General features: G+C 34.2%; 3 protein-coding genes across 11 annotated transcripts; 1 reads left to right on the top strand and 2 right to left on the bottom strand.

Annotated features, from left to right (window-relative positions):
• Window positions 1-29,608: 29,608 nt before the first annotated feature.
• LOC120087216 lies at window positions 29,609-40,976 on the bottom strand. Of its 8 annotated transcripts, XM_039044127.1 has the most exons (4): window positions 40,716-40,961; window positions 40,484-40,551; window positions 39,840-39,887; window positions 34,652-34,987 (listed from the first exon to the last, which is right to left on the bottom strand). In XM_039044127.1, the coding sequence occupies exons 1-4, from the start codon at window positions 40,751-40,753 to the stop codon at window positions 34,836-34,838; spliced, it is 306 nt and encodes a 101-aa protein (XP_038900055.1). In that variant the 5' UTR covers window positions 40,754-40,961; the 3' UTR covers window positions 34,652-34,835. The 8 variants fall into 8 exon arrangements, 2 of the variants coding, with proteins under 2 accessions (XP_038900056.1, XP_038900055.1); XM_039044128.1 differs by lacking the exons at window positions 34,652-34,987; window positions 39,840-39,887 and adding an exon at window positions 29,609-29,772 and having other exon boundaries at window positions 40,716-40,971; XR_005484459.1 differs by lacking the exon at window positions 39,840-39,887 and having other exon boundaries at window positions 40,716-40,960.
• A 7,483-nt stretch (window positions 40,977-48,459) lies between these two features.
• LOC120087333 (proteasome subunit alpha type-4-like) lies at window positions 48,460-51,668 on the top strand. Its single transcript, XM_039044318.1, has 2 exons — window positions 48,460-48,584; window positions 50,607-51,668. The coding sequence occupies exon 2, from the start codon at window positions 50,618-50,620 to the stop codon at window positions 51,368-51,370; it is 753 nt and encodes a 250-aa protein (XP_038900246.1). The 5' UTR covers window positions 48,460-48,584; window positions 50,607-50,617; the 3' UTR covers window positions 51,371-51,668.
• A 9,828-nt stretch (window positions 51,669-61,496) lies between these two features.
• On the bottom strand, window positions 61,497-67,007 carry LOC120087169 (RCC1 domain-containing protein RUG3, mitochondrial). Of its 2 annotated transcripts, XR_005484453.1 has the most exons (8): window positions 66,314-67,007; window positions 65,658-65,797; window positions 64,576-64,770; window positions 63,527-63,655; window positions 63,270-63,425; window positions 62,801-62,981; window positions 61,964-62,719; window positions 61,497-61,889 (listed from the first exon to the last, which is right to left on the bottom strand). XR_005484453.1 is itself a non-coding variant. In XM_039044074.1 (7 exons), exons 1-7 carry the CDS (start codon window positions 66,886-66,888, stop codon window positions 62,704-62,706), a joined length of 1,392 nt encoding a protein of 463 aa, XP_038900002.1. In that variant the 5' UTR covers window positions 66,889-67,007; the 3' UTR covers window positions 61,497-62,703. The 2 variants fall into 2 exon arrangements, 1 of the variants encoding a protein (XP_038900002.1); XM_039044074.1 differs by having other exon boundaries at window positions 61,497-62,719.
• Between the last annotated feature and the right edge of the window lie 5,082 nt (window positions 67,008-72,089).

Below are 72,089 nucleotides of genomic sequence, written 5' to 3'. Positions count from 1 at the left end.
TTTGGTTCAGCCTCTGCTGGTCCGGTTCAGATGGTTCGGGTTCGGTTTCAAGCGGTTTTGGAGCGGTTCGAGCGGTGTTGAAGCTATTTTTGTAATAGTTTAGGCTTTTGTTTGCTTGTTTTTGCCAAAACTAAAACCATATCAGTATGTGTTTTAATTATTTATGCATTGGATGTAATGTTATAATTAAATAAATCTTGTATGTGCATATAGTATGTCATTTAGATTTAAAACCCACCGTAGAAAGCATGCAACATGCATTGAAAGTATGTTAATATTTGTTATAATAAATAGTATGCATGTTAGAGTTTTCTTGTATTTAATATAAGTGTTATATTAGATATCGAATGTCTGAATGTTGTGGATATTTAGCATGTCTAAAGTTTTATATTAAATTAATTAGAATTATTTAAATTGTTTAAATAATTATTTATTAATTATAAAATTAATTTGTAAAATTAATAAATTTTGATTTTAGAAATAAAATATAATTTTAAAATCAAAATAGATTTTGGAAATTGAAAAATCACACAAACTTGAAAAATGGGTTTTTCAAGTCATCTTCAAAGTTACTCACTAGGAACCACCAACTCTTCCTTGATTTACTCTAAGCATGAGCTGCATCCCATACAACACATCTCTTTGCATGATAGTCTGCAATATATTGAAGAGATTGGAGTGAAGTGAAGGTGATGAACTAATTGATTTTTTGCCTAAAAAATTCGAATGAAGTAGGTGTTCTTCAATGCGTTGGTTCAGTGAGGTTTCTCCATATTCCCTTTGATTCCAGCTTATTTTGAATTCTATAGCTCAATCTAGAGCACCAAGAGGATAGTAGGGAAGATCTTGTGGTGGTCTACACAAGGATTTGGAGGATTTTCCAGCTGGAAATAGAGATTTCGAAGGTTCGGCCAAGGTATGTTCTTGAAACCCATTATACTCTATTTTAGCATTTTTTTTTTCAGCCAAAATTAATGAATTAGAATGCTTATGGTACTGAACTCTTCCGCCTCGTGATGGTGTCAGTCAAAAAATTGGTATCAAAGCATCTTATAAGCATTCAATTCGGATTAATTCTGGTTTGGTGGGTGTTTTGAATGAAAATATAAAACTGTTATATTGATATGGTTTTCTGAGTTTTGGCCTTTAATTTCTCTTTGATTTCCCATTTAAATTTGTAATTGGCTCTTGCTTGATGAGTTTTAATGTTTTCCCAAGAGTCTGTAATTTATTTGAAATCATTAGAGTAACTTGTAATTCGAAGAAACAAGCGAAGAGGCCGAGTTGCAGGTTCCAAACGATCAGCCTCTGTTCATATTGTCGTTGAGCTTCAGTAGCTAAACGATCATTTAGCTTCATGCGTTAGACGATATGAAGGAAAAGCTAAATGATCGTGTAGCTTCAGGCGTTAATCGTTTAGGTGTTGTGCGCTAGACGTTCGTCTATTTAGGTTGCTAAGCGATGCGTTGTATTGCTATGCGATGGCACTACATGATCGTGTAGCTTCGGGTGGGAGCTAAGCGATACGGCGAAGAGCTATACGATGGGCTGAGCGATCACTTACACGATTGTTTACCTTTATCGAGAGCTAAGCGATGCGGCAAAAAGTTATGCGATAGCTGAGCGATCACTTACACAATCGTTTACCTATGACGGCAGCTGAGCGATGCTGTCAATTCTATGCATAGACATAGCGATTGCTTACCTCAGTGCGCGCTAAACGATCAAGACACACGCTAAACGATGGAAGCTAAACGATCATATAGTAAATTGTTCGTGCTAAATGATGGAGCTATGCGATAGTGTTTGACACAAATGATCGTGTAGCATCCCGGCATTAGACGATGACACTATACGACAGAAGGAAAATACTATAGATCGTGTAGCTTTGATAAACAATAGTCGTTAGTTTGCTAAACGATCAAGCCAAATGCATGACAATGGTCGTCATTGCTAAACGATCAGACTTGGCGAGATTTTGGGCGAGAGCAAGAGAAGCCAGTTCAGCCGATTCTCTTAAGGTTTGGTCCGATTTCGGTTCAAATGGTTTGTGGTTGGTTTTGGTTCAGCCTCTGCTGGTCCGGTTCAGATGTTCGGGTTCGGTTTCAAGCGGTTTTGGAGCGGTTCGAGCGGTGTTGACCTATTTTTGTAATAGTTTAGGCTTTTGTTTGCTTGTTTTTGCCAAAACTAAAACCATATCAGTATGTGTTTAATTATTTAATGCATGGATTATTGTTATAATTAAATAAATCTTGTATGTGCATATAGTATGTCATTTAGATTTAAAATCCCACCGTAGAAAGCATGCAACATGCATTGAAAGTATGTTATAATTTGTTATAATATATAGTATGCATGTTAGAGTTTCTTGTATTTAATATAAGTGTTATATTAGATATCGAATGTCTGAATGTTGTGGATATTTAGCATGTCTAAAGTTTTATAAACTGTTATAAAATTGGGTTAGACATTTAAAATCCATAATGAAGAACAGCTGCATGCTCACGTAGGTTAACACTTGTTTTAATTAGTTAAAATAGGTCGTTAAATTTGTAAAACTAAGGTTACAAACTCAACCGGTATATAATCTTGTCAAAGGTTGGGGGTATTTAAGTTGACGGTCTATGGAACACCTTCTACCTAGGTATTATGGCTGAATAATTGAGTGTTGGTAACCAGTTTTATGAGTATCCGTGAGCGAGGTGAGGTAATAAAAGCGTTTATCACCTAGACATCGTAGGTTTAAGTCCATTTATAAGAGTTATACATGGATAACGACGTAGACTTAGGGTTATTTTTAATTAGCCAGAAAAGAACCTAAGTATGTTGTTACCTAAATGTTAGAACACTTTAATGGTAGTGAATAACTTCTATATGATAGAGTTATTAGAAAACTTCAGCGGGAGATTAATAACTTAGACGGTATGTTATTTTTAGTTCTCGCATCCTTAAGAGTTCACAGTCTAGATTTAAGCGGTACTTCGTGTCACCCTGGAAATGACCTCCCTTTAGAAAGTTTTTTTTAGCTTAAATTTAGATTTGGGTGAATAAGGGGAAGTTGTTCGAACAGAAATCCAGTGTATGATTTCAACTGCCCGTTTCCATATAGTTCACACCGTGAGATTCATATGACGCTTTGTGTCACAATGAAAGTGACCTCCCTTCAGAAAGTATTTTATATGAGTCAATATCAAGGTGAACGAAGGAAGTAATTCATAGTAAGTGGGTGAAAGAAATGTGTCACCATATCCTGTGGTCTCCTCCGTTAGTTTGGACTGTGAGATTCCTACGTTGCGCCTGCTGGTTAGCTTTAAGTGGCTTTTTGCTAGTCGTTTAACGATGGCTATCCCCTCGGAGGGTTATAACATAGGATTCGAAACAACTCAAGCTCCATAAATGGATAGGATTTATTTGGTCATTTGTGGCCTCCGACGTCTGAAAATGGCGGGTCTACAGTTACAGAATTATTAATTGTTAATAATGTCTGACCAAAAGCGGTACCTAAATGACTATCGGAATATGAGTTATTCTGGAGGTAGTATTTAGTCAAGAATGTCTTGATGTAGTATCGTTTCAAAAGAATAATCTTGGGTAAATTATTAAACTTGCTAAAACTTGATTGGTTATTTAATTTCAGAATGACAAGTTCAATAATATAAGTGTTGGCATCCAATAAATTTATTGGGGATAATTATGTGAATTAGAAATCAAATTTAAACACGATGCTTGTGATAGACAATTTGCGGTTTGTCTTAACTGAGGATTTCCTCCCATTCCTAGCTCTAAAAACAAACCAAAATGTTCAGGATGTATATGACAGATGGGTCAAGGCTAATGATATAGCTTGTGCTTATATCCTCGCCAGCTTATCTGATGTGTTGACAAAAGAAGCATGAGGATATGAGTACTACCAAAGAGATTATGGAATCTCTGCGAGGGATCCATTAAGTACGTTTACAACAGTCGCATCAAAGTGGGGACCAATGTTTGTGAACATGTCCTGGACATGATGGTCCACTTTCATATGGCAGAAGTAAATGGTGTTGTCATGAACGAGAGAAGTCAAGTTGGTTTTATTCTAGATACTCTTCGGAAGAATTTTCTGCAATTTCGAATGCATTTATGAATAAAATTTGACTACTCTATTGAATGAGCTACAAACTTACCAGACAATGTTGAGAAAAAAGGATATGGTGCTAGAAGTAAATGTTATTACTGCCAAGAAGAAAGAAATGTCCTCCAAGCCTGATGTTGCCTCTTCTTCAAAGAGTAAGAGTATTCTTGTGAAGAAAGACAAAGGAAAAGGGAAGAAGAAGCCTACTGGATTGAAAGGCAAGGATAGCGCTGCAAAGGGAAATATTTCCATTGCAACAATGAAGGGCACTAGAGGAGACACTGCCCTTAATATCTTGTCAAGAAGAGAGCACAGAAAAGGTAACCAGGCTAACTTGACCCTGGGACCATTTGCTCAGCTCATCCAGTGGGAGAAGTTACTACTTGTTTTTAATTGTTAAAACTTGTATAAAACAAATTTTATATATTTTTGGGATAAATAAAATGTTCATTTGCAAAAATTATGTTTGTTCTAGCAAACTCTATTGAGAATAAAATTGTTAAATGCCATTTGTAAATATTCAGATATCTAAATGGCTAGATCAAAGTATAAAAAGTTTAAAGATTTCTAGATCTGACTGTTAACAAAGAGTTGTTGAGATAGGTCAGATGCATCTTGCTCAAAGAGTTGAAAGTACCTTAATGTAGTAGGAGGACAGTATGCTTCCTGGCCATTATTGAGATTAAGATGCAATCCCCTTATAGTTTTATCTAAAGCCTATTGTATACTAAAATGTTTACAATAATTCTCTCGGCTAAAGTGTTTGAGAATTACCTAGTAGGATTAGGAATACTAGATAACCTAGGGCAAGTGGGAGAAATATCAGGTATAAAGATACTGAATGGTAAAAGATGGGTATGGGATGCCCTAGTTTATTGTATTTCTCTATAAAACTCAGAAACCCAGTCTTATATATCGGATGTATGAGTTACCACTGGATTTTTAGTCTAAGTGGGAGTTTGTTGGGTTTTATGTCCTAAAACTCGTGGTATGTAAACAATGGAGCTTATTCTGATAATTCAATAAAGGTGTTATTGAATAAATCTATTGCTTGAATAGAAATCCAATAAACCTAAAAGTCCTTGACTATTGGATGAGTACTTGAACTTTATGTGGAGACATAAAGGTGGATCAGGTTCGAGTAACTAGTCAAAATGATCTATAGTACATGGATAAAGTTGGGTACTTTATTTTGGTAACACTATTGGATATGACCTACTCTGTAGTTGTTACAAGGAGTTGTAAAGTGCTACAAACGAAGTGATCCTAATTCGTTTATATTAGACATGATGAGTGGGGGTGTCCTTGTGCAAAAAAATTTGTACAAGATCGGACCACGAAATGAGTCACTCTTACTTTATAACGTTGTTTACTGTTTAAGACTGACTATTTCAAAGCGATAACCTAGGTAACTTGACCTTAATCTTGAGCTAACTATGAACTCCTGTTTATCACGGATTGCCCTTAGATTTTCATAGGTGAGGGTCGGCTCAACAGCACCGGCTCAATATGATTGCCATTTTAGTGGTAAGGCTGGATAGATAACTAGGAACATAGGATGCAAAAGGGAATTCACTCCTACCTGCTTTAGGGATAGTACAGCGGTTGTTCCCTTAAGTGCTGATTCTAGGGCTTGAACAAGGGATCCCACCCTCTCATTTAGTATGAGAGGGACTCGGTTTTGTGATTGGATCACAAAACAAGTGTTCATTAGGGGATCAGTTGGGACTTAAGGAACAAGAGGTAATTTCGGGGGTAAAACAGAGATTTGACCTAGCTGTTATTACGAACAACCTGTGACGGGTTAACTTACTAATCATGGTTATATCGAGTGGACATAATATATCTACAGTGGGGGGAGTTCAACTATGGACTTTAGTGGAGTGACCCACTAGTTAACGAATGGGGGTTAGATTGATCTAATGAGTTTAGCCGATTAATCTCAGATTGTTGGAGCCAATTATCTGTAAGTCTATGAAGTCCCCCTACTAGCTCGAAAATAGATTAGATCTAGAGTAACGTGATATGTTAATTTGAAATGTTCAAATTAGAATCAAACGAAATTGGAGAAAATATATTTAAATATGATTTAAATATGTGAAGATGAATTTATGTAAACAATATTAAATTAATTAGAATTATTTAAATTGTTTAAATAATTATTTGTTAATTTTATCAGAAATTTAATTATGAAATTAATTTTTAAAATTAATAAATTTTGATTTTAGAAATAAAATATGATTTTAAAATCAAAATAGATTTTGGAAATTGAAAAATCACACAAACTTGAAAAATGGGTTTTTCAAGTCATCTTCAAAGTTGCTCACTAGGAATCCACCACCTCTTTCTTGATTTACTCCAAGCATGAGCTGCATCCCATGTAACACATCTCTTTGCATGATAGTTTGTAATATATTGAAGAAATTGTTGTGAAGAAAATGATGATGAACCGATTGAATTTTTGCTGAAACATTTGGATGAAGAAGGTGTTCTTTAATAGGTTGGTTCAGTGAGCTTTCTCCATATTTCCTTTGATTCCAGCTTATTTTGAGTCTCATAACTCAATCTAGAGCACCAAGAGGATAGTAGGGAAGATCTTCTGGTGGACTACACAAGGATTTGGAGGATTTTGCAGCTGAAAATAGAGATTTCGAAGGTTCGACCAAGGTACGTTCTTGAAATCCATTGTACTATGTTTTAGTATGTTTTTTTTAACCAAAATTAATGAATTAGAATGCTTATGGATCCTGAACTCTTTCGCTGCGTGATGGTGTCGATCCAACAGCACTATCGTGTAGAAGAAGGAAGTCTATCGCATAGACTCGACGTTCGATTGTTTAGTAAACGAGTACTATCATGTAGACCCGATGCTTGATCGTTTAGGCTCTGTAGAACTATCATGTAGTAAAACTCCTTTTACTCGATATGAATTATGTGAGACGTGTTCGATTGAAAGATTTGAAAAAACTATTTTTTCTTTTATCTCACAGTTACCATAAAACCGTGTATAACCACCCACCAAGGTCAGTTATTTAGAAAAAAGAAATATTAATTATCATATAATTAATAAATTATAAATAAATACAATAACTAACTTATCATATTATATTTCTAACCTATAGTTTTAATAATGCATCATATGCAACATATAAACCATAGTTCTTTTCCTATTTTATGACATTTAATATAAATCATATTTATATTAATCCTCCAATCTAATAATATATCAAATACATTATACCAATTATATCATATATAATTTAATTATATCATATATAATCAAATTCCTTCCTATTAATTTGAATATTTTAAACTAACCCAACAACTGATTCTCAACTTGAATCCATTGAGTTACCAAGGGGATCTTATGGACCTGTAGCTTGAAGCTACAACGGTACGTGAATAACTGACTAAACTCTTTAATCATGATATCCACTATTCGTTAACTGTCAGATACTCCACTAAAGACCGACAGCTGCACTCTTCGCGCTACAGATATATTTCTATGTCCATTGGATATAACCAATCAACAGTGTAATAACCCTTCACAAATTACTCGTAAGTACAATTGGGCCAAATTACCGTTTTCCCCTGTAGTTACATCTAACTGCTTAGTGCCATTGATTCTTCTAATGAACAATAAGTCATAGTCCCACTATAACTGAGTCCTCTCTTCCCAAGAGAGTGTGTGGCCACTATGTTCAAGACCCGAAATCAACCCTTAAGGGAGCAATTTATCTACTTACCCCTACATCGGGAAAGGGGTGAATTATGTCTTGTGAAATTGAGTTTCCAGCTCCCCAATCAGACGAATCCCTAAAATGTAGGCTTGTTGAGTTGGCAATTTGGCCACTCTGACCCATACAAATCAGAGAACCGGCTTCATGAGCAGGAGTTTATAACTCAATCAGGTATCAGGTCATGTCACCTATAGTCATCCTAGTGAAATATAAGTCTCTATTATCAACGGTGTTATATAAAAAAACTAATCATTTTGTGATCTGGTCTTATACAAATTCTTTGTATAGGATACCCCCGCCCGCATGTCTCCACATGAATGATCATGATCAGATCATTTGTAGTACTTTACAACACTTGTAACACCTACAAAATGGGTCATATCCATAGTGTCACTAGGATAAGTTACCTAACCTTGTCCATCTACTACAGACCATCTAGTATTTCTCTATATACTTGTTTAAATTTACATAAAATAACCTCAGATCTTAGTTTATTGGATGGAGTAAATGCTTATAAAACAATACTTATTTTATTAATAACAATATGTCTATATAGAGTTTACAAACTACGAGATTATAAGGAGATTTAGGACACCATTCCCAATAATACTGTGCCTCTCCCTAATCTTTCATTTGGAATTGGGCGGCCAGCTATTGCTTTACATCAGTCAAAAAACTACATCATTCCCAATGAGTAGGATATTATCCACATACAGCACGAGGAACTTTACTGAGTTATTGATGATTTTCTTGTAAACACAAGGTTTATCAGCATTCTGATCGAAGCCATAAGATTTGATTGAAGTATGAAATCTTATATTCCAAGACCGAGTTGCTTGTTTCAATCCATAAATAGATCGATTAAGCTTGCAAACCTTTTAGTCTTAATCTTGTTTAATGAATCATTTTGGTTGATTCATGTAGATGGTCTCATCAAGATTGTCATTCAAAAAGGCAGTTTTTACGTCTATTTTCCATATTCATAGTCATAAGATGTGGCTATGGACAAGATAATTCTAATAGACTTTAACATGACAACATGTGAGAGTTTCTTCATAGTCCCCTCCCTCAACCTGGGTATAACCTTTTGCCACAAGTCTATCTTTAAAGGTATGTACTGTCACACTTCGCCCCGAGCCTGCCTCCTAAGTCAGAGGGGAGGCATGAAAGACCGCAGAGACCATCTTTTTGTGATACCTACTGCCCATCTGAACCTCTTTACTCTCATAAAACTTTAAGCCATAGATGTAAACAACAATTGTTTGACTAAACTCATTTTATTACAAACAGTATAACGTTTATACAACTCTCAGGCTTAACTATAAAGCTTTACAACAACAACTCCAAAACCGAAAGTGTGACTATGGTGTGGCGGACCTTGACCTTAGTAGCACCTTGGAACTCTTCACCTTTTACTACATGGTGAGAAAACATGAAAGAAAAGAATGAGATTCAAGAAGCTCAGTGACTAGTAAGCAACTTCTAGAGTTTATTTCAACTCATAATAATATAAGTATATCACAAATACGAGGTTAATACTTAAACCCCAGTCTCGAATGAGTCTGTTCTCAACTCTATCTACATACACGGTAGATAGTTAAACTAATAGTACTCATAATGAGTCTGTTCTCAAACTCTACCTACACACACGGTAGATAGTTATACTAATACTAGTCATAAACGTTTACTCTCTTGCGTTCCATATGTTTCCTATGTACACATAGACCCCCGCTTATGAGTCAAAAGCTAGGCCTACTGGCCCTCTAACCATCCCATACGAGGTTCCTCCCACAAGGCTCAGGAACTAGACCTCTCGGTCCTCTGACCATCCAGTGAGGTTCTGCTCCAAGCTCAAGAACTAGGTCTATTGACCCCCTAACATTTCCAATCACATATCTCATTCTCATTCAAATTAATCATTCATAACATAAGCATATACATATACTCTATAAGATATGCTTAAGACCATCAAGGAAATTACCACTCACCTTGGTTGAGTAGGAACCTTTCTCTTTAGAAGTTCCTTGGTTTCCTCAGGTTCCCTTTTGAACCCTAAATTCCATATTTAAGTTCAATCTTAAATTACTCATAGTTTCAAGCCTTATTTTGAGATACTTCCTTCTACAATAATGTTCTCAAATGTCTTCGAAAGCTTACCTTAAAATCTCAGCTCAGATCATCAAGACTGACCCAAGCTTACCTGAGAGCTCGAACCTTCTGTATTTTCCTCACTCTCCAGCCTGATTCCTTTGAGCTTCTTCTTCCATCAGCCCTTACTTGAAATCTAGACTCACATATCTTTCAAGTGGCTTTAGAATCATTCAAAATTCTTGAGTATTCTGGGAGAACGCCTCGTCTCAAGTTGATGCTACTTTAGGACCTTACTGTCTGAAAACATCTCCTTCTCTTAGAACCACTTGATCAATGCATGGTCTTCTTTCGAATCTTCTCTCAAACATCTTCCTAATATACTTTGAAGAGGATTTGTGTTATGAACTGAAGAGACACTTTGTGGTGGTATTTATAGGNTCTTCCTAATATACTTTGAAGAGGATTTGTGTTATGAACTGAAGAGACACTTTGTGGTGGTATTTATAGGCTTTAGGAATTGTTCCTTGACATCTCACAAAGCCTCCAACGTATGACACCTCATTCTTTAGCAACTTTTGGAGTCTCTGCACCAAGTTTTGCCACCACCTACTTCCTTGCCATTCACCTACTCCCATGCCACTCACCTACTTTCATGAAGTCTGAGTTGTCTTCCTCTTGCATAAGTCTTCCTTGCATGAAACTCTATTTGTCCACCTCCTACTAACTCAAGCTCAACCTTCTCTCGATTCAGCCACTTGTCCGGGTGAATCCATCAACCTTGTGTAATGCAAGCCTCAGCAACACATAAACACTTAGTCAATCGTCTAGTCCATTGTGTAGCTCTTACACTCATCGCATAGCTCTATCGTTTAATTAATCTCTCACTGTCACTCATCATCTAGCCCTCTCGTTGTCGTTCATCATCCAGCCCTCTCGCTGTCACTCATAATCTAATGCTTGCGCCTATAGCATAACGCTTACACCCCGTCGCATAGTTTCATCATCTAGTGATATCACACTGTCGCTTATCACCCAACAATCTCACTATCACTCATATATACTACAAATGATGTATGGAAGTCTGTTTTCCGAAAAATCAAGTCATTTTGTTTACTTGATGTTCCTGCCACTAATAGCTAACTTCTATGATGCGGGGTGGTATTCGTGGGGTGGAGCATATTTGGCATGGTTGTATAGACAACTATGCAAAGCAACAAGACCTGAGGTTCGAGAGATAGTTGGGCCTCTCATACTTTTGTAACTATGGTCTTGAGAGTAATTTCCAACAATGGTTCTATAACTACAACATGTTAATGGCGTTCAGTTAGCTAGACGAGCCTACGGTTCTCGGTATGTTATTTTAATTCAATTTAATTTTTATATCACTGATCTAGTTAATTTAGATTCTAAATTATCAATTTAAAAATTTAGATGGAGAGACAGATTTTGTGTGACTAGGACAGCCACACATGTAGTCAGCCAGTATAGATACATGTTTGATCTGCTTCAACCTGATCAGGTACATTACACTGAACCTAATTGATTATTTTATACACATTTTTATTGTATTGGTCTTTAATGTTCTCTAATATAATATTTTGTGTTTAAGGTTATTTGGGAACCATACAAAATTATTATGCATACTTTGCCCAATTTCTGTACGAATGGTCAAAACATATGGTAGACGATGAGTTCTCTCACATGTTTTCACATTGGTGAGTGGCATCTTCCTGACAAGGTGATGAAACAATTCGGTTTTCAGCAGGATATCCCATCGCCTTGTAATACTGAACCCCTACTGCATGATATTGACTTAGGGACTGTAAATTGGTCCAAAAAAGTTGTACATTTGGTAGTGCGATGGCACTATCGTACAAGGTTTATTGCAGTGGGGGTTTCTATTGAACAGTTTGACAAGGATGTTACTCAAGACTACATTCATTGATATAATAATATCACAAGGTGCTACGTCACTCGTCCGGGAGCAGCTGTGGATCATCTGGTAAATGAATGAATATTATCTAATTATTTTTATTTTAAATATTATCTAATTGTTTTATAATTCATAGAGATCGAACAATAGTGGACTCCGTGATGTTGCGAATGATCCGAACTAGGTTCTTACTATATGTAGTGACAACCAAAGCTATATGGAGGAGATACATTATATACACGATATACCTATTGTTCCTCCACCAGCTCCTAGATGTAGAGAACCTATACAGGAAGAGGATGAGTTTGATGAGGTTGCCCATAATGTGGAAGAGTTGCCCCTGTGATGCAGACGCAGAGTCAAACTGATTATGTTAGTCTGATGATGATGATGCCAACATTTCGTTCAAGACATTATGACTCAGAGATGGACATGGTCGGGGTCGTGGAGAGCATAATGAATATTAATATCATAAAGCACCTGCAGAGGTACCAGAGCAACATAAAAAATAAAAAAAATAAAAAATAAAAACCAGGGCAACATAAAGAAGAACTAGAGCAACCTCAAATTCGAAATCGACGACGGCAACTAGCTCGAAATCGATGACATTCGCCTTGTGGGATACATTGATTTTTGTAATTATTTTTATAGAAATGAGATATTTTAATTTACACTTTTTTTTTTTTAATTTGTTCTTTTTAGAGTTTAAATAAAATAATAAAATGATAAAATATTTTTGGATTTTTTTTTTTAAAAAAACATAGGTCGAATTTTCAACACTTGATGTTTAAATTATTAAAAAAAAAAAAAAAAAAAAAAAAGAAAAAGGTAAAGGTTGAGTGTTGAAAATTTGACCTAGTAGGTCGAATTTTCTATGTCGAATTTTCAACCTTCGACCTATTAAAAATATATATATATATATTTTTTTAAATAGTTTCAAAAGTAGAATATTTTTATAAATGGTTTTCAAAACTAACATTATTATTTTAATTTTTAAGGTTTCTCTCAAATTGGTAAGATCGTACATGGGTTTTACTGTTTTTTATTTGCCCTAACGGTTTAAACATTAAAAAAATGTACTTTACGGCTGTTCTTTCGAAAGAAAAGAAGAAAAAAAAAGTCTCCTAAATTTTGTTTTATCATGCATGGTGTGGCTGGTGGGATTTTGTTTTGTTGGTTGAATCTTGTGTTATGGACGCTCCGACCAAATTTTAATGTGATTTCTTTGTATTTTGTTTTACCGTTTTTTTGTATATTCATTGGTTAATTTGGTTTGCATATATATTATAAAACAATAATTTTATATATTATGTTTTTTATGTAAATATAAATATACATTTATTGATTTCTAAAACTAATATTCTGTTTATATATACAATTGTTTTAGAATATTTATATTGCTTCCATTTGCTTCTGGTATGTAAAATCAATGAAATTTTGCTCATCGACTTCACCAGAACACATACATGTATAAAATTGTTTTAGAATATGTATGGTATGTAATTTAGTTGAATATATTATGGTTTTATGTGTATTTTGACTTTATGTGCTACTTTTGTGTCTCTGGTTTATTGATTAGAATAAATATTAAATGTAATTATTATGTGTTTTTTTTTTTTTGTCATCAAGAGACATCTTCACGAAGTTTCTTTTTCATAAAAGTCTCATATATTTGTATCTTAGTGTGGTTTTGTATTTTAAAACCTATTAGCCATTTTCCTTCTTTCTATCGTTTGGGATTTTTTTTCTTAAATTAAAAGAAAAAAAAAATAGTGGGTTCGAAAACAAAGTACACTAAAGAACAAAACCAAGCATATCTGCAATGGATTATTCTTTGATGTTTAGCACTAATTTTGTACTCATACAATTATATGTATGAGAATAGTGATTTAAGTCATGAGTATTGCATTGTTTTTGTTGTTATTATTATTTTTTCTTTGGCTTATCTTTACATGTTTTTACTATTATAGTTTTATGTATGATGTGTGTGATGTGCATGTAAATTATGCTGAATTACATTATGCAATATTTCAAGTTTTAAGCAAATATTTACATGTTATTTATAAGTATCAGCACGATGAATAATGTCTTAAATTTATTTATTGACATGTTAATTTTATTTTGTGAGAACTTGTTCGGTAAGTTATTTACTTTGTTTCATAGATATTTGGTGATCTATTTCACATAAATGTCATCAACAATACCAAATTATACATCACACGTTGGTGGAAATCACGGAGAAATTTTATGAGAAATTTAAGTGCTTATTCAAATGATGACAAGAAGAAATTCTATTTTGCCTCACAACTTTCGATACCTGGCAAGATTTATGAAAGAAGATGTTGTAATGTTTGGATGAGAAGCCAACAAATGAAAATTGCTTGCATGTACTTAAGGCATAGAAACATGCAAAATAGTTGTGCATGAACTACATTTTGAACGGACTGGATAACATAATATATAATGTTTATAGTGGTGAATTTGATGAATTTGGTGAAAAACCATAGCAATCATTAGAGGAAAATGATATATGTAAGACAAAAAATGCCATAACAATGATATTTCTGGTCGAAAAATTTATGTTCCATAAAATGAATTGATTCCAAAACCGTGATAAGACTTATCTAGTGTATGTGTCTCACTGTTTAAAGGTCAATTGTATTTTGTATAGAATTTTATATACGAAAATATAGAAAATTCCTTGGGACTTATGGAAAAGTTGAAAACCTTTTGAAAGTTTTATATTATTGTGAGGGTATCTGGGAAAAGTAACTATTCCCCATTGATAATCCAAGAATATCATATAACAATTTAAAAAGAGATTTAGATATGTTTGAGTTGGCTACAAAATGTCTGTATAGTATTCCTAAAATGAATACAACCTATACCTCTTTAGTGAATAATAATATGTTTCGACATATATGACGAAGACATAATACAATTAGACAATTAGTTTCTAGTGAAATTATCACAATTGGATTTGTAAGGTCAAAAAATAATATTGTGGATCCACTTGTAAAAAGCTTAGCTAAAGAGTTGGTTGAACGTTCATCAAGGAGAATGAGATTAAAGTCTTTAATAAGTTAACCAGAAAGGCAACCCCAACCTAGTTGACTAGAGATCCCAAGATCTAGGTTCAACGGGCAAATCGACCTCTAGATAACTTAGTGAGTACTATGTTGAATTTGTTTTCTTCTTACCCATTCTAAGGATGATGAGACAGTACAAGTGTGGTTTTAGGATAAGTATTGTATTTTAGGATAAGTATTGTACTTTTAATGATTTCTATAAGTTGTTGAATAATTATTTATGAAAAGAACATATACGATGTTCTTTTTAGAAATCACCTATGTGAATGTGAAGGGTCGCTTCTATGAGAACTTTAAGGCGAATTCTCTAAAACACTCATAAGACCATACGGTGTTCAAGGCTAAAATGAACACAATTATGAGAACAAACTTTGTTATAATGAGAAACTATGTGACTTCAATTTTCTTAGTCTAATCTAGAATGGCTAATACAGTTCAAGACATCAAGTCTACTGATTAGCTAAGTAAACTCGATTGATATTCATTAGGAAAAGTTCAAAGTGTTTACTACTTATCTCGATGCAAATTCTTCATTGGGAAATGCTGAATGTTTTCTTTTTCTTTTTATCTTAAATTATCAACTTAGCATTTATGGAGAGGATTGTTGGAATAAATGGTATGTGATCATTCATGTAGAGTCGCATTGTTTCATGAATGAATGTCTTTTTTAAAATAATCAACTTGAAGAAGACATACGACTATTCAAATGGCCACAAAAAAAAAAAAAAGAACTTTTTCATTATCACTTTTCTCACGTTAAAACTTTCTCCCTTTTTATAAAGTCGTTGAAGTTCGATTTATTTTCTCAAAGTGTAGTTCGTTGGATCTTGTGTACGGAGTACTACTTCCATAAGAAAATTAATATATTCTATCCTGAGAGACAACTACTTATGAGATTCAATAAAATGTTTAAAGTGACAACATGAAATCATTGGGCTCATATTCTTTTCAATTTGTCAGGTTCTATGTTTTTTTATCTTTTAATGATATTATTCTTATAAAAGACAGTGAGTTGACGTCTGACAAGATTCCATAGGCTGATGCGACATTGACGGCTGCGCTGATTTCTAATGTATTCAAAGCTCATTTTTTATTCATGTTCCTTCTTCATTTTTTCTTCCTAAAATCCGGCCGTAAGTTATAATATTACTTTTTTTTTCATGTAAGTGATAATTTTAATTTTCTTTTATGTAAGGTATAAAATTTTTCTTATTTCATTATAAATTAACGCGATTTTCTACTGATTTTTTTTTAAATTACTACTCATAGGTTTATAGGATTATTTAAGAAAAAAGCTGCACAATCTTTCAAAGGTTACGTGTTTGGTTATTTACTTTTAATTGAAATGAAATATTTTATTGTTTACATTGCTCTAATATATTCTAGTTGAGATTAATGTTCTTTGGGACAAGTTGGTGTGAAATTGAAGATACGAAACTCAAGGTTAAATATATATATTTTGATATTTGATGTTGTTATGATTTTATTATTATTGAATTTCGATACTAATTAATTAGAATTTTCATATTTGATTTTGTAAGAGATGTTGATAGTATTTAGTTGATATGATTTTGTTATTATTTCATGTTGATATGGTTTTGTTATGATTTTGATAGTATTTAATTATGGATTGCATGAGTCAAATAGACAGCTTATATTGAATATAGCAGCTAGAGAGCAGTTCGGAGAATTAATTCCTTGTATATTTCCCAATGAATGATTTACAGATATCCAAGTATATATTTATACAGTTAAGATGAATAGCCAATGGGTTGTACAAAAGACAAAGAATACAAAATCCAAAAATAATGAATTTACAGGTGTGATTTGCAACGGTCTTGCAGAGGTGAATATTGGGTTGTTGGGCTATAGGCTGTGAATCGTTGGGCTGAGAAGTTGTTGGGCCATAGTTCTCCTTCACATCCCCCTCAAACAAGCAGGTAATTCTGTTACCCCGAGTTTGGAGCAAAGGTAGGAGAATTGAGAATGAAAAAGAGAATTTGTGAGGCAATTGGTTACTTGGTCTGCTGAAGAGATGTAACAGACTTCAAGAGCACCTTCAAGTACTTTATCTCGGAAAAAGTGAACATCAATTTCTATATGTTTAGTTTTGGCATGGAAGACCGGATTGGTAGCTAGTGCACCAGCACTGATGTTGTCACACCACAATGTTGGTTTTGAAGCTGTGGAAATGCCAAGTTCATGAAGAAGCTGTTTCAACCATATAATTTCAGCAGATGCGTGAGCGAGGGCCCGATATTCAGACTCGGTGCTGGACCTTGCCACGACCGTTTGCTTCTCAGAGGACCAAGAGACAACGGTATTGCCCAAGTAGACATAATAGGCAGCTATAGATCTTCGATCATCTATATTGGATGCCCAATCCACATCAGAAAAGGCTATTATTGTAAGGTTTGCTGCTGGCGAAATTAGTAGGCCATGGTGTTTAGTATCACTTAGGTACCGAAGTACTCTCTTTACCCCTTACCAATGGATATCAATGGGTTGCTTCAAGAATTAGCTGAGATGGTTGACAATGTAGGCAATGTCCGGTCTGGTGGTAGTGAGATATTGGGGTTCTCCAATGGTGCTGTGGTAAACAAAGGGGTTAGGCAGTGGGGTGCCATCAGAAAGAGAGAAGTGTTTACCTACAGCAGAGGGAGTAGGGGCTGGTTTAAGTTGTGTCAGTTCCAACCGAGAAAGTAGATCATCAATGTATTTGGCTTGATTTAGGAGAAGGCCAGAGCTAACCCGAGAGGCCTGAATTCCAAGGAAATAGGACCAAGATCTTTGAGAGCAAACTTTGTGTCCAACCGAGCAATGATGTTGTTGATGAGTTGTAGATTGTTACCTATAATTATCACATCGTCAACATAAACTAACATGAGAACAATGGTTAAGCTTTTCCTATATATAAACAAAGAGGTGTCAGCACGACTGCTAGTAAAGCCCCACGAATGTAAAGTGTATTGGTTGACATATCCTGGAGGTTGGGACATATAGACGTCTTCTTCCAGATGACCATTTATGAATGCATTATTGAAGTCTAGTTGTCGAATGTGCCATTTATAAGAGACAGCAAGTGTTAGAATTACTCTGATGGTAGAGGCTTTGACCACGGGGCTGAAGGTTTAAGAAAAATCTACACCAGGACTTTAATGGAACCCCTTTGCTACAAGTTGAGCTTTGTACCTTTGAATAGAGCCATCTAAGTTCCTCTTGATTCTAAACACCCAACGACAACCAACAATTATTTTTTGAGGAGGAGCTGGTACTAAATCCCACGTATGGTTCTTGGCTAGAGCTTGAACTTCCAAATCCATGGCATTTTTCCAAGCTAAAGTGGCCAGTGCATCAATAATCTGTGTAGGTTCAATGAGAGTGCAGTCGCGAGTTGTGGCCTTTGTCATCCAGATTTTTGGCTTGAATATTCCAGCCTTGGCACGAGTGATCATAGGATGGCCAAGGGGTGCAGACGGTGTACAAGAATTTTTGCCATCGAGAGAGGATGGATTGGAGCAGTTAGTAGAGAAAGAAGTAGAGGGATTGGACATGGGCAGCATGGAGGATATTTGAGGCAGAGGGGAGGTGTGTAGTTGGACCGAAGATGGAGATATTGATTTGGATGCTGACGGGGTGGAAGGAGCAGGTTAATAGGAGTCTGATACATGCCTGAAAGGGGTTTGATTTGGGCTATTAGATAGGATTGGAAGGTTTATTCTTGATGAAGGATCTGAGGGACTGACTGGTGAAGGTAAGGAGTAGGAAGGTTGGTCATGCCATGGTGGTGGTGGATAGATGAGGGATGTCTTGACAGTAGGTTGGGACTGCATTGATTCAGCTGCAAAACCTGAAATAAAAGGATAGAAAGTTTCATCAAATTCGACATGCCTTAATATTATAATCTTTCCCGATTGGGTGAGACACTTGTGGCCTTTGTGAACTGGACTAGTCCCTAAGTACACACATCTTTCTGACTTGTACTAAAACTTTTGGTTGTTGTACGGTCGTAAGTAAGGGTAGCAAGCACATCCAAAGGTTCTTAGTTCAGAGAAATTCAACTGTTTGTGAATAAGTGTTTCCATTGGTGACTTTCTTTTTAGAATTTGTGAGGGCAGGCCATTAATGATGAAAGTAGAAGTCATGAAGGCATCCCACCAGAAACGTAAGGGCATTGAGGCTTGAGCTAGTAGGGTTAAACCCATTTCGACAATGTGTCTATGTTTCTTTTCGGCTCTACCATTTTGTGTGGATGTATATGGACAAGACAATCTTGATTTAACTCCTAGAGTATTGCACAGTTGATGTATTCTTTTAACTTCTCCTCCATTATCTGATTGAAAAGCTTTTATAATGGTTCCAAACTGAGTTTTCACCATATTAAGGAAGTGAGTGAAGGCAGCATAGGTATCACTTTTTAACTTTAATGGATATATCCAAGCAAATCTACTAAAATCATTAAGGAAGTGAACATAATAGCGATAACCATTAGATGACATTACTGGTGCAAGGCCCCATAAATCAGAATGTATTAGATCAAAAGGTGAGGATGCATGAGATGAAGAGTTTGAAAAGGGAAGAGCATGAGACTTGCCATACTTGCATGCTTCACAGAAAACAAAAACTTCATTGACTTTCACTGGCAGTTTACACTTTTTAACTACATCATTCATAACTTTTAAAGATGGATGCCCAAGTCTTCTATGCAAAATTTCCTTGGACACAACTACATTGACACTACTACTTTGAGCAACAGCAGAGAAAGCCATTATTTTACCATCCTTTGTCAAGTAGGGACTGTTTGACTTCACTAGATTGCCAGCAGCTCTCGTTGCCTTCAACCTATATAGTTCTTCATTGAGTTCCCCATTCAGCACCACCTTGCCTGTACAGATATCCTTAACAAAACAGCAGTCATCAAAAAATTCAATAGCCATCTTGTTATCCTTAGCTAATTTTGAAACACTGACTAGATTCTTAGCTATTTCAGGTACACATAAAACATTTTCCAGGTTAACTAAACCATTGTTTGTCACTAAGGAACAAGAACCAATATGAGAAATAGGAATAGTACTTCCATTACCTATTGTCACTTTTTCAGTACCTCCATATTTAGATGAGTAGGTCAAGTTGTTTGGATCATTAATTAGAAGCCCCACTGTCCATATACCATCCGAGATCTACAACAGACTCAGGGGTGGCCAAGAAGGGACTGGTTGGGCTACCATCAGGGCTTGATTGAGTGGTAAGTGTTGGTTATCAAACATTTGCCTTGGAGCTTGACTTCTGTTTTTTTATAGCATATTCTGATTAGGAGTGAAGTTTTTGTTGAGCAATTTGTAACAAGTGAGGGTAGTGTGGCCTTGTTTGAAGTAAATTTAGCAAGTGGATCTGTTGTTATTGGCACCATTCCATCGACCCCTGCCTCGGCCATGCCCATTTCCTCTTTGTCCATTGTTTTGAAAATGAGGTTGAGTGTTGGGATTGTTCTGCTGCTTATTTCCATTGTGAGACTGATTGTTGTTGTGTCTTGTTGTAAGATTGATAGAGGCAGAGGCATTTCCTAGAGAAGCTACCTTACTAGTGTTCTGTAGTTCAAGTCGTTTCTCAAAACTAGCAGCTCCAAATGCAGATTAGCCCACTTTGTTTCAGCTCTTCCTTGAATCGTGGCTACAATAGGGTTGTACTCTTCATCTAATCCTATCAAGACTTGTAATACCAGTGACTGAAGTGGAATTGGGTTGCCAGCAAGCTCTAAGTTATCAGCATGGTTTTTCATTGTTCTAAGGTAATAAATCATTTTCATTGATCATTTCTTAGTAGTTTGGAATACCTGGCGAAGATAGTCACCTTCAGCTCGGGACTGAATTCCAAAGAGCTCCTGGATTGCACTCCACAGACTCTGAGCACTTTCATGTCCCATCACTTGTGTTACAACCTCCACAGTCATAGAGTTATACAACCACCCCAAAAGAAGCTAATTGATGGCAATCCAAGACTGATAAGGGGACTTACCGTAACAGCTGGAGCAAAGGACGAGCTAGAGGCTCCCGAAATACCTTCTAGTTGTTGATCGACCTGCATACCAGCTCCATAGGCTGGATTTGTGTCCAATTCTCCTTACTCAGCCATCATCGGAGGACACACATCTTCTCCAGTCAGATGTCCTTCCAATCGGTAGCTTCTCAGGATTGGTAAGGTAAGATTCTTCCAAAGAAGGAAGTTTCCACGCTCTAGCTCGATCGTGGTGATTTGGTTAAGAAGCTAGTTCAACGGCGGGCTATTGTAGGTAGGGTTGATGAATTGACTACTACCGTTGAAGGAATTAAAAAGGGTGTTTGTCATAGGCTCTGATACTAAGTCAAATAGACCGCCTATATTAAGTATAGCAAATAGAGAGCAGCCTTGAGAATTAATTCCTTGTATATTTCCCAATGAATGATTTACAGATATCTATATTTATACCGTGAAGATGAATAGCCAATGGCCTATACAAAGACAAAGAATACAAAATCCAAAAATAATGAATTTACACATGTGATTTGCAACGGTCTTGCAGAGGTGAATATTGGGGGGTTGGTTGTTGGGTTGTAGGCTGTGAATCGTTGAGCTGAGAAGTTGTTGGGCCATAGTTCTCCTTCACAACATGCATATTTGATTTTGTAAAATATAGTTAGTTTGAAAAAATATCACTAAATCATAATTGGTTTTCTAATTGATTCTTAATAAATAATGTTCAAAAAGTGAAGTTAAAAAAACCGGGAAAAAAGATTGTAATTAATATGTGAATAAAGAAATAAAATAACGAAAATGACCGTATTTTAGTTATGGATTGCATGCGTATTTGATTTTGTAAAATATAATTAGTAAAAAAAATGCCACTAAATCATTGATTCTCTTAATAATCAACGTTTAAAAAGTGAAGATAAAAAACAAAAGAAAAAACCGTAATTAATATGTGAATAAAGAAATAAAATAACAAAACTACGACATTACTTTGTTAAAATCATTTTTTAATGTTGTTAATTTGAATAATAATCTCAACTTATTTTTCTCTTGGTTTCCAAATATATTAGATGCTGAAATAAAAATAGTAATAACTTAAATCATTATATTGGTGAAAAAAATAAATACCTATATGAGTAACTGTACAAATTTTAAAATATAGTTTTTACAATTTTTTTAGAATTTCACTCTTTCCTTTTTCACAATGCTATTTTATAATATTCATTTTTTACTATTCTATTTTGAGTAAGGTTTTTATTTCATCCATTTTTAAAATGTCTTATCTTTATTGTAAAAAAAATGACAAACTTGGAGTAAATGATTGAACCATCAACTTTTTTAATATTTAAATAATGGAATACCCAGATCCTCGTATTTTAGATTATCTACTAGCGTCAAGATTCTATGGAGTATCATGCATTAAATTTATATAATTAGATTGCCATTTGATAGCCGCCTTAGTTGAACGATGGTGACAGGAGACACACATTCTACATGTTATATGAGGAGTGTACGATCACTTTGAAGGATGTAGGTCATCCAATTCGAACTTTCGATTAACGACCGAGCATTGGTTGGGTCACTTAACTATAACTGGGAATATTTATGTTACGATCTATTAGGAGTGATAAAGAATGACAATGTTTTGAAGGGAGGTCATCCTAGCCTGTCATGGCTAGCCCAACAATTTAATAATTTTGCCCATCTACCAAATGATGTTGACAAAAACTAACTCCAACAATATGCTCGAGCCTATATTCTTACACTTGGAGGATTGGTCATGATAAATCTATCAGTCGAGTACACCTCATGTATCTCCCTCTATTAGAATATTTTAATGTTGTTGGAACATATAGTTAGGAGGTTTCTTGTCTTGTATGGCTATATAGACAATTATGTAATGGTGCAAGTATTGATGGCAAAGACATTGCAGACCCTCTTCTGTTGCTGCAGATTTGAGCTTGGGATCGATTTCCTCTTCTAACACCTCAATAACTGCACAAGTATGAGAACAACTTGGGTGATAGGCCACTTACAGTACGATAAACATTTAACTCATCAACTTTTTTTTATCTACATTTGTTATTGCACTTTAATAATAACTAATACTCAACTTATGATTGTTCTAGGTGGAATGACGACTTCTCTGTTGTTAGAATACCTACTAATGTTCTACTCCAGTATAGATACATATTGGACACACTAACGCCTAATCAAGTACGATTACATTCATTTATATATTATCCATTTAATAACATTTCAGTTTGTTTGCTCACTCATATTTGAAATATATGCAGATTATTTGGGAGACATATAATCATCTAATCCAAAGGTTGTCGAATTGTCTTGATGGTTATGAGATATGGATATCCAAATGTCCACTCACATGTTTTTTTGTGGTAGAGTGGCATTATCCAGATCGTATGATGCGCTAATTTGGGAGGTTGCAAAAAATTCTTGAACCTTGTGACACAGATGCTCTACTACATTCACATGATCTACGAGGCAGATATGAATGAGATTGGATTAGATATTTGGCTCCTCAAATATCAACTTGGGACAATTGAGAAAATTTGATTGTTAATAGACTTACTATCAACAATGGTATAAAGGTTGAGCATGGGTATATCGAATGATATTCTAACAGTAGCAAGCGATACATAACGAAAGTAAAAAGCATCGTATCACTTTTCGATATGAATTTGTTATTTAATATGATGATTTAATTTTATTGTTTAATTACACTATTAATTGTTCTAGGACATCTTCCTTTTTTTTTCATCGGCACACTTTTGCAAATATGGCAATATCTGATAGAATGCCTGCAATGGCTAGAACGGCGACAATGGCCTTGCATACACTAACATCTATAGAGTGCGATATTTTGATGATGATGCTCCCCATGAAGAATAAGGTGATCTAATTAGATATCAGGATTTTCCAATTCAACCTGATATTTAACATGAATATGTGTCGCTACAGGTTTGCGACACGAAGCAACGACATTGTTCCCAAGAGGAGGACAATGGAGTCGTCACGAGTCTTGATTTAGAGGGTGTGATTGAGCATCCAAAATATGTTAAATTGGTCTGCAAAGAAAACATAAAGGGTTTCGGGGTCTTTTGTGTATGAGGAAGGTGTTAGCACCCACAAAACCCATTCCAATAATGCAATTTTATTTTCTTTTTTCACGTTATTAAAGAAAGGTCTTTTGTAAAGAAAAATATTTTTTTTTTGTTTTGATTTTTAAATGTGTCATATTTTAGTGATCACTATTATTACTAATAATGAACAACAATTATGAGTGGCCAAAGGCCATTAGTAAATTGTATTTTTAATTTAATTTGGGATCCCAAAATAAATTCAACTCAAGAATAATTCAATCTTGTTTCTATTTCAAGAGTTCTTGCAAATTCTTTTGAGTTTTCAACTTTTCTTTATTATTAGCAATCTGAATTTGAACATTCTTGAATTTGTTTTTAATTCTTGAAACATGTTGAATTATCTATATCTTGAACATGTTTAGTCTAGATGCTTGGTTTTGTCACATTCACTCATGATTGAATATGTTGCTTTTAATGTGTTTGATAGAATGCCTAGCCAAGATCTCTAAGAGGCAATAGTAATTGTGTGTTGAATGGTTGACTATCCTATGACATACTAATTACTAGATTTTGAGAAAATTCAGTTAATTGAGTAAGCTATCTTAATAATTAATCAACGCAATTGAATCATAAAACTTAATGGACGTATTTTCTCTTATATATGGCCGCAAAGGAACCCAATAGAGGTAGAAGCATGTAGATAGATTAGGGTTAAGATTATCCTACCTTAATCTTGATTAGGGCGCTTTCTTGACTAGGTTATTGCTAGTTGTCCACCTTTGTAGAGACTAGATTAATCTAGTTATGTAAGTAGTTGCGTGCTTAATCTGATTGTGAATTAAATTTGTAGAATTCAATGATAAGAATTGCAATGAGCATCTAACTTGGATTAGAAGTGAGATTGCTCTTAACTTTGTTACAATTATCCTTTATCTTTTTTATTTTTAGCATGTTTCTTGTCTTAATAAAAAACCCCCGTTTTATAGCTTTTATAGTTAAGTTTGTTTAAAGAAACGATTAAATAACATTTTCCTGTGGATCGACCTCTTACTTCCACTTTAACTACGAGTTAGTTAGGTTGTTATTCGAGCTTCATAAATATTATTTGTTTCAGGTTAGGTAGAACTAAAGACACCTACTTAGCTCCGAACAAAGGTTCTATTTTTCCTCTCTGATACATCGTTTTACTGAGGTGTACTAGGTACTAAAAGTTGGGATAGAATTTCATATTCTATCATATATTCTTGGAATTCTAAATCCATGTACTCTTCACCCCAATCAGATCGAAATGTTTTAATCTTTTACCTAATAGGTTTTCAACTTCAGCCTTATACTCGTTGAAATTTTCAAAGGCTTCAGACTTATGTTCCATTAGGTATAAGTAACCATAACTCAAATAATCATCTATGAAAGAAATGAAGTATTTGTACCATCCTCTAGCCTTTACATTCATTGGACCACAAAGATCCGAATGTATGAGTTCTAAGGGCTCTTTGACTCTATAACCTTTTCCATTAAAAGGTCTTTTAGTCATTTTTCCTTCAAGACATAATTCAAATGGAGGTAATGAATCATCTTCTAACTTACTTAGAAGTCCATTCTTTATCAATCTCCCATTCCCATCAAGATTTATGTGACCTAATCTCAAATGCCAAAGATATGTATCATTGTTACTTGGAGAAACTCTTCGCCTTTTTGTTTAAGTATTCGTAGTTTTAAATATATCGTGATTTAAAAGTGTTTTTGATTCAGTTGGTCTTAACACATATAAGATGTCTTCTATTTTAGCGAAACAGATAGTCACACCATTTTTCGAAATGAACGCTTCATTAGATGAAAAAGAAATAGAGTACGATTGTTCAATTAAATAGAAAATAGAAACAAGGTTCCTCCTCATTTTAGGAACAATATATAGGTTTTCTAAAAAAAGAATTTATTCCTAAAAAACAACTTAGCAGCTCTCATTACACGAGTTGAAATGGCGTCTCCCATTCCAACTTTGAGCATCATTTCATCCTCTTCGAGCTGCTGGAAGGAACTAATTTCCTGTAAAGAAGAACAAACGTGATTAGTGGCTTCCGAATCAAGTATCCAGACATTATGGTAATTTTTCACTAAACAGGTTTCAAGAACTAGTAAATCATATTTAACTTTTTTCTCTTTCTTCTTCTCGGCGAGGTACTTGGAGTGGAAGAAAACAGGTTTCCAGTGACCATCTACATTGCAGTGGAAGCATTTGCACTTGCCTTTCCCAGCAGCGGGAGCCTTCCACTTCCCTTCTTTCTTTTTCCAGTTCTTCTTAGAACCAGAAGATGAGTGAGCAGACTTAGTTCTTGAGGATGAACCCTTGTGGAACTTCTTGGAATTGACAACATTTGCCTTTCCTTCTACTGGTCCCTTACCTCTCATAAGGGACTGATAACTCTGTAACTCATTAAGAAGGTAGTTATGGTGTACTGTATTTTGTTCATAACCACATTGCTGTAGAATTGAAAGAAACTCTTTGGAAGAAATTCCAAAATAAAGGACATCTGACTCTGTTCGTCAATGATCGCATCGTTTATTTCGCCGACATTGAACTAGACCATTAGGTCGAGAACATGTTCTCTCTAAAGGGATCACATCCCGCAGCGAAAGCGATATGAATGCCTTGCATACCACAAATCAATTTTTACATAAACTAAAATAGTAAACTAAAACAGAATATACGTAGAATAAACATGTAAATAGCATGTTATAGGGAAAGGACAGAACCATTCTTACCTTTGTAGATACCCAAGTTCCTAAAATGATCCTCTCGATGTTCCAACGAACGGCTACTCCAACGATCTTGAACATGAATGTTTCCTCGAATAATCTTGAAAACATTCACAAGAGTAACCTTGTTATTCTCAAAGATTTCAATAGAATGATGGGTGGTATCCAACTATTGGAAAAGGGTGAGGCGGAAAACTTTTTGGGAGAGTGGAGATGATTTCTTTTGTGACTTAAGAAAACTACACAATGAATGCTTGCAATTCTATTGTGTTTTATGTGTCTCAAAAGGGCCATAAGGAAGACTTTATATAGAGAAGGGTGAACCCCTTCTCTTAGTTTTTTTCCAATTTTTCCGTGTGTACAATTAATTAAATAGCATTTATTTAATTAATTAGCACATTAATTAAATAACTATTTATACATTAAATCCAATTTAACGTATATACATATTTAATTATCATAAATATCATATGTATATGTGCAACACCTCTTTATTTATTAATTAATTCTTTGTGAATCTAATTCACTTGAATTAATTATATGAATCTCATTCAAATGTTTCTTTAACTTAATTTGAATTATAGATCACATCCATAATCAATTACATATTAACATATTAATATACAATTTCCTCAAATTGATTTGAACAATTCAAATCATCCCTCTTTAATATCTTTTAGTGAGCTGACAAGGGGACCTGGTGGACATGTAGATTAGAAGCTCCAACAATATGAGATTAATTGGCTAAACTCATTAACCAAGTTAATCAATATTCGTTAACTTATGGGTACATTCCACTAAAGACTTACAGTTGCACTCTTCTCACTACAGATATATTTCTATGTCCACGGATATAGACCAATAACAGTAAATTAGTCCTTCACAAGTGTTCGTAACTCCAACTGGGTCAAATTACCATTGTACCCTTAGGTTACCTCTGACTCCTTAAGTACTAGTGTTCCTCTAATGAACAACCTGTTTATGGTTCATCCAATAAATAGAAACCCCTTTCGAGCTAGTGAGAGAGTAGAGCCCCTTTTTCAAGTCCCAAAGACACCACTTAAGGGAACACTCATCTACTTAGCCTGAAGACAGGAATGAGTGAATTCCATCTTGTATTATTATGTTCTCAACTTCTCACTCGGTCTTGTCCCCAAAAGGGTAGGTATATTAAGTTAGCAAACTAGCCACCCTCACCTATACAAATCAAAGGATAATCCCTCGTGAACAGGAGTTTATAATATATTCAGGCTTAAGTCTAAGTTTCCTAGATCATCCTATGAAAATAAGAACCTAACTAGTTAACGACATTACATCTAATGGTTATTATTTTGCAGTCTGTTCTTATGCAAACTCATTGCATAGGATACCCTCACTCACATGTGATGTGTTGTGAATATGATGAAATAATGGTGTATATTGCGATGGTGGTGTATGCGTTGTACATGTAAGTTTTCCTAGCAAAATCGAAGTATAAATCCTACTAGGTTGCCTGGTAAGCCCAGGGTCGAACACAGGGACTATGAGGACAATATGCGACGGTAAATTCTGATTCCTTTGCGGTAACAATCAAAATAATAATTTGTTGGTATGTTTGTTTAAAAGATAAATCCTATGCGACAGATTTGAGAAAAGAGTCAATAACAGCGAAAGTTACAATGAGTATGCGGGGAACGGGTTGAGAAGGGAATTAGCTAACACTTCCTAAGATTGCGTTCAAGTTATGCGATCATGCTACACACATACAACAGCAGGTCATCTCTCAATGCAAATGTTATGGCTCCTAATTTTAGGATTCATGCGATGTATACAATGATGTCTATATGACTTATGTCAAAGCCTCTATTCTTGTCTATGCGATGGTGAATGATACACACATACACAAGGCGACCGCATATTACCATATCCTATTTCTAGGGAACATGCGATGCATTTTAGCAAACAGAAGTTATCTCTAAGTTTCTATCTCTTGCTTATGCGGTTCTAATCTGAATTTCTCAAGCCTAGATTCTAACCTAACTCTCTCAAGTCTAGGTTCTTTATTTAGACTCTCTCTCAAGTAGCTCTAAAGAGGTGATGGACGCATACATAAGATAAGATGATCGCATATTTGAATGAAATTAATTAGTAGATTGAATGAAGATCTTAGATCATGCTAGCTAAGTGTTTCTCAACCCATTCGGAAGTTTAGTTACTCATGCGTAATGTAAAAAGAGTGAACAGATGTAGAGATGCAAATTCCATTTTATAAATAAAATCAGAATGCAAAATGACAATGGAAAGTAGGGATAGTGAGCCTGGTAGCAATGTCTTGCTTCCCAAGGCTTTTACACTGTGTTTTTCTCTATTCTGCCCAAAAGAATGTTATTGTTTTCGCAAGAGTCGGCCCTCTCTCCGTTCTCAATGCTTTCCGGCACTCTCTCGAGCTGACCAGGAACGATCTTCTGACGTCTTCTCTCTTCACTCGCCTCCGCCTCTAAGTATAAGAATTACAGACTACGACTATTTATTATCTCTATGTATATGGTGAAAGAGAACTCCAAAATTCTGAACTGCCGAACTAGAACCCTTTAATGAAGGTGGCCTTCAGTATTTATAGAGCTTCAGGGTGAAGAGCTTTTCTCTCAAATGATTTCATTGATGGGATGTCATTACATCTCTGTCTGATGCACAGATTAATTGTCACTGAAAAGTTGAGTGTACTTGGTACAGTGCATCGTTAACGGCTTGTCAACTAAATTCGGATTCGACCGTATCAGCTTTCTGTCCCATCATGATTTATTAAGCTTTCACTTTGATGTGTTGTCTTTATGCAGCCACCTTCTTGAGCAGATCTTCGGAACGCATACAATCGTATAGCTTTTCGGTTGCAATCTTCTAATGCGCTCAGATGCTGAATTCCTTGGATTGCAATTCTGCCTTGCGCCAATGTATTTTCCTGCACAAAATACGTAAATTAGCTGCTTTAATGTGATAGGCGCATGCGATTGCAATGTTCTCAACTTAATGCTTTTGGACACGATTTTATATATTTTTACCGTCGCAATCCTACATTGTTTTATATCATTGCGTTGTAATAACGTGTATTTCTACCCGTTATCAACGTGTCACCTACACGAACGTGTAAGATCATAGCATTTGTATCAAATAAAAAGTGGGTCATATTTATGAACCCAACTTTATCCCTATACTATAGACCATTTAGGTTGTATCTTGAACATTGATTTCTGTATGTCTCCACATACAATTCAAGACTCATAACGTAGCCCTGGATGTTAATTTATTGGATTTAAGATTATTAAGACAAAATAGAAAACAACACAATAACATTTATCGAATTAACATCTGTAACTCTTTATTGATAATGATCAATTAATAACATTTACTATCTACAAGTTTTAGGGCATAAAACTCAACACCCTCACTGTTTATCGATTCCATGATCTGACAACAGACATCATGGCCGCATGCTTCTTGGTAAGAACGTCAGACAGACTTGCCAAGATGTAAACTCGGGCCTTGTCATCGGCCTTCATCCAACGGTTATAAGCATCCTTTAATGCTTGGGATGCATTGCGTGTGCGGATGGGAGAACATTCCTCCATCAAAATAAATAGCCAATTTTCAATAATCAGAATCATATTCAGGTTAGATTTCCACGTCGCATAGTTTTTACCGATTAATTTTTCATTTTTAAGCAAGGAAATGACTATGGAAGACATGTTGAAATGAATAACAAACGATTTACCGTACATCTTAACCCATTACTTAATTATCTAATCAATTTAGCAAAAACACATGTAATCATAGAACCCTAATTAAAATAATGATTTAGTTTTTGCAACAATACTTCAAAGGTTTAGAGCAACAGCCACCAAAGGGTGATCAGCTACTCCTCCCTTGAATTGAGACAATCTCAGCAAATCATTAATACTAGAATAACTCTTACTCCTATAATTTTTAGCTACCGTTTTTCGATCAAGGATTCATTAACTAGCTTAGTTCATCCCGTAAGTGTGACCCTCTCATTTTTGGCTCCCAGAGGTATGCTTAAATAGGGTACCGAAGGAAAGACAACTGTTGAAGATTAACCTAAGAGACCCTATCCATTACTAGAGTTTGTGTTGTTCCGACTCCTATGATCAGACCCTTCGAAAGGATGGTCGCTCCAGAATGACACGCAGGCGAACCAAAGGAATCTCACGGTACAACCTAATGGAGGAGACCGTAGGATACATTGACACGCATCCCTCTCCCACTTACTATGAACACTTTACCAATTCACCTTGCTATTGACCCATAAAAATACTTTCCGAAGGGAGGCCGCACCCAGGGCGACACAAAGTCGAGCATAGATCTTACATTGTGAACTTTTAGGGACATGAGAACTAAAATTTGATATATCTCATATACCAATTTTCTTCTACTAAATTATTCTAATATTTTTAAGGTTTCATTATACTTAGTTAAAAACTGGCTAATGAATTTATCTAAGTCCTTTTAATTTGCTCAATATAACACTTATATTGAATAATTTAACAATACTTGATTTCATTTACTAAACTCTTTAATAAAATCAATCATTTATTGTTTGCTTATAAAATTTTTGCCCAATTCACCTTTCAGGTCGATTCCTAGGTGGAGATGTTCCGTCAGCTTAAATACCCCTGTCTAGACAAAACGTTTCTTAAACAAAGGTCTCTTATGGGCAATTATTTTATATATTTAATCTTTTAACAAAATTCATAAATCCTATTAAAACAAATTAAAAGATTAAACTATTTCTAATCTCATTAGAAAAAATTCTAATAGAAGTCTAGGTGAATTAATTTTAAACCATTTTAAAATTAATTTGGGACTATGTTTACATACAACTCTTGATTATAGATTTTATTCTATCTCACTAAAAATATAACACTTATATTTTAGTGCTTTATTAAAACCTATAAATTTGCATCTAATGACATTAAATAAATACAACAAATTATATCTTCTAAGTAATGTCTTGCTCAATGCAAATTCCATTTTCATTTGATAAATATAACATTTATATTAATCATACATGAAAATCAAGCATTCACATACATTATTCCACCATTCATTATAACAATTATAACATAGCATGATGCATGAACATGCTTAATGTATTCATACATCCTTGTAACATAACACTTATATTATGATGCATGAGCATGCTAATTTAATCATGCATCTATAAAATATAATACTTATATTTAATTATGATGTATAAACATGTTTATTCTAAGGTGGGAATTTTTTAGTCTATATGATATATAATATGTAATATGAATTCAAACATTAATCTAAACATACATCCAATGCATAATTAAATTAATTTAAACAACAAGAATTGGACCAATTTTGGCACTCTAATGCAAAATTAATTAATTACATTAATATAAATTTTATATCATATTTATAATTAGTTAATCTAAAAATTAACAAAAAAAAAAAAACTCCTAGGTCCAAAAAAAAACTTCAGTACTCATTCAGCTCGCGCGCCGCCAACTTTCCGTCAAGACTTCGTAACATTGCACGTTATGCCTCGCCTTTTAGCGTTGCAACGCTGAAAGGTGGAATGCCTCTGTTTTGTGCATTTAATGCTCCAAACTTGCCTTGAACACCTCCGTTTTTCCGATCTCTTCAGCAACACTTGCTCTTTCGTCGACACAGGACTTACAGACTCAAAGCAAAAATTAAATGCCCAAAAATTACAAAGGGTTTTTACATTTTAATCACATTAAAAGTAATTTAAGTGCCAAAATTGAAAAAAATCCATCTTGCAAAAACTTCATTTAAAATGTAGATTAAATTAAAAAAAAAAAAAAAAAAAAAAAAAAAAAAAAAAAAACCCACAACCTCTAAACTGATTTTTGTTTAAAACTACAAAGAACGAAGATGCAAGAAATTGGCCCCGATACCAATTGTAGGAATCAAATCCCGAGCGGAAGCGTGTGAATACCTTGCATCTCGAAAATTGATTTTTGAAGAAACAAAAATAGTGTTCTAAAACAGAACATATGAAGGATAAACATATGAAATAACATGCTTTGGAGAAGGAAAAACATATTAAAATAACATACTTTGGAGAAGGAAAACTAAGAGATGATCATTCTTATCTTTGAAGATTTCTGAGCTCCATGAAAAATCCTCTCGATCTTGGCACGAACTTCTTCTAAATCGAGCTTGAACACAACCATGAGAATAACCTTGTTATTCTCAAGGATTCCAATAGAAGTATAGGTGGTATCTAACTAATTGAAAGAGGAAGAGATAGAGAATTTCTCTTAGAGAGTAAAGAGATTATTTGTGTTTTGATGGCTAGGGTAAATCTCACCGAAATCATTGCCCTAAAAGGGTCATAAAGAAGAATTTGTATGGAGAATGGTTAATAACTTTTTCTCCAAGTCTTTCCCAATTTACCCTTGTGCTCAATTAATTAAAAAATGTTTATTTAATTAATTAGCACATTAGTTAAATAACCATCTATACGTTAAATCCAATTTAATGTCTATATTTAATTAACATAAATAAACATCGTATGTTTATGTGCACCACCTCTCAATTAATTTAAATTCTTTATAAATCTAATTCGCTTGCATTAAATATTTGAATCTCATTCAAATATTTCTGTCCAACTTAATTTAAATTATAGATCACATCTATAATCAATTACATATTAATCACATTAATATACAATTTCTTTAAATTGATTTGAACAATTCAAATCCTTCCTTTATAATATCCTTTAGTGAGCTAACAAGGGGATTGGTAGACCTATAGATCAGAAACTCCAACGATATGAGATGAACTGGCTAAACTCATTAACCAAATTAATCAATATTCGTTAACTATGGGCACTTTTCTATGTCCACGGATATATTTCTATAATATTCGTTAACTATGTTAACTATGTTGCACTTTTCTCACTATAGATATATTTCTATGTCCACGGATATAGATCAATAAGAATAAATTAGTTCTTCACGAGTGTCCATAACACCAACTGAGTCAAATTACCATTTTACTCTTAAGTTACCTCTGTATCCTTAAGTATCAGTGCTTCTCTAATGAACAATCGGTTTATGGTCCAATCAATAAACAGAAATCCCTCTCGAGCCAATGAGAGAGTAGGACCCTTTGTTCAAGTCTTGGAGACACCACTTAATGGAATACTCATCTACTTACCTTGAAGTTGGTAAGGAGTAAATTTCATCTTGTATTACTATGTTCCCAGCTCCTCGCTCGATCTTGTCCCTAAAATAGTAGGCTTATTGAGTTGAAAAACTGGCAACTCTCACCCATAAAAATCAAAGGATAATCTCTCGTGAACAAGGGTTCATAATATACTCAAGATTAAGACTAAGTTGCCTAGATCATCCAATTGAAATAAGAACCTAACTAGTTAACGGACGGTGTTATATCTAGTGGTTACTATTTTACGGTTCGATCTTATGCAAACTCATTGCATAGGATACCTTCACTAATGTGTCACCTACACAAACACGTTGGATTATTGCATTTGTATCAAATACAAAGTGGGTCGTATCCATAGTGTCATTAGGATAAGGTACACAGTCTTATCCCTATACTATAGATCCTTTAGGTTGTTTCTTGAACATTGATCTCTATATGTCTCTACATACAGTTCAAGACTCATAAGGCATCCTTGAATGTTAGTTTATTGGGTTTAGGGTTATTAAGACAAAATAAAATACAACACAATCAATAATATTTATTGAATTAACATCAATAACTCTTTATTGATGATGGTCAATTGATAGCATTTACTATCTACGAGTTTTAGGGCATAAAACCCAACACATTGAAGGATCAAAAAAAATTCTTTTACTTGCTAGTTCTTAATTTTCCTTTTCATTTTTTCTTTTCTTTTCCTTCTTTTTTCTTTTTTTTCCTCCATTCCACATCCCTCGTTGAAGACAACTATGTGGTAAATACGCCACATTACTTGATGCTACTTTATATCTCAAAAACCAAAATGCTATGTTCCCAAATGTAGCTCCTTGTGAAGTCGTTGGTAATTTGCCAGTAATTTGAACTTGAACTAAGATCTACTCCGAGGTTGCTAGCACATCTGATCCTTAAAGTTATTGTCTTCAGAAAATGACTCACTTTATTTAAGAGAATAGGATTGATCAAAGAGAGATATGAAAGATATGAAAGATATTCAAAATAACTTGGATGTAAAATTTAAAGGTATGAGAAAAGCGTAAGAATCAGATATGTCGTTAAGGAACTTATAAATAAACTGACCAAATTCAAAATCTTTTCGTGACTTGAGATGGTATCTGTAAGAGATAAATACTATAAATTACTTTTGAAGTCATCTAAACAAAATATGAAACCCTGGTTTTTAAGGTTGACAAATATGTGGGTAAAGATGAGGAAAATAATGGATTGCCCAATTATAACAACATTATGGTATAGGCCAAAAGAAAAACACCAAACCGCCACACTATAGTAGTATTACGACATAGATCAAAAGAAAATAGTCAATTGCCCCACTATAATATTATAGTGTAGGCCAATAAAATTCTTATTTAGGTCAAATAGCTCAAATGAGTTAATAACGAAATGGGATGATGGGTCTAAGAAGAAATGTAGGTCAAGGATATTAGGAAATGGATTTGGGTGGTATGGTATTTATTTAATGAGGTTCAGAGGAAAATATGGTCAAGGTGGCATTCTTGTAGGCAAAAGAGAGCTTTATATAAAACTTGTGCAATGAGGACATTCACAATTTTTTTTCTTTTTTTTCTTTTTCACTTCTTCTTCTTGTCATCTTACCCGAAAAAAAAAAAAAAAAAAAAAAAAAAAAAAAAAAAAAAAAACTCAACTTTTTTTCAAACATGATTTAAACTTTCAAGGTTTCCTATCAAGAAGATGGAACTTTTTTTTTTTTTTTTTTGAGATGGGGAGATGGAATGAAGTTAAATCAACTATTTGTTTTTTTTAATTTAGAAATTTTTTTCCTTTTTCCTTTCTCTTTTACAAGTAAAATTTACTTCTTTTTTTTACAAACAAAGATGTTTCAAAAACTTAGAAAAGATAAATATGGTAAGAATACATACAAGTCAAATGACAAATGCCATTTTTCATAAGAAAAGAAACAGAATAATTAGGTTGAAAAATATATATTTTTTTTTTTTATGTTTATCTTCTTTGCAAGAATTTTGTATAAAACGTGAAAATTAGGATTCAAAGTACGTACAAGTGAAAATTGCATGGTATTTTTTAAGAAGAAGATGAGTATGTACAAACAAGAACTTTGCTTTTAAAATAAGGTTTTTTGTTCAAAAGTCAAAGATGTGTTTGAAATTCTTGAAAATTACCTAAAAAGTATGTACAAATTAATGACACGTGATTTGTTTAATGAATGAATATGTAAAAGAATACTACATTGAAAAAAAAATCAAACAATGTTAGATTTATAAAGAATATATATATATACATGTTAGAGTGATTTTTTTTTTTTAAGAAATCAATATGGTACAATGACATTACTTTAAGATTTTTTTTAGGGAAAAAAAATTAGATTTTGTTATACATAATAAAAATACTTGGTAAAATATGTAAAATAGATGATGCATTATTTTTCTAAAGAAAAAGGGCGAGTTTCTTTTTCTTGAAAAAACATGCTAGAAATATGAAAAATAGACGGTAAAATATGTATAAAAAGATGATTTGTAATTTTTATATATAAAAAAAAAGGTGCAATAACATTACTTTAAAAAGTTTTTTTTTAAAAAAAAAAGTTGTTAGAAACATACGTAAAATATGTACCAAAAGATGATTCATGATTTTAAAAAAAATATATGGTGCAATAATATTATTGTGAGAAATAATTATTTTAAAAAAAGTTAGAAAAAAAAGATTTTGTTAAAAATATTGAAAATATGTACGAACAAATGATGCATGTTTCTTTTATTTTTTTTAGAATAAAAATGTTGGAAAAACATTATTCTGACCAAAGAAAAAAAATAGAAAGGCTTCCAAAATTTTATTTGAAACATCATAATATGTACAAGCAAATGGAAGAACTTTTTTTTTTCAAATTAATTTAATGCAAATATAGAATAATACTTCATAGACTTCAAGAAAAAAATCAAAGGATTTGATTTGAAGGAATGAAAAATATGCTGTAAAATGTCTAAGTGAACGACGTATGAATATATTTTTTCAAGTGAACAATAAACATAAAAAATCTAATTATGAAATGCCCCTTTAAGAAAAATCAAATGATTTTCCCTTTAAAAAAAAACAAAAAAGACTTGAAAATATGTACAATTGAATGATGCATAACTTTTTCAAATAAATTAATACAAGGGGGACATGACTTGAAATACTCTTTAAAAAAAAAAATCAAGGAATTTTTTTAAGAATATGAAAAAAAATAGTGCAAAATATGTACAATCGATGGATGTGTGACTTTTCAAATAAAAGAATAGAAAGGGAGAATATGACTTTGAAATAGTCCTTTTATAACATCAAAGAAACGAAAATGAAAAATATGTTATAAAATAAGTACAATTGAGTGGTGAAATAACTTTTTTCGAAGAAAATAAAAATAAAAAGGGAGAACTTTACTTTGAAATACTCTTTTTACAAAATCAAAAAAATGGAAATGGAAAACATATATTGCAAAATATGTACAATTGAATGTTTTCCTTTTTAAGAAAATGATATTTTGGAATAACAATACTTTGAAACTTTTTTAAAAAAGAAAAAAGTCAAAGATTTTGTTACAAACATAAAAGTCAAAATTTACAAATATGTAAAAGTGAATAATTATAACAAATGATGACGTGCAATTTTTTTCTTTTTCTTTTTAATCTCTCTTTTAGGATGTGATTATTTAATATTAGGGAGAAAACATTACTTCGACTTCTTTTTTGCTTTTATAAATGATTTATTTTTAATAAAGCAAAAATGGAAAGAGGTGAGGATGAATTGGAATGCAAGTTGACTTAAACTGTTTTTTTTTTTTTTTTTTTTGCAAAGAGGTATATTTTAAAAAAAAAAATAACGGTTAAAAAAAGAGAATATTTTTTTAATGAGAAAAACTATGAGGAAGATCGAGGGACGTAGTTATGAAGTATAACAATAACAGGAGTACAAATTATTTACATCTATGTACAAACGTAATATGTGTGGTTAGGCTATAATGTCTAATGAAGCAAGGTCCTCAAGTTATCCTTTGTTTTCTCTTTATTCAAGAAAAAAATAGAGGCACTCTCATCAGTATCCTGAATAAGGTTGACCTGAGTGAGGGTTTTTGCGTACCCATACGGGAGACATAGCTCTACGAAAGTCGACACTACTAATCCTCGATTCTAAACTTATGGGTATAGCTCAGATAGGGGGTTTGTGTACATGTGTGTGATTACAATAGTAATAATATATATATATATAAACATGAAAACAAATAAAGCATTTTCCCAATAGAGTCGTCAAGCTATTGCTACGACCTATGGGTTTGCAACACAGAGCGACTGACGTTGTTCCCAAGAGGAGGAAAATAAAGTCGTTATCAATCTTGATTTGGAGAGTGGGACTGGACACCCAAAATATGCTAAATTGGTCTGGAAAGAAAACATAAAGGGTTTGTAGGTTTTTGTGTATGAGGAAGGTGTTAGCATCTCACAACACTCATTCCAATAATGCAATTTTATTTTATTTTCTTGTGTTATTAAAGAAAGACTTTTTGTAAAGAAAAAGATATTTTTGTTTTGATTTTTAAATGTCACATATTTTACTGATCATTGTTATTATCAATAATGAAAACAACCATAAGTGGCCAAAGGCTATTAGTAAATTGTATTTTTAATTTAATGTAGGATCCCAAAATAAATTCATCATCTCAAGAATATTAGAAAAGTCAATATCTTGACTTCCTGATCTCCGTCATAGGAAAGTTTGTAAAAGATTACCTCCCAACTTCCATCATAGGAAAGTTGGTAAAAGATTACCTCCCAACTTCCATCTTAAGAAAGTTATATTTTTTTTTTTTATACAAGCAATATTATCTTCGAACAAGTACTCATCCAAAAGATTAATATTCCAGGATTCATTTAGATGAATGAAATCAGTGACTTTAGTTTGTAAGAAGAGGATTGAAACAAATGGGTTTAAAAGTATTAGGGCAAGGGATCTAAGGATCAAAAAACAAGTGAATCGAAGAACCATTTCCAATTCTACAACGTAGACCTTTTATCAATAAGTTTTCCCCCAGCAAAAACTTTTCCAAATTGAAGAAGACTTTTTACCAAGTTGAGCTTCAAGGATTGGGGAGTTTGGGAAGTAGAGGCTTTTCAAAACCATAGAAACAAGATTGTTTGGATTCATTAAAATTTTCCAGACTTGTTTGGCGATGAAGGCTTGATTAAAACCTTCTAAATCTATGAAATTTAGGTCACCTAGAACTTTTGGAAGATGCATTCTTTTCCAACTCATCCAATGAATCTTCCTTTTGTTAACTTGAGAGTCCCACCAAAATTTCGAAAATGATTTTGTGATATTGCTACAAAAGTCTTTTGGTAGTCTAAATAAACTCATAGCATAGGTGGGTAAAGCTTGACCAATACTCTTAATTAATATTTCCTTTCCAGCCTTAAAGAAAAAAGACCTTTTCCAGCCTTGATCAAATTTGCATAGAATATAACTGAAATCTTTGGATCTACTTCTTGAGAGAATTGACAGGATACCAAAGTAAAGTCCTAAGTCATTCACATTAGAAATTCCCAGAATGTTACATAAGAAATTAGCTCTGTCCTTATTAACATTAGCTGAGAAGAGTATTGTCGATTTATCATAATTGATCTTTTCACCCGAGCTAATTCATAGGAGTTCAAAATTTGTTTATTGATTAATAATTCTTTCTTTTTTTTTCTTTTCAAAAGATCATGTTGTCACCCATGAATAGAAGATGTGAAATGATAGGACAAGTATTGGTTAAGTGTAAACCTGAAAGAGTCTTCCTTGATATTGCATTTTGGATAAGATATAAGAGACCTTCAATTACAAATAATAACAAAAAAAAAAAAAAAAATAAGGAGACAAGGCTGAGTCCTCTAGATGAAATAATGCTCCTTTTAGGTTGCCATAATGAGAATAGAGAAAGTTTCCGATGAGATGCGGTCCATAATAAAAGACACCCACCATGGGTCAAAACCAAGTTTAAGCATTATTTTTTGGAGAAAATCTATTCAACTCTATCGTATGCTTTACTGAGGTCCTACTTAATTGCAACAAGACCATTCAAGTTCTTCTTTCTTCTTTTTAATAGATGTAGGCATTCATGGTCAAGAATGATGTTGTCAATTATGGCTCTTTCATGGATAAAAGCAGCTTATGAAGAGGAAACTAAAGAGTTTGGTAAAGGTTTAAGTCTATTAGAAATAGTTTTTGTAATGATTTTATAAATGACATTATGCAAACTAATAGGTCTATAGTCTCCAACAGAATAAGGGGTGGGAATTTTTGAAATTAAAACAATATGAGTAGAGTTAATTAAATAAATTCCCTTTCTATCATTTAATACTTCAAGACATTTTGTAATTGTGCTTTTACCAACAATATTCCTGTAAAGAAATTGAGCTAAAATTTACCTTTGAACAGCTCAAGATCCAACTGAGACATCCTCTTCCAGTTCACCTCACACAAGAAACAAAAACAACTATTAGAAAGTTAGCTAAAACAAACTAACAATTGAACTAACTATCTACTTATAAATATAGTGAACTATTAAATCAATTCATATGTGCTGAAAATATTAGGGTAATCAGAGAGAGAGATCTATAATATACAACTTAGAAAGCTTGAATAAAGAGATCTTCATACCTTTGTAGAGTGTACATAGGTCTTCGAGATCGAACCATTATAATCTTTGTATTCCTCTTCTTCTACTCCTCATTTTTGTCAATTTGCATGCTTGAATCCTTGATCATCTTCATCGATTAACCCAGAAAATCAAAACTGAAGAAGAAAGCTGAGAGAGAATGATAGAGAGAGAAAGGAAAGAACAAACCTATTTCTTTGAAGTCTGAATGAGGAAGAAACCAATTTCCTCATCATTTGTTTAAGTCTTTTACAACGTGGTTTGTTTAGGTTCACAGATGGCACCTACCACGAGTAGAAAATTAGGCAGGTAAAATCTTTTCTCTTGGGCTTTCCCTTTTTCTGTTGGAGACTATAGACCTATTAGTTTGCATAATGTCTCATAACAACTAGTACTAGAGCTAGTCTTTTCCAAGAAATCTTCCAAGATTAATCAAGAAAGTTAGAGATGGTAGTAGCTCGGTATGAGGTGGAGAAGACTAATATTATTTTAAAAGGGCCTTCAAACATGACACATTTGGATGTTGCTGACTTCTTTGAGTCTCCTGAAGAGAAAATTGATGACATTCAAAGAGTAGCAAATACTTCATTTTAATTTTGATAATGTCTAAAACTAATATTAATTTATGTTTTATTTATTTATTTATTTTTGTATTTACAAGTTAATTTTGATTTGAGACTTTTTGTAATCATTATTTTAAATGAAAATTCATGGATATTTCTCATATTTTTGTTGACCCAAAGATGAAAAATGAAGACTTGCGCTTGGTAGATAGTGCAACTACGTATACAATACTTAAAAGTAAAAAATATTTTCATAAATTGACAATGCTTGAAGAAAATTTCAATATAATATCCGGTCCTACAAACTTGATTGAAGGTTTTGGAAAAGCAAATCTTATTTTGCCTAAAGGAACAAAATTCACAATTAATAATGATTTGTTCTCTAGTAAGTTAAAAAGAAATCTATTGAGTTTCAAAGATATAAGTGAAAATGGTTATCATGTTGAAACCAACAATAAGAATAATATAGAATATCTTTATATTACATCTATTGTTTCACATGGAAAACGTATATTGGAAACACTACCTGCTTTTTCTTCTGAATTATATTATACTTATATACGAGTAATTGAAACATATGCAACCATGAACTGGAAGTTCATGAATCTAGATATGTTCAATGTCTGGCATGATCGATTGGGTCATCTTAGGTAAATAATGATGAGAAGAATTATTGAAAATTCTCATGAACATCCATTAAAGAACCAGAAGATTCTTCAATCTAATGAATTATCATGCGTTGTTTACTCTCAAGACCATCACCAGCTAAAGTGGAAATTGAATCGCCAATATTTTTAGAACGAATTCATGGTGACATATGTAGATCTATTGATCTACCAAGCAAACAATTTAGATACTTCATGGTTTTAATTGACGCATTCAGTTGATGGTCACATGTGTGTTTATTATCAAGTCAAAATCTTGCATTTGCAAGATTACTTGCTCAAATAATCAAATTAAGAGCACAGTTTCCTGATTATGCAATCAAAAGCATTCGACTTGATAACGTTGGTGAATTTACATCCCAAGCATTTAACAGTTACTACATGTCAATAGGGATAAATGTTGAACATCCTGTAGCTCATGTTCATACACAAAATAGTTTAGCATTATCATTTATTAAATACTTACAATTAATTGCTAGACCATTACTTATGAGAGCAAAACTTTCAATATTTTTATGAGGTTATGCTATTTTGTATGAGCGTCACTTATATGCATAAGATTAACATCTATTATAAGTACTCTCCAATAAAATTAGCTTATGACCAGGAGTCAAATATTTTTCATTTGTGAATTTTGGTTGTGCAATATATGTTTCAATTGCCCCACCACAACATACTAAAATAGGATCTCAAAGGAGGTTAGGAATATATGTCGGATTTGATTCCCCATCAATTATTAGATATCTTGAACCCCTAACAGGTGATGTATTTACTACATGATTTGTTGATTGTCATTTTAATGAGACAACTTTTCCAACATTAAGGGAGAAATTAAGAAGTTGGAAAATAAAATTACCTGAAATGTATCGTTATTGTCTTATTTAGAAGTTTGAAAGGTAATTTATTTACAAAGCAAGCAAACCAAATGTCAAATGCATTTATAGATACTAAGAAAGTGACTGAATCATATATTTCAGTTGCAAATGCTCCATCTAGAATTGAAATCTTAACTCAACAAGTTGTTACAACTAATGAGTCAACGGTATGCCAGAAGCATGTAGACCAATAGGTTCAAAGGATAAAAATCCTCGAAAAAGAAAAGTAATCAATAGTCGAAATGACTCAAATGGATATGGGAACATTCAAGAAGAAACCTGGACATGACTAATGATAAAAATGTTGAAGAGACTCAAATATATGAAGATAACAATGAGATCTCGACAAATTATATCATGATAGGAAAAAGATGGAATAGAACTGATGTAGTTATAGACAACATTTTTTCTTATAGTGTTGTCCATGATATCATTCATGAAAATGTGGATTCTAAACCTAGACCTGTTCAAGAATGTCATCATAGAAAGGATTGGCTTAAGTAGAGAGAAGTCATCCAAGCAGAATTAAAATCACTTTCAAAACGTGAGGTTTTTCTACCTATAGTCCATAAACCTAAAAGTGTAAAACCCATGGGATACAAATAGGTATTTGTACGTAAAAGAAATGAAAATAATGAGATCACAACATATAAAACACAACTTGTTGCACAAGAATTTCCTCAAAGACCAAGCATTGATTAAGAGGAAACATATTCCCTTGTGGTGGATGTTATTACATTAAGTTATTTAATTAGCCTGACTATATATGAAAAGTTTGACATGCATCTTATGGATGTTGTCACAACATATCTATATATATCTCTAGAAAATAAAATCTATAAGAAAATCCCTAAAGGATTTAAGATACCTGAATCATGTAATTCAAGTTATAGAAAATTGTATTCGATCAAATTACAGAGATCATTATATGGATTGAAACAATCAAGACGAATGTAGTATAATTGTCTAAGTGAATATTTATTGAAAGAAGGTTATCAAAATAATCCAATTCGTCCATGTGTTTTTATTAAGAAATCACAGTTAGGGTTTGCTATTATAGCTGTATATATTGATGATTTGAATATAATTGGTACTCCTGAAGAGCTTTTAAAGGCAATAGTATATCTCGTAAAAGAATTTAAGATGAAAGATCTTGGAAAACCAAAATTTTACCTTGATTTGCAAATTGAGCATTTAGCCAATGGAATTTTTATTCATCAATCGACATATACATAAAAGATTTTAAAAATATTTTACATGGACAAAGCACACCCATTGAATATTCCATTGGTAGTTCAATCACTAGATATGAAAAAGGATATATTTTGCCTCGAGAAGATAATGAAGAACTACTTGGTCCTAAAGTGCCATATCTAGGGCAATAGGTGCACTAATGTATCTTGCTAACAACACAAGACCGAATATAACATTCTCAGTAAATTTATTAGCAAAATATAGTTATTTTCCAGCAAAAAGACATTGGAACGGAGTTAAATATGTACTCCATTATCTTCAAAGAACGAATGATATGGGTTAGTTTTATTTAAACAAATCAAACTTTGATCTAGTTGGCTATGCAGATGTTGGATATTTATCTGATCCACACAAAGCCAGATCTCAAACAAATTATCTGTTTACATGTGGAGGAACTGTTATTCGTGGCGTTCTGTAAGAAAACCATCACAGCCACTTCCTCAAATCATGCAGAATTTTTTACAATTCATGAAAAACTCGTAGGGAATGTATGTGGTTGAGGTCAATGACTCATCATATTCGAGGAACTTGTGGCTTGTCTTCCGGTAAAAATTTACCAACGATATTATTTGAAGACAATACTGCACATTTAGCTCAAATCAAAGGTGTGTATATAAAAGGAAATAGAACAAAGCATATCTCACAAAAACTCTTCTACACACATGACTTTGAAGTATATGGCGACATTAGTGTTCAACAAATTCCTTCAAAAGACAACTTGGTGGACTTACTTACAAAGGCACTACCCACACCAACATTCGAAAAGTTGGTGCACAACATTAAAATGCAACAACTCAGAGAACTCACGTGATGTATTCATGAGAGGGAGTAAAAATACTATACGCTTTTTGCCCTTGACTATTGTTTTTCTCACAAGGTTTTGATAAGCAAGGTTTTTAATGAGACAGCCACTGAAGTATATAAAATAATGTACTGTTTTCCCTTCATTAAGAACTTTTTCCCATTAGGTCTTTTCCTAGTAAGGTTTTAACAGGACATTTATTTTACATACTATCAATATCTAAAAAGGAGTAATATAAATGTAATATTTAGATATCCATAACTTATTTATGTTATAACGTACCCATAACCTTCATAGGTTATCTAATCCCATAACCTCCCCATTAACTTTTACTTTGTAACACATACACTCCACCATGCCCTATAAATAGGATTGTAAGGTACCTTTGTAGAGGACACCACAATTGAGTTCAATATTAGCTCTCTACTTCTTCTATTCTACTTTTCTCTCTTGTCTTGCTTTCATTGTTATATTGTTGTTCATATTCTTCTTATTTCATTACGCATACAATATTAGTATATCGTATGTATATTAAATTAATTCAAAGGTGTGTCTATAATAATAATAATAATAAAAATAAGCGGGAGGGATAATGAGGATGGGAACCCATCCCCATTTAGCTCACAATTTTTTTCGTTACTTCCTTCTTCACACATACTACCCGTCCTATAACACAAGCTCCATGAGAAAAATCAACATCTCCAACAGTGAAAGAACAATAAAATTAGAAAAAGAAAAAGAACTATACAAACATGAAAGGGTTTTCTACACAGAAGACCTTAATTGTAGACTCATCACTATTGTTTTCCATATTCCATTTATTTTAAAAATAAACTTTTAAATACATGAAAAAAAGGGCTCATTATTGACTAAAAGAAAAAATGGCTCATTATCTAAGAAAAACGAATTTACTAAAAAATAGAAAGAATGATAAAATTGTCTAAAATTATCTAAAGCCTTCAATGAAAAACTCTTAGGGTGTGTTTGGTATGTGATAAAAGCAGAGAGAGTTGAGTTGAGTTGAGTTGGTAATTATTATCTGGAGAGTTAAATTATCTGGGGAGATAAATTGTCCGTGTTTGTTTGCAGAGTTGAATTGAGTTGGTAATTATTGTCTATGTTTGTTGTGTAGAGTTGAGTTGAGTTGAGTTGGGGATCTGATGCAGTTTTTTGTGAATGAGATTAGTTCTATTTTTTTCTGTTTGGTTTTTATTTCATTCTTTTATTTTTTTTGGTTTTATGCTTTGCTATTGTTGATTAATTTTCAAATATACACGTATTTTCTCAAATCATTTATGACATAAACCGGACAATCTCAATTTTTTTTTCTCAATTTGTAGAACATAATAGATTATTTTTCATATATTCTTTTCAAAAACTGTAGTAATTTTAATTCTCTTCAATCGGTAAAACATACCAACAAAATATATTTCATATTGCTGCTCAATTAATTGGTATATTGTATATTGTATGTATATATATTGAATGTTTATATATATATTGAAGGTAATTATCCCAATTACTAATTGGTATATTGTATGTATATATATTGAATCTTGCTAACTTAACTTTATTATTTCACATATCATACAGTTTATTTTTATATAATATGGATAGTATATTTGAAATTGAAATTGTACATAGGATAATTACCTTTCATTTGATTATGATGGTGAGAATGTGATGTAGTACAGTAACATTTTTCATAAGATCACAAAAATAATATGAACCGACCGAACATGTGGCCGTTTCCAAAAAAAATTCACAAAATATATGTTCTTTTCGATACTTATAATATCCGTTTCATAACACAAACACAAAAAATACATGTAATGATGTATGCAAAAGTTATCATTCTTTTCGACATGACAGTCTATTGTCCATTTGTTGTTATCCAAAAGAACTATAAATAAAATATAGGGGTATGGTCAGTCTACATGTTTCTTCCTAGTAGACAGAGGCAGTACCTCTTTCGTGCGTGTTCGGTACTGTAAGAAAGCAATCTGTCTTCTGAATGTCTGTGACAAGGAGGTCAATAAGGGTGACCTGATCACCCTCATCCAGGCCATCAATGTTGTATATGCCATTTACTACTTCCTTCCGACGCCCGAACTCCAGCTCATACTTCTCCTTTTGCCACGATGCAAGTCTACCCATGTGTGTGCTCTGCATTTCAACAGTCGATCTCATGATGTCGATCATTTCAGCTTGGAATGATGGCCTCTTCCTCTTACTGCCTCGAGATGACTCGGCAGGTACACTCGCTCTACCTGTAGATTGCTCTGCTGGCTCTTCATCTATTTCATCTTGATTTAATGGTGATTTTGTTTGGTGAACCTTAGGTGTGTGACAGTCCTGTGATCCAAGTCGAATCTCATCTTTAAACTCTCTAAATGCATTCGTCACCATCACATATGGGTCCTCACTTGATTACCCTACTGCTCTGTCTTTCCCAAATACGGTGGAGAGGTCATCGTAAGATGGGAATGACTTGTTCCACATCCCCTTCGTATTGAGATGACTCTGCATTGATACATATACACATTATTAATATTTATATTATAACACGTACCCGTACATTTTTTGTTCTAGAATCTTACCCGAACCTAAAGATCGAAAATCTCCCTCTCGACCTGGACACATTTGAACTCCTCGTTCCAGCCGAACCCCCAATCTGAATGTTAGTTGAAAGTAAGTAGCAGCCACGTTGGTAGTAAAGTCAAGTAAATATAAATAGTAAAGTCAAGTAAATAGAAATACTAAAAAAGCAATGAGGATCTCGCTCATGAGGATCTTCATGAGCGAGATCCTCCTCAAGAGCGAGATCAAGCATTTCTTTCCTAGCGATGCTCACTTTACCAATAAGATTCAACCCACATTTCTAGTGAGATTTCCTTCTAGAGCAAGATCTTCATCACAAAATTAGCAAGATTTCACTTGTCGAGGTTGAAGTTTCGACTTATGTATGTCGAAACTTCAACCTTTGACAACCCTTTATACATATTGTTTCCAAGTTTTTCTTTGTTTGTCGAGTTCTCAACGTTCGATTAATGTTCGACCTATGTATGTCGAAACTTCAACCTTCGACAACCCTAATATACATATTGTTTCCAAGTTTTTCTTTGTTTGTCGAATTCTCAATGTTCGACCTCTACATTAATCGAATCCTCAATCCTCGACTTCTAGCTTCGATCTCCCAAAACAACAATATTTCTCTAATAAGTTTCAAAATAGCCTTATTTCCCTAATAAGTTTTGAAAACAACCATATTAATATAAAAGGTCCTAGTTTTGAGGGGATAAAAAATGAGAGCTTTGAGTGGGTAAAAAAGGGTTTAATAACTCATAGGTTTTCTTTATAGGCTTAACAAACATGGGTAATAAATACCCACCTAACTCAATAACTCATACCCATTTATCAAACACCTCCTTAATTCAAAAACATTTAAGGGGCTAAGAGAGTTTTTCATGTAAAAATCTGAACATGAAAATACTTGGTAATATTATTGGGCTATTTCGAAAGAAACCCAACTCTCATGGGCCGTAACCGTAACTAAGCCCACTTATAGATCGAAGTTTTCTTGAGGAAGAAGCCGGTGCCTTTGTAGCTGAACTTGCAGCCAATTACAAATCTGTTCTTCTCCTGACGACATCAGCGATCTGAGCGAGCGGGTTAGCTGACAATAATTCTCTTCAATTTCTTGCTGTTCCAGGTGATGTTCTACTTCGTCTCTATGAATTGTTTCAAATTTGTAATACGCTGACTTTTGCAAGTTTGTTTGATGGAATATTGTTCCTCGAGGGGAGTGTCAGCGTAGGGGATGTGATTTGAAAGGGAACTCTGGCAACTTACTTCGAGCATATGAGAATTGGTCATTATAAGTTGAATATAGCAGTGGAATTCTGAAAATGCATTTGAGTTTTAGCCCGAGAATTGGGATTTTACGATCCATTTCATGATTTAGTAGTTAACGTTTTGGTAATATACTTGTAGTTGTAGGTTCCTGTACGAATTATAATCTTCTATCTCCCTTGCCCAATTTTTGATTGGCCTCTCGAGCACTTGGAGCCACTTTCTGAGTTTTCTCCTTATTAAGGAACTTTTTTTGGTGTCTACCTTTCAAGAAAATGTTGAAGAATCGAAAAGCACTTTCATTCAACGAGAGAAGACTAACACTTATTCAAGTTTTCTCTTCATATTATTGCTCTAATTGGATAAAATGCCGGAGATTTCCTTTAAGAAGGTATAGAAGTTGGAGGATTTTATTTGGTGAATTGGGTGATTGTAATTCAACCTTTACAATTACGGGTGCTAGCCTTACTGTAGGAAGGAATACGGTGTTAGTTCAGAAATGGCCGTGGAGATTTCCAGTTATCCATCTGGCCTATTATCTTTGTTGGGTAATATCAAAGGGACCCAATAGAAATATTTCATTGATGAATGAAATAACAGGATAAACCCAACACCAATAGGTGTTTACAATAAAAGTCCCCAATTAGAGCATAAATAAGATAAGCTGAAATGAGAAAAAAGGATACTTCATTTTGCACTAAAGAAAAGCAGTAGAAAACGCTAAATCCACAAAATGATCAAAAGACGAAAAAGAGTCTCTAAAAAGACACATGTTACGCTCGCCTCAAAGGTTCCAAAAGAAAGGCCGCACCAAGGCCAATCAAAGCATCTTCTTTGTACCACCAAAAGGATGACCAATCAGAAGTAGGTCCTGCGAGCAATCAAAAGGGACTCCTTGTCGAAGAACAATCGAACGCATGAATAATATTGTGGAAGTTTTGTGAGCCTTTAGGTTTTCTGTTTATAATCGATTTGAAAAGCTGGTTTACTTCAATTGATTAGTGCAAGTTGCTAGAAGTAGGTTTGGGAGATCGTTTAGATGGGTGAACAAATGTTTTCTAATTCGTTTATTCGTTTATTTGACAAAATGTATGCACATGTAGTTGTTATCAATAGGCCGGATTGAAAAGTTCTGTGTCATTTTAGATTCAACTATTTTGACGCTAGAGGTTGGAAGAAAAATCCAATACATTCTCAACTGAGTCCTCTTTTGGAAATTTCTGTACTAGTCAATTTGTTCTCTCTGTCATTGTCAATGAAGATAGCCTGGAAAATTGTATTTCCTAAGACAGTACAATTCATTTTCCGGACTTCAACACCTGTTGTAGGTTACAGATGGGGCATCTCACTAAAATAATAACAACCCTTGGACCATTCATTCATTTCTTACAAGTACTTGACTGGAGTATGGACTTGTCAAGCTAGACCACTCATTCATGCATCTCTATAATGCGCAAGAACAAATATTGTCACTATCATATTTTTTTCATTTTTGTGTTCTTACAAGATAGACGGTAGAAATTTGGATCATTATGGGGGAACAACAAAGTTGCTCTGTAATATAGACCGAAGTTATTTGGGTGTGGGTGAGAGAGGCAGAGGTAGAAGGAGATTTTGCAATGGAAATATAGAAATGTATTTCTAGATCCTCAGCTATAATACAATTCATAGTGTCTGAAAATGTTGAAATATATATATATATAAATTCAGCACATTTTATTGTCCTCATTGTTTTGTTTGTTTTTTCCCCCTCTGTTGAACAAGGATGTGTTATCTGTGCATTGCCATGTTTGTCTCCCATCCATATATCCGTGCTCAATTGATGGGTTCATCTTGCCCTGCCAGATTATCTATTCTAACTGTCCTGCTCTTTTTGTAACAGGATAACAAAAAATGTCTAGAAGATATGATAGCCGAACAACAATATTCTCTCCAGAAGGCCGTCTTTACCAGGTTGAATATGCAATGGAGGCAATTGGAAATGCAGGTTCCGCTATTGGGATATTATCTAAAGATGGAGTTGTTTTGGTAGGTGAAAAGAAGGTCACTTCCAAACTCCTGCAGACCTCAACTTCCACGGAGAAGATGTACAAAATTGATGATCATGTTGCATGTGCTGTGGCTGGAATAATGTCTGATGCAAACATATTAATCAACACTGCAAGAGTTCAAGCCCAGCGATACACTTATGCTTACCAAGAGCCAATGCCCGTTGAGCAACTTGTTCAATCCCTTTGTGATACAAAGCAAGGCTACACTCAGTTTGGTGGTCTACGTCCGTTCGGAGTTTCTTTTCTGTTTGCAGGATGGGATAAAAATTACGGCTTTCAACTATACATGAGTGACCCAAGTGGAAACTATGGTGGTTGGAAGGCTGCTGCAATTGGTGCAAACAACCAAGCAGCACAGTCAATGCTCAAACAGGATTACAAGGATGATATCAGTAGGGAAGAGGCCATTCAGCTTGCACTTAAGGTGCTCAGCAAAACCATGGACAGCACAAGTCTTACTTCAGAAAAACTTGAATTAGCTGAGGTTTTTCTTTCACCTTCTGGGAATGTCAAGTATCAAGTGTGCTCACCGGAGTCCGTAAGTAAGCTGTTGGTGAAGTCTGGTTTGACTCAACCGACTGCTGAGGCTTCCTAAACACCTCTTAGATGTTGGATTACTTCGTCATGCTCAGTCTGGTATATTTCATGATCTTCATTTGACTTGAAGTGATCACTGGTGTTTGGATATGTTGTTAGATTGTTGAGTTTCATCTTTAATTTGCACTTTATAAAGTTTATATGTAACCATGTTAAGGGTCATTATCTTTACAATGTGGAACTATCAAATCAAGTGATTCCATTGCAGTTATTTGTAGCTTCTTGTTTAATGAACACTGAAAATTGATATCAGGCAAATTCTTGTCTTGCACAATAGTTTCCTTTTCATTTTCAAACTTTCTGCTCGCTTGGGTATTTGCCATTCAAACTTTGGTGGCGAGTCTTTTGTACGTTAGTTTACATTAAAAGATAGCAAAGTTCTATCCATGGTATGGTTTTTGTTTTTTGTAGGATGCCAGATGGGCTTGATTTATGAGCTGCTATGTTCATGGCCAAAATTTTAAATGAATGGGTTGGGATTTATGTGGAGTAAAGGCCCTTGAATTCATTCGACCAACTGGTCGTGGATTGAAGGCCTCTTGGGCCACCTGCCTCCGGCAATCAACATCTCATAATTCTCTCTTTTTTTTTTTTTGTTATTGTTGTTGTATAAACCTTTGCTTGTGTCATTCTCTTGCAATCATGCTCCTCCACCTTCCTGCCTCATGCACTCACTTGCATTGAACTCATACAATACAATAGTGTGCATGTGTCGTAAAAAGTTGAAATTATCGTAACAATCCTACGAAGCGTGTGTGGTGGCCCTAGATATTTGATACTCACTCTCACTCTCACTCTCGGTGACTTGACAATTGCATTTGCTTCCACTCACGATCTGTATATTTTAAATTTGAGAACAAAGACGGATATACAACAATTCATTTCTTCTTTCTTATTTTCTCATCTTTAACTCTCTTTATAAGGAGCGAGAATCGAGAACGACTGACAAGAGTGAGAGTAGGGTCGAGCCATCAAAAGCGATAGTGAGAGTGAGTAGCGAGAATCGAGTATTAAAGGACCACTACATGTGCGTTGAAGGATTATTATAGTAATTTCACCTTAGGATGATACAAGCGGAATTTCAAAAAACTTAGTTTTCCAAAAAATTGGTCTTTTTTCATTTTGTACGAAATTTCCCTCCTTCCTCATTCTCTTCTCGATTGCTGATTTCTTTGTGTTTTATAGTTATGTATGAAGCAGAACATGTCGATTTCATCTCTGTTGGTATAATTGAAGAACTGAGATTTCATTGTTTTTAGTTCGAGATAGGAAAAAGAAAACCTTCAAAATTCTCCACATGGAAGACTCTACCCATTTGCATTTCAGTCATAAGAGCATAACGTACGATTATTGAAGCTCTCCAAAACTCATTTGGATTTTACCATACCAAATCATGGCGGATGTTGCCAACTGTGGGCTCTACACTACCAACATGATCCATCACATTCCAAAATAATAATGTTGGTCCTCAGCAAATGTTTCTAATTATATAAATTAGAGCATCCTAAATTATTGGAGTAGGTTATGACATGTGTCCCTTTACATCTCCGGATTAATATGATATTTGTTTATTTTAGATCTAAGATCGATGTAAAGAATAAATGGCTCGCTCTTATTATTAATACTCACCCTAAGAGGAAGAATCTTTTGCATAGAGATATCTTCTTATTAGAGAAAACGGCAACCTATATTATTAGTAGGAAAAATGATAACCTATCTTACGAAGATCCAATCTTGATCTAGATCCAATGGTTCATTGAATTCAAGACCTGACAATGGTTGTTCGATTTGTCACATAAGTAGGAGCAAAAAACTCTCCCATCTCTCTCTTTTTGGGAATGGTTACAATCACAAGTAAGTGATTGAATGAGCAGGGAGATCCAAAAGCACCAACAGGATAAGCATGTGTTTTAGGAGACGGTCTAAAAAAGGGTCTGGTCTCGAAAGAAAAGATAACTTTCAACAAGTTATAACTAATCAAGATCAATTGAAAGTCCCAAAATTTCTTGAATAAGGAAAAAGGGGGTGAGATAGGTGATGGGTAATTAACTTCTAAGTCGATTGAACCTTTCTTGTCTTCAATAGATGCATACTATGCAATGAACCTAATCTTTTGAGAAAGAAAAAAGAAATGTAGCTTGTAGCTTAACTCTATCTAAATTCATAAATTAACTAATGAAAGATTTTGATTGCATATTCCTAAAAATTATACAAATAGCCTAAACCTTATTATGCCATGCTCATTTGCATTATAGACAGTCGTTTGGTTTCAAACTGTATCCAAATAAACCACTTAAATGGATGTGAAGTTTGATCATACGCACTATTTGTTGGTCTATAACACCGTGGCGTTATAAAAAGGGTAATGATACGTAAATTATAAATTATAAGATTAAAAAGGGAGAAAAAAAGATAACATCACGGATATCATATGTAAATTATAAATGAAATGTACCCATGCTTGAAGCCATGTGCAGCTGCCTATGAAATTGTGCTGTCAAGTTTTAGGTCTCCTTTTGTCTTTCTTTTTCCTTAATGTTTTGCCAATGTTTTATGTTTAGTATTGATTTGTCTGACATCTTTTGTTTTGATTAACATATTTGTAAATAGCAGCTTCCCTAAACAAATCTTCCTTTGTTATTGCACATCCACTCAGATCTTTGTCATACATGCATACAATTTTGTATCACTCTCTTTTATTTAATTAACACCATGTTTTTTTTTTTAATATTTCAATATTTCAAGTCATAAATAAAGTATTGTGTCAGTTTCTAGTGCATTCTTGGTTAGTTTAAGATCACTCTTGATTTGAGGGGGGAAAATTTTAACACTTAGATTACAAATTTAGTTTTTATAGTTTGAAAAAAAGTTGTTTATGAGAATTTTATCGAAATATATGGGCTAAATTTTAATTTTCAATTACAGGAACTAAATTCTGACTTTATCAAATTTGTAATTTAACAAAAAAAAAAAAACATCATATTTACATAAGAATATGAAAGAAGACAACATAAACATAGTTCCACTTTTGATTTTTTTTATTAAAAAAATACAGTTAAATTACAACTTTAGACCTTACAATTTGAAGAAAGTTATTTAGAGAGTTTTATCAAACCATATGGACTAAATTCTAATTATAAACTATAGGGACTAAATTCTTATTTTACCAAATTTACAATTTAACCAAAAATAATATTATATTTGCAAATGAATACGGAAGAAGACAACACGAGTATGTTAAAGAATGTACTATTGACCAAAAGGTTAAAGATTTGAATCTCTCACCCAACATATTGTTGAACTCTAAAAGGAAAAAAAAAATCTTATTACCGTTTCAAAAGTCAATGATTGATTTTTTTTTCTTTCTTTTTGTTGATAAATTTCTCAATTTAAATATAATTTAGTGAAAAAAGACGTCAATTACTATTTCAAAACTCGATGCTCGATTATCTTTTTTATTTTTTTTCTCCACTACATTGCTAGTTTGAATGTACTTCATTTCCTCATTGTGTTGTAGATGTAATCATTGAAACCTTTGGGGGACAAACTATTTATTGATATATGTATAAGGTGGTTTAAGAAAATGAATTCTTGAAAAAGAAGTCTATCTGAAAATATTTTTTTAGTAAATAATTATAAAAATAAAAATAATAACTAAAAAAAAACCCTCATGGAATCATTTTTTAACCATAAAATAATCTTAAGTGTAAATAAGATTATCTAGTTTATAGATTATTAGATAGTGAGAGTGTATATAAAGAAAAATGTATGATTATTGTAAAGCTTGTAAGTTTACATTTAAAGAAACCTTAAATAGACTAAAGAAATTTTCAAATATTCATTGTCAATTTTTCTCAACATTTTTCAAATTCTAATTATAAATGGACTTTGGTTTTTTTTTACCTTAACAAATGTATAAAGTTGGATACATAATTTTCAAAGAGAATAAATTATAAATCAACTTTACCTCATTAAATATCATTTTCCTTCTTCTTTTTTTTTCCATTTATTTTAAGTCAAAAACGAATTTTTTAACTTTAGTAGAAGGAATTTGTAGAAGCCCATATGTATCAAATTCATATTCAAAGTTCATCTTGAAACAAAAGTATTTGTCTAAAATATTTATAGATAAAACTTTTTTACTTTTGAGTATTCAACGTTTCTTTTCTTTCTTTCTCGGCTTAATCTTTTTTTATCGAAAATATCACGTTTTAATTAATTAAATTATATTAATAGTTCATAAAAAAATTTATTCGATATCGTTATAATGTGATTGTTTCATATATTGGTTAGATATAGATTCAATAATCTACATTGTAATTTCTTAATAATTGTGTGTCGTTGAGTCGATCACGTGAGGTAGGGGTGTTCAAAAAACCAGATGACCCAAAAAAACCAATCAAACCAACCCAACCCAACCCAACCCGTGCAGTTTGGGTTGGGTTATCAACTCATTGGAGTTGGATTGGATTCAAATAAATGAAAAATTTATGGGTTGGGTTGGTTAATGGGTTCACCTAATATAACCCGAACCAACCCGAATTTATTATTAACTTTAAAATATATTTTTTTTGTTACTTATACAATTATTTATATATATATTGATTTTAATCTTATTTAATTCCTTTGTTTTTTTGAATAATTTATTCTTGAACAAAAATANGATTATTTTGGTGAGGGAAGGGATTGAGAGAGAAGAAAAGATGAAGAGCTTAGATCTCAAAACTCTATGTGAGATTTTTATTTATATATATATTTATTTTAATTTTATTTAATTCCAATATTTTTTGAATAATTTATTCTTCAATAAAAGTAGTTTCTTTGCACTTTAGAAAGAAAAATTCACTATATAAATTGACATTGAGCTGTTAATCTTAATTTAATATATGAAAATAATTAAATTAGATTTTTACATATTAACGTTTTGCTTCTTTAATTTTAAATAAATGACTCGATTAACCCGAATCAACCCAACCCAAATATTTCATGGTTGGGTTGGGTTAAGTTCATTTTTTAATAAGGGTTATTTGGATTGAAGAAATTTACAATCCAAATAATTGAATTGGGTCTAAAAAGTCTTTCACCTCAACCCAACCCAACCCATAAACATCCCTAACGTGAGGAGGTCTCATCACTCATATTCCTTGTTGTTATAATGACTTGGCTTACTATCTGACAAACAATGATAGTGGAATATCGATATCCGATGTAAAGAATATCAGATATTCTCTATATCCCTTACCTAGTGGTTTCTTGATTTGATGTTGAATGACTTGATTCTATAGTTCTTTTTATTATTTACGGGTAATATTTTGGTGCATTCCAAGATGCACAAATCTTTATGCTTCCCTTTTCATCACTCACACAAAAAAATGGATTAAAATATTTCAAAAAAGAAATAAAAAAAATTGCCACGTAACAAACTATGATCGGACAATTTAGTAGAATACACAAAGATAAGTGATGCTCGGGATGCACTTAAAGAAAATAAGAAATATTAAATAAACTATTGTCAAGATGAGCATAGCAAATATTGGATGCACCCATCTTTATGGGTCACAATCTCTTTTTTCTAATATATATACAATCAACTAAGAAGTCAAAAGTTACCGTATATTGTTAAACTAATAAACAATAATCTATAATATAAATTTGAGATATTTTTGTGGCAACCCATCGAATAATAATACTTTAATGGTAAATATTAGAGTTAAGGGACAATGTACATATCAAGTGTAAGTGATGTATCTTTCAAAACTTCAATTTGTGTGTTTTATTTGTATATAGCTATACAGTGGACCTGAACTCATATAAACTACTCTTCTTTTTTCTTTTTTCTTTTTTCTTTTTTCTTTTTTTAAATATCAAATACCATGCTTTTACATTGCATACAAAAATTTCAAATCCCCAATTTCTTCCTCTCCCTCTCTCTCTTATATTATTCTGAAAAATTCCAAATTTTCCTCTGTTTTTTTCTTTGTTTATACCCTCAAAATCTCTGCCTCCATTCCTTCATCCTTCTTCTTCCTCTGCTCCAATGGCTCACTTTCCCTTTTCTCTCTCTTTCATTCTCCTTCTTCTTCTCTCTTTCTCTCCTCTCTCCCTTCAATTTCAGCCCACCATCGCCGCCGCTGACCTCCAAGCTCTAAAAGCCATTAAAAACAGTCTCACCGATCTCCCCTTCCGCAGGAGTCCTTCCGGTGCTGCCGGATTCTTCTCCACCTGGGACTTCTCCTCCCCTGATCCCTGCTCCTCCTTCTCCGGCGTCGTCTGCGATCTCGGCCGCGTCACAATTCTCTCCCTCGGCACCGGCCGCTCCGATTCCCCTGGACTTGCCGGGTCCCTTCCGACTGCCATTTCCGACCTCTCTGAACTCACCCAACTCATCCTCTTCCCCGGCATTGTCACCGGTCCGATCCCACCGCAACTGGGCCGTCTTCAAAACCTCCGTGTTCTCTCTTTGACCAACAACCGTCTCACCGCCACAATTCCGGCTACCCTCTCTGCTCTTCTCCGCCTCCACACTCTTGATCTCAGCCACAACCAGCTCACCGGATTCATCCCGCCGACACTCACTAAGCTCCCTGAACTCAAAATCTTGATCCTGTCTTCGAACCAATTGTCCGGTGAAATCCCAGCCGACATGTCGTCCCCTCTCCTCCATCTGGATTTGAAATCCAACAAATTAAACGGTAGTCTTCCGGCGTTGCCGTCTTCTCTCCGGTACGTGTCGCTTTCAGAGAATTCGCTGTGGGGCCCTCTTCGCAACGGACTTGATTCTCTATCGGAGTTAGTGTTTCTCGACTTGAGCGTGAACCGATTCAGTGGGCCCATCCCTTTCTCTCTCTTCTCACGCTCTTCTCTCTCCTCTCTTTTCCTCCAACGGAACTTTCTCTCCGGCGAGGTCCCACCACCGCCTGACCCCACAACCGCGGTGATGTACGGTGCCGGATCCATCATCGATTTGAGCCACAACAATCTCACAGGAGAGATGTCGGCGATTTTTGCCGGCGTTGAGACACTGTTCTTGAACAATAACCGGTTCACCGGATCCGTACCGGCGGAGTATGTGAAGAGCGTCAGCAGCGGCAGCACCACTACTCTGTATTTACAGCACAATTTCATATCGGAGTTTCCAATGGAACCAGGTACAGTTTTGCCCGATACGGCGGCGCTTTGTTTGTCTTATAATTGCATGGATCCGCCGGTGGGCGTTCAGTCTTGCCCCGCTAGCGCCGGTGCGCCGCTGTCTCGGCCGCCGTGGCAATGTCCTTTGCTAAAAAGTCCATGAATGTAGCTATAAAGTATAATAGAATTATAGAATACAGAATTTTAATTTTTTTTTTCTTGGGTTTTTTGTTGATTTATTTTGTTTTTCTCTTTTCAAATATGATTATTATGTAATTGTTTTTGCTATATATTAATCAAATGAAGATGAACAGTTTTAGTTTGTTGGTTTAGATGAGACAAAGTATGTTTAGTTGATATGAAGGCAGAACTAACCAAATTTTTACAACTCTAAAACATATAATTCTTCTTTTCGTTAAGTTACAACATTTCGTTTTTTATTTTTGGTTTTTAAAAATTAAATTCATAGACATTATTTTTACCTTCAAATTTCTTCCTTGTTATTTATCTTTTACCATCGATTAAAAAACTAAGTTAAAATTTGAAAACTAAAAGAAACAATTTTTTAAAAAAATTGTTTTTGTTTTTAAAATTTGACTAGAATTCAATCATGCGAAGGAAATAGGCTTAAGTTTAATGTAAACCTTTTAAAATACTTGGATCTTTTTCTAGGGCAAGTTTACTCATATAGAAACATAATCAAATTAATAGTAATATAAAAAGTGAAGCCTAATTAATTATGTTTTTTTTTATTTACCAACATTTTGAAATTGTAATAAACGTTGGGTCCTATAATGAAATTCGTAATCTCGGTCTATAATCTGATTGTGGATAAGAGGGTGATCAATCTAATTGTTATTGAGAATTACATGGACTCGTTCTTCTTTTTGTGTGAAACTTTGAAGTTTTTTTAAAGTTTGCCCTCATGTCATCTATACCATTCAATTACTGTCAAATATTTTTGTTGCGTCTAAAATCAATATTAGTATCTATATGTAAATGATCATATATCTGTTTTGGTATTAAATTACATATATCGATACTAATCTAAATATCGACAATAACAATACACTTTATGTTAACTTTAATCATGTAGTGTTGATAACGATCGATGTCGATATTGATTTTGACCACTGATATCGATACATGTTTTGTTCGAATACTAATATATTATATGAGAATAAATCTAAGATATTTATAGATAAAACTTTTTTACTCTTAGTATTCAATGTTTTTTTTTTCTTTCTGCTTATATCGATATATGTATTGCTCAAATATTAATATCAAATACAAGAATAAATCTAAGCAAAGTAACGATAAGGACATAGTAATTGACCCATAGAGCAAGATAACAATAAAGGAAATGAAATAAAAGATTGATCAGACAATCATAAACTCAAATACTAAACTTACCAAAAATTAAGTAGATAACAAACAAAGGGCAGTTAAAATGAATCACAAGAAGAAGACGATTGAATGTCTAAAATGATCAAATGATTGAAAGTTTGAAACCATGAACATTTGAAAGTTTAGACTGTTTAGTATTTTTAATTATATCTCGAGAGCATTATGCTATGCACAACATCCATTCCATTTCTAGTGTTAACGTGAACGACCTTAATAGAAATCAAATTACGATTGCAAACCGTCTATATAAACGAGCTCAAAAAAATCCAATTCTCTTTGCGATTGATGTCCATTTTGATTGACACGTGAATGAGATCTATTATGATTGGGCCAATTTTGATTAGAGATGCATAAATGAGACCTTAATTCAACAATTACAAAAGTAAAGAATCAAACCATCAACCTTAAAAATGGCAATTGGTGACTTGTTCATTAAACTACAATTCGAATGACAAATACATAAATTTATTAGATACAAAATTGAAATAAATTTACAATTTTATTATAGGCTTTTTAAAGTCAATTATTAGACGTAACTCTACAAGTTTAAAGGTAAAGAATTGAAACTTAACCTAAATTTAAATTTAAGTGAACAAAAAGAGGAGATAATTTTCATTCCTCTTTTTATTTCGTTCTTAACGTTGATAAAGATTTCAATCAAGAGGTTAGATGTCTGAATCTATCCCTTCAAATAATGTGGAGACGTATGTGAGATGAGATTATCTACATTGGAAAAATAAGAGAGAGAAAGAAATGGAGAGTGAGATGAATAAATGGAGATGAGGAGAGAAGTGTGAGAAAGAAAGAGACAAAGTGTAATAAAAGAAGGGAAGTTTGTCACGCACCCAACCGACGCTGCCGTCGCCACCACCAATACCTGTCCGCTCTTTTGTACCGTTGCCTCCCTCCATTTCTCTACCCTTGTTTGAAAGAGATTGTTATTTATGGAAGTTCTTCTTGTGGTATTTACTCAAGAAATGATAAGTGAACAATGTGTGATAGACGAATCATGTTAGATATTGAATTCAACTATTAGGAAAAAGGTTAGTATAATTGTAAAGTGAGAAAGGACTAATTAATAGTGAAAGTCGAGCAAAACTCCTCTAATATATTGTGAATGTTATATGTGACGTTAAAAATAACGTTATGATGAATTGACGACTTATAAAATAAGGATATACCACCATGTGTTCTCAAGTTGAGAATTTCTCAAAAAATGGACGTAGTTATGTTGATGGTGTGATTTTGTAATTGTTGATTGTTGTGTTGAGCTTAACAAGTTGTATTTGAAATTGTAGCCAGTTCGACCTATCCATCCTAAATGGATGGACAAGATTTCTTTCCATGCACTAATAAAAAGCAAACTAAATAATTGTGTAGCATTAAATAATTTCATGAGAGGGAAATGTAGAATACCAGCTGATCTGATCCAAGGAACATTATTGAAGAAAGAGAGAGAACAAATGAAAACAAAATCCAAAGGAAACAAGGCCTTTATTTACCAAATAAATAAAGACATCTAAGAAATTAAGTATGGCCAAGAAACAAACAACATTAGCATTAGACAAGGATTAAAAACAAAACCAGCCTTCCTCATCCAAATAACAATCTTACTAACACAATACCCCACAAGGAAAAGGATAATAGTATTGCATGGTAGGGACACAAGGAATGGAAAGAGAAAAGACACTGCAACATAGAATTTCCAAGTAATATTTGAAACATATAATAATGGAAGTCTGAAAGAGAAAAAGCAGGAAATGCAGATTCATGGAGGTTCAACAAATAAATGACCAAACCACTTAGCTTTAGACGCATGACTCCCATAACACACAGAGAAGGGCTTGGCATTGGGGCATTGGGCACGCACTCACTGACACACCAATCTTAAAAGCTGTTTCTTTAAGCACAATCTTGGTTGCTCTTCTTTATGTTTGTGCTTCCGATCCCTATCTCACCAGGTTTGGTCTACATCTTTGAATCTACGAAATATGTGCACTTTTTTTTTTTAGCCCTTTTTGGTTGCTGAATAAATAATCAAGAGGACCACACTAACCTGTCTGCCTCAAGCTTATCCCCATGATGCCCTTTGTATACCTCTAGCCATGGCACCACAAGTTGGAAGCCTACAAAACTAATCAGTGCAATCTTGACCAAATAATTGAAAGTGACATTATGAGAAAACATCATTGACACATTCCATAAAAAACTTCATGAATAGACATGTATTATGTTTAACTTCAAATGTGAAACATACAATAATGCTAATAATGTAGAATGCACATTATTCAACGAGGATTAAGTATTTTCCTACTTTGGTTAGGTGAAGATTTGGTTGGTGGGACGATTCTTCAGGTTTTATGCATTTTAAAGAGGATCTCTCCCCCGTAAAACAAAAAGGAGAAAAAGAGAGAAACTTAAATGTCATGAATAAAACCAAAAGGAGATTTGAGTTGGACTCCTGAGTGAGTGAAAAGGAAGATTGAAACTTAATTGTGTGATTTAACAGATGACTACTATATAAACCTTTCAATAAAAAGTAACTGATAATAAAGACTAAAACTAAATATGGTCTATCTATGGTGTTTTCAACATGTTCTACGTGTGTTACAGATTATCTGGTCTAAAGGGAATACAGATGACTCTTTTTGATCAAAAGAGACCGCCTATGTTGAAAGATGCCGAGGGGCAGCAGTTCTTGCAGTACAAATCCCTAATCCCACCTTGTAAGTTGTAACAAAACCAGGCATATGTTTCTAGATTTGCAAAAATTTCTCGGGATCACTACCGCGTAATTTACATCCCGTCTCTCCTGCATGATAAAGAAGAGAGAGAGTGAAGAACTTTTATTGGAACGCTGAATGGCTGCAGAACTATCATGGGAAAAGCTTACCTTAAGACCAAGCACATTGCATGAGATGCACCAACTGCAACTGATAAAACATGGTAGGGACCCAACCCATCATCTTCCATTAGAAATTTGACTTCCACAGGACATGGTTGTGCCTCTGGCAGCCCAGGAACACCCAATTGAGAATCCTTAGCATTTCCCCACATGTACAATTTACCCTCAGCTTTCACAATCAAAAAGCAACTTATCAATGTCTTTTACAGACGGGTTTAAAGAAATCATCGGAATGATATGTAAAAGTAAGAGTAACGCAAGTATTTTGCCAGTTAGTAATCATTCTAAATTCTGAATTTTAAACAAAATAAAAAAAAATAAAAAATCGATTAAACTGTGAAAATGACATGAACTTCCTGCCTGACTAGCAGAAGAAAATGACATTGAAATATAGGACGCCCAAATAATTCAATAATAAATTCTACATACATAATAGAAGTAGATAACCATTGGCTACCTGTTATAGCTGCTGAAGAGGAACCACCACAGGCAATATAGATCACTCGCTGGTCAGCTAGAGCATCAATCACTCTGGGCATCTTTTCATTTTGTATTGAAGAATGACCCAACTGACCATGTCCACCATAACCCCAGGAAAGCACTTTTCCATCACCTAGGTTAGAATAACAAGAAAACTTAAGAAACACAAGTGAACAATAACCTCTAAAAGCAAAAACAGCAAGTGAGATGTGGTTGCTTCAACAGTCCCTTTACCAGTTAATGCAAGTGAGTGGTATCCACCACAAGCTATCTGAATGATGGGTGTATCTTCAAGACTAGGAACGGGTTTTGGTTCCCAACCACCAATCTTATTGCCTCTACCAAGCTCAAAGTTGGTGTTTGCTGCACAAGTTACCGACAACAAGATATGCCATGTTAGCAATGTTGATTGGCGAAGTTGCTCTTTCTTCTAGGAAAGAACTATGCTCAAACTTTGTACAGATCAAACCTACATCCCCATGGCCCAAGACCTAGCAGAATGGAAGATGCAACAAAATTTTAAAATTTTAAGCCTAAGTGCCTAACTGTAGAACACTACAAAGTAAAATGAGCTAACTGGTTCAGTTTGTCCATGTTGTAAGATCCTGCATGTAGATGTAAGTTCTAATATCCTAGTCGCTGCCATGGAAAGAACCCAAATTTGTTAATCAGTCTGATAATTCTATAACTCCCAATCATTCCATTGAACTTAACTGGCATACTTTATCTCAAACTAGCCTGGCAAGGTCTTTTGCAGTAAAATCTAGCAGCACAATACACAGTCATTCATTGATCACGAGAAGATGTCGCTATCCAAAGACAACGACCTATCAATTTAATGCATTCGCCATTCAGTTACACGTCTTCCTATATCTTCAACCCTTTTTCTGGCATTTTGTCAATTCTGTTAATAACCCTTTTATCATTCTTTTATATTGCAGCTTTTAAAACGTTGGTACATCACAGTGACTTCTTATTAGGCAAGATCAAAAGGCCTAAAACCTAAGCGCATTACTATAACCTGTTGAACTTTCTAAGACCCAAATACATTGGAATAGCGCTAATAATTTATTTCCTGATACTTTAATTATGGGGAAAAATTCATGATCAAGCATCATAATTTCCAGACTGTTATTTCAATTTGTACAGTGGTATGATAGTCTCAATCCAGTTTCCATCATTTCAAATTTGTAAACGAGTAAGATAATCTCAATCCAGTTTTCATTTTACTATGGAAACTTTATCTCATTGCCTCTTATGTTGGCACAATCTGAAATTCTTACCACCCCAATTCCAAAGCTTCCCATCCACTCCTAGAGCCATTGTAAAGAAACCACCACAGGACACAGCAGCTACAGGTGCAGGCAATGCTCTCACTCTGGAAGGAATACTCAGTCCTCCTCCCTCATTTGGGCCTCGACCTGGACCAAGGCCCAATCTACCATCACCTTCATCTCGGCCCCAAGTATAGAGTTCGCCTGTACCAGTGAACATAAAAGGTGAAACAACTTTAATACATGAATTCTGCAAATTCTCACCAATTTCTGGGAAAGAATAGATGGTACAAGTGCAACAGTAAATATTGAGCGGTTATAAAATTAGTACTAATACCCTTTTATAAGAAAGAATAGTATGAAATCAACAGGTACAACAATATCATTAAGTTTACGAGAACCATTTAGGCTATTTTAAATTTGGTGTTCAACCACAAACTGAGCATCAGCCACTACATAAAATTACCACTAACAGGGAAGAGATTCTCATAACTTAGTTTTGTGAAAGACCTCCTGTTGTGGCAGTATACGGAAGGAAAAATAAGAAAGCTGGTGAGTGAGGCTTGATCGGTGAGTCCAGGGGGATTCTGTTCTCGGTGTAAATATGGTTACATATGTTAGTGAGAGGCAAGCAGGGAATCTTTGAACATTTTTGGGTATTCTGTATTTTAGTATTAGGAGAAAATAGGAAGCTCCTGGACTCAGCCTTATATCTCTCTTTAAACATAAATAATAGAAAACATTCTATCATTTTGTTTCTGATTGTAATAATAGTAACTTGGGCCTATCAGTATCCCAATGAGTAAAAACATGAGTAAGTGATACACCAGATTGCACGTTTAATTACTATTAAGAACATGACATATCTAGTTCTCACTTACGTTTACATTAGTTAAGATGCCCATGAAATCAATAGACGGGCTGGAAGCTTACTCTTCACTGCCTAAATGCTTTCAAATAACAGAAATATAATTCCACACATTGAAGTAAAATCAGAATCTTTCAGCTGTTATTAAACATAACGTCCCATCCCAGTTAAATATTCATTTTGCTGTCTAAAGTAGCATCAATACAGAGAGGCGATAAACAACCTGATTCCGTGATTGCTGCAGTATGGACCCCGCTAGTTGCAATGTGTGTTATTCTCCCTCTCCACGAGCCTTCTACCAATCTAGGGATCAGTTCTCTGACATAAACAGAATGTCCAAGCGCACCAAAACCACCATAACCCCTGGTAGCTTCATTTTTTAATGACCGGAGATCAAGTTGGACAGTTTAAGAAATCATGAAATGAAAGTAAAGGAGCATAATTTCTAAGTAGTCTATCAAACTGATAGCATGCATTGTAGTTGATAATTATTAAAATTAAAATATATATATATATATATACTATACGACATTTTCCCAGGTAAAATGATGGATTTTTCTTTTACAATTAGGAGGCAGACATCGAAATAAGATTGCCTACATATTCCTCTGCATACTCTATACATACGATATTACCGATACTATCATCACTTTATTCCAAACAAATTGAGAGTTCCATATGGGGGGGAGGAATCTACTTGTTCAACTTGTAGACTCAATCGTCCCGCCATTAAGAGCAATAGTCATAGAACGGAGTCACCCTTCGAGCTATTATAAGTGAACTAAGTTTGGAACAAACAAGAAACAAAGGGCTTGAATGGAAAATTGTATAACCAACATAAAAATGAACTTAGAATACATGTCAAGTGGAGATACTGACCAAGTGAAAACCTGCCCAAGCGAGTTGAGCGCAACGGAATGCAGACCCCCAAGAGCAATGCAACGAATATCCTCTAAGCGAGGATTCAAAGTAGGAATAAAGACAGGATTCTCATGGCCAAAACCGAGACGGCCGCCGTCGCCTTTACCCCAAATCCAGACTTTCCCATCAACAAGCAAAGAAGAATGAAACAACCCACATGAAATACCGACCTCAAACGAACCGTCATCCCCACAATCTTGATTCTCACCGGAGAGTGACGAAAGATGACCTGGGGTTAGGGCGAGAGTATGGATATTGGGAACAATCAAATTAGCCACAGGAGAAGGATATAGACGAATTTCTTCAATGCCGCCACCGAGCTGGCCGGAGGAACCTCTGCCCCACGAGAGCAGCTGGAGAATAGCGGTGGTTCCGGCATTTTTTGGATGCGTTTCTTCGGGAGAATCGTGCTTGTAGAGGAAGGGAACTTTTGACGAACCGGATGGCCATGGAGGCGATTCAATCAGAGAAGAGAAATGTCGGCAACGAGGGAGATTGGTTGCCAACGAGCGGTGTGATCGAAGAAAGTACATATCACACGAGCAATCAGTCCCTCCGCCGTTTACGTTCGACTCGTCGTCGTCACTCGGAGGAGTATCCAGGCCGGAAGGCCGCCAGAAAATATTTTCATTACGAGAATTACTAATTTCAGTCCGGAAATTTGGGCTAATAACCTAATACCTGGCCCATAATATCAAATGACCCCATTTTTAAAAAAATCTATCCATTATTACAAGAATTGTCCCTAATAACTGTTTCGCTCTGTCTATCTTCCATCGTGATGTGATTGTTTGTCACTGTACGATTGATTTGACAATTTTCACGAAATCTGTCTATAACTTAAAATCGTTAACACACAACAAATATGTAATGGTGAATTCTTTAAGATCTAAATTTCATTTGAACTCATTTTGTTGAACGGAGATTTATTGAATGAGATTTTCCAGAACAGAGTTTTTCGGAACCAAACAGAGTTTTCAGAACGGGTTTTTTCAGAACGGAACAAACTTTTCTTGAACTTGGTTTCATTGGTGTTTGTAGAAACGTGGTCTCAAAAAAGGTATGTAAATAGCGTAACGAAAGGGGTGTGAGAAAGAGCGACAACGAGAAAGGTGGAGAGAGAGAGCGACAGCGAAAAAGATAGAGAGGGCGAGAGAGTGAGAGCGAGATACAGCGAGAGTCGCGAGAGCGACAGCAATTGGGAGCGACAACAAGAGAGATCCATGTGTATTACTATTTGCTTAATAAAAAAATAAAATGTTCTCTTGTTTTATAGGATGACAGAAAAGTGTGTACTAATTCGATACGGAGGTCATTGGGATGAGAACCAAAATTTGTATGTTGGAAGCAAGCTAACTGGAATCATTGTGCCTATTACCTTGAAGTATGAAGAACTTAAAGCTCACATTTACAAGGTTGCAAATGTAAGTTGCTCATTGATGTTGTTATGAGAGTTAAATATAAGCTTGACTTTGAACCCCTCCACAGTACATACGGAATGATGGTGATGTTCGCTTCCTTCTTTTCCGGGACGATCTTTGTAGAGTTCAACTATATGTAACGTTAAAATCATACCAAGACGAAAATGTGAATACGAGTCATGATGGTACAAGTGTAGACAGACAATATGAGGTATCATATGAGCTTAATCAAGAAGAGGATGATATTCCATTGTCTATGAACACTTAACCATCAATTATCAATAGACAATGGCAGCATTCATGCAGTGAACTTAGAAAGAGAAAGTCAATGTAACGGACTTGCGCTTCGTAATGAGATCAAGAGGACTTACTCGAATAGATTGTGGTCCTTTAGAAGAGCGCGATCCTTTCGTTGTTAGTAATGAAAGATCAGTAGGCTTGAATTTTATGGATTGTGGTTCTTTAGAAGAGCGTGATCCTTTTATGGTTGATAATGAAAAAACAGTAGGATTGAATTCTATGGACTGTGGTCATTCAGAGGTGCGTAGACCTATAGTGGTTGTTACTGAGAGATCAGCAAGATTGAATTCCATGTCTTCATGTTGTAGAGGGGAATTGATTATGCCTGGTACCTCTTCATCTGAGACAAATGTTGAAGTTGGTCAATTTTTTTTGAGTAAGATTGATTTAAAAATGAGATTGTCTATTCTGTCCATAAACAATAATTTTGAATATAAGGTAAAGAAGTCAACTAAGTCTTTGTTTACTGTCAAATGTGTAAAGGATAATTGTAAGTGGAGCCTTCGAGCAGTGAAAATTCCAGGGTCTGACATATTTAAGATCACGAAGTATATGCGGTCACACATATGTTCTATTGGAATTTTAAATCATGACTATAGACAAGCAACGACTACGGTAGTTTGTGAACTAATCAAAGACAAGTTTATAGGCATAAAACGTGTTTATAAACCTCATCACATTGTTAAGGATATGAGGAAAGAGTACGACGTAAACATAAGTTACGATGAGGTGTGGCGTGCAAGGGAAACCGCTTATGCTCTCACTAGGGGTACTTCAGAAGAGTTGTACACTGTTTTACATGCATATGGTGAAGCGTTAAGAATGGAGAATCCAGGTACAAGGTTTGAAATCGAACTTGAAAATGTTGTCCATTTCAAGTACATGTTTATGGCATTAGAGCCTTGTATTAGAGGTTTTTCAAGTCGTCGGCCTGTGATAATTGTTGATGGATTGCATTTGAAATAAAAATACAAAGGGACCATGTTGGTCGGCGTTTCCATGGATGGCAACAACCAAGTTTACCCACTAACATATGCCATAATGGACAATGAAACTAATCGAGCTTGGAAGTGGTTTATGTCGAACTTGAAGTGTGCCATTGGAGAACCCCTTAATTCGGTGTTCGTGTTCGGTTGAGCGATATCTATTGGCAATGCCATTCGTGTAGTTTTTCCCACGGCATTTCATGGATTGTGCACATACCACCTAGAAAATAATATTCTTTCCAACTTTAAGGACAGTACGATTGTTGGGATGTTCAAGGATGCAGCCAAGGCATTTCGTATATCAGAGTTCCAAGCACACTGGGACCAACTACGTACTTTTCGAAATTGTGTTGTATCGAAATATTTGGAGGATATTGGTCTTGAAATGTGGGCGAACAAAACAAAGATACGATAACATGACGTCCAATAGTGCAGAGTGTTTCAATTCATTGACCAAATAATATCGACAATTGCCCATAATGTGCTTATTGGAACATGTTTGAGGCCTCATCCAGTCATGGTTTTGTGAAGGGAGAAATTATTGGCCACCTCGAACGACGCCAAACTCGAACTAATGTGAAAATCGATTAGCAACTAAGTGTGACAAGGGCACGAGTTAAGCCGATTGATTGTTATAGAATCCATGTGCGGGACAATCGATTGAACGGTATTGTGAACCTCCATACGAAGGAATGCACATGCAATGAATTTGACTCACTAGGTATCCCATGTTCGCATGCAATTGTGGCTGCACGAGAATGAAACATCCCCATCCAAGGTTTGTGCAGTCCATTTTATAGCGTTGACTCCCTCGTGGTTGCTTATGCAGAGCCCGTAAATCCACTTGGTCACATATCTGAATGGAAGAGACCTCTAGGATATGTGGAAAAGTATATTGCACCTCCTAGAATAGTGGTGCAGGTCGGGCGACGAAGAGTACAAAGAATACCATCAAGAGGAGAACAACGCAGACAAATAAAATGTGGTAGGTGTGGGAACTACGAGCATAATGGACAAAACTGTAGTGAACCACTCACGTCCGGGCGACCTACTAATTCTAATCCAAATGATTCAAATGTCGGTCGATTGTAATTTTCTATATGCACTTGTAATCCTCAAAATTTCAATTTTCTATGTGCCACTTGTAATCCTCAAAACTTTAAGTTTCTATGTGCCACTTTAATTCTCAAAACTGTAATTTTCTATGTGCCACTTGTCTATTCACGAATTTCTTCAAATGTCTCGCTTATCTCGTTATCCATTTTATAAGTTTAATTAAGTGGTTGTCTATTCATGAATCATTCTGAAAACATCTCCCTCTCACTAACGTCTCGCTCTCACTAATCACTATCACTTGTAATCCCTTTTTAAAATGTCTCGTTTATAAGTTTAATTACTAAAGTTTTTCTGTTCATGAATCTCTTCAAATGTCTCGCTTATCTCGCTCTCCCTTTTATAAGCTTAATTAAGTGGTTGTCTATTCATGAATCATTCTGGAAATGTCTCGCTCTCGCTAATCTCGCTATCACTTGTAATCCCTTTTAAAATGTCTCGCTTATAAGTTTAATTACTAAAGTTGTCTATTCATGAATCTCTTCAAATGTCTCGCTTATCTCGCTCTCGCTTTTATAAGTTTAATTAACTTGTTGGCTATTCATGAATCATTCTGGAAACGTCTCGCTTTCGCTAATCTCGCTATCACTTGTAATCCTTTTCATAATGTCTCGCTTATAAGTTTAATTACTAAAGTTTGTCTATTCACGAATCTCTTCAAATATCTCGCTTATCTCGCTCTCTCTTTTATAAGTTTAATTAACTTGTTGGCTATTCATGAATGAATCTTCTTGGAAATGTCTCGCTCTCCCTAGATCTCGCTAATCTCGCTAATCTCGCTATCACTCACACAACTTTCCTCAAGTTTGTCTATGTTACTCAAATGTTTGTCTATTTATGTTAGTTCTACACTAACAATTTAAATAACATGTTAGTAAAATTACATCAATAATATACATAATATACATGTACATCAATAATATGAAGTGTTTGTTTACAATTGACATGCCAATTGCATTCTATAGTCACTCATCTTCTCCTGAGTGATTACAGATGGGGCACTACCAGTCACTAAATGTTCTAAGAATTTTACAACAAATATTCCACAATCTAACAACTCATGTTGTGTGTTCGTAGAGGTAGGTTGAATATCTTCCAACGAGATGTTTCTATGTCAGGCTTCCAACGTTTCAAGTCACATTAGTGAAGAAGTGATGGTAGGGTGTAAGTCAACGGTTCAAAGAAAGACTCCAACTTCTTCTTCGATGTCATGGACGGTAGTGAATCAAATACGAACAACCGGCCTCTACTTAGATATAATGCAATCAAAATCCAATGTTGATCAATGTTTGTTGCCGTATACACGAAATTCACATCTGACCACTTGACATCGAATTTACCCATGACATAATCAAGAAACGTCTCTTCCCCCTATGCTACGGCAGCATGCAAAGTAGACTTGTTCTTAATATGTTTGTAGACCCCATCTCGAGAATTTAGGTGACTCTACACGGCGAAAAGAACATTAAAAACACATAATAGTCAACCAACGTATTCCTATTCAGAAGTTCAGTAAATGGTTACTGTTATTCCAATTGGCAGGATGGTGAAGCTGGCCATACACACGTCTGGTCGCCTATAGAATTTATCTTTTATGAACTGAAATAGGATATTTAGGGTCTGCATCCAAAACAAGATAGACGGTAGGAGAAAAGAGTAAACGGTATGTACTTGGTAAAAAAGACAAGGATCGCAAACTTACATCACACTCAACCTATGAACTTGGTTTGGTCAACTCCTAGAAAAATGATTTAGATAATAGTCAAACTGCATTTTCTCGAACCTCATTGTCCGTATTCTTATCGACAATCTAGTTCACCATTTTCTTGAATATAGCAGCTGGAACCTCATGCTCCAAGGAGTATTAGATCGTTGCTTTAAACTATATCGTAGGCCTCATGAAAGAACTCTTAT

The sequence above is a fragment of the Benincasa hispida genome, chromosome 9 (assembly GCF_009727055.1).
Source record: "Benincasa hispida cultivar B227 chromosome 9, ASM972705v1, whole genome shotgun sequence".
In the NCBI taxonomy this organism is placed as follows: domain Eukaryota; kingdom Viridiplantae; phylum Streptophyta; class Magnoliopsida; order Cucurbitales; family Cucurbitaceae; genus Benincasa; species Benincasa hispida.
The sequence above is the reverse complement of the archived record's forward strand: the minus strand, read 5'-3'. Positions and strand labels throughout refer to the sequence as shown.

Coding starts and splice junctions, on each gene's coding strand:
- LOC120087216 (XM_039044127.1), bottom strand. CDS start 40,753: ATGGTTCGATCTCGAAGACCTATGTACACTCTACAAAG. Junction 40,552..40,715: donor CCTATGTACACTCTACAAAG/GTATGAAGATCT, acceptor ACTTTCTAATAG/TTGTTTTTGTTTCTTGTGTG. Junction 39,888..40,483: donor GGATCTTGAGCTGTTCAAAG/GTAAATTTTAGC, acceptor TTGTAATTGAAG/GTCTCTTATATCTTATCCAA.
- LOC120087333 (XM_039044318.1), top strand. CDS start 50,618: ATGTCTAGAAGATATGATAGCCGAACAACAATATTCTCTCCAGAAGGC.
- LOC120087169 (XM_039044074.1), bottom strand. CDS start 66,888: ATGTACTTTCTTCGATCACACCGCTCGTTGGCAACCAATCTCCCTCGT. Junction 63,656..64,575: donor GAAGCTTTGGAATTGGGGTG/GTAAGAATTTCA, acceptor TAACTTGTGCAG/CAAACACCAACTTTGAGCTT. Junction 62,982..63,269: donor CTCTTCAGCAGCTATAACAG/GTAGCCAATGGT, acceptor TGATTGTGAAAG/CTGAGGGTAAATTGTACATG.